The sequence below is a fragment of the Equus caballus genome, chromosome X (assembly GCF_041296265.1).
Source record: "Equus caballus isolate H_3958 breed thoroughbred chromosome X, TB-T2T, whole genome shotgun sequence".
Classification (NCBI taxonomy): domain Eukaryota; kingdom Metazoa; phylum Chordata; class Mammalia; order Perissodactyla; family Equidae; genus Equus; species Equus caballus.
In genome coordinates, this window is record NC_091715.1 from 132,780,516 (window position 1) to 132,852,604 (window position 72,089).

Sequence of the window (72,089 nt, forward strand, 5' to 3'; positions counted from 1 at the left end):
TGAATTTTCTGCTACCTTAGACCACTGTAGGCTTTCCTACTGTATTGGTTGTTTTTCTTGCGTAATTTAAAAACCCAAACCAACTCTGCTAATTAAGCTCTCCCTGGCCAGGAGCTCACTTGGATCCCTGACAGTCCCTAGTTAAAATCTAGTTTGTAATTTTTGACAGCAAACCAAGACCCTCTTGTTTGCTTCAGGAAAACTGGCTGGTTTTAGCCCCTAGCGTTATTTTGGGGGTACCCTCATCCCAACAAGTCACCAATCCTCTCGACCATGACTTACAGTTGTGCCAGATTTTTCTTGGTCACTTTTTGTTTGAGACAGGTAGTAGTCGTGGTGATGAAATTATTGTTAGTTTGGTTTTAATTTATGACAAATTATCTTGGAAACAGGAATAAGGTGGTTTGTTGAGATGATAAACTAAGGGCAAAAACAACTAAATCAAATTACTTGGACTAATATATGTGTTTTGAGCATACATTTTGAATTCTTCCATTTATTGCTTCTTAATTAGTCCGTAAGTCAGAAGATTAAAAACACCATAGACAAGTGACATTTTATGAAATGAAATGTTTAAAGTGTACTTTTTCTGATAACGGCACTCAATGTGAATGGTATTTAACATGTTTTACAATTTTACTTACTTTGGTTGACATGTTTGGGAATAGGTAAAGAAGCTGAGTCAGAAACCTTCAGTACTTTTATGGTAAATCCACCTCATCTCCCTTTATGTGACTCCTTACCAGAAAAGAAATAGCCTGAGAATTTCCACCTGCCTGATATGACATTTGTAGAAAGTCTTATAGTACTTTGATTTCATGAATATATTACCCAAAGTAACTAGTTTTTATAACCCTTGCCCCTTTAAAGAGCCCAAAACTAAACTAGAAGGGAAATCACAACCTTGCAAAAAAATTAGAAATATTCCTTCTTTTCCCTATATAGTCTACCAGTATCACTTAACTAAAACTCCTTAGTCTGTGACCTTGAGAAACCTAGAGGCTAAAGAGGAGTAGAATATTGAAGGTCATCCCCTCCAACATTACCTAAAAAGGGGAGCAAATATTCATCATAACAGGTAACTCTTTTTATAATTATGGCAGATGGTGATTGAAGCAAAGGCAATTCAAAAGGGGAGACATGCGAAAGCAATAATTTTGAATGTTTGACATTTGTTTTGAAACTACCTTACTACCCTATACCCTTTACCATCTGTCTGTTATCCCTCCCAACACCCACCTCTGTCTTCCCACAGGGCTCCATTGTCTGCAGTTCCTGTTTCTCAGGGGCGGAGCTGTGGGAGGCAGCCATGGGTGCCATAATAGGCACCTGCGGCCAGCACAATGGGCTGTGGGTGCTTGTGGGAGAGACAGATTGATGTATTGTGCATGGGGGAGGAGGGCTGTCACTTGAATCCATGTGAACCCAGGCTTTAGGGGCAAGGGAGATTGACAGCTTTTGTAGGTTGCATTTCTTTTTCAAAGCTTGGCTTTAATAGACAGTAAGTTTGGGGCCCCAGGCTTTCACTCCCATAATTCTAACAGGGCAATCACGAGCATTCAGCATTTCTTTTTACCCCCCTTGTTACGCATTAAATGATTTCAGTAAAGGAATGTGCAGCATTAATTAGAATTTGTTAGCAGATACCAAGGGGAAAAGTTTCTTCACAATAACTATAGGAGGTGTCATTTGTACAAAGACTTTTTTGTTTTCTTTCCCCATTACATTATCACTGCAATATGTAAGGTAGTGATTCTTTTCATTTAAATTAAGTGGAAAGCTACTAAATCTTGTTTTATTCTCCAAAAAGAATAAGGTCCTTAACACTTATCTTTTAACTTCTTTCATTTCCTAAGGTTGGTGTTTACTTTTGCTTTCAGTCCGATCCATTTACTGATCTGTGTGGTTGTGTATCCAGTTTTGCGTACCATTTAGCTCTTACAATTACAGGCAACCCACGACCCATATGTAAGGATTGTTTCAGGTGAAAATAGCTACCAATAATATTGAAAATCATTGACACGCTGGGGCTCTTTGTGCTAATGGTACATTGAGAAATGCCAAAAATTAGACTCCTCTAAGTTTGTGTCCTAACTTATTTTCTCAAACTATTTTCCCCTGGTTGATATTTAACCTTAGCCATGACATCAAATTTATGGAAGAATGGGGCAGCGGCCAAGGAGTAGTTTTTCCCATAGAAAATTCATTCCTAAACCATGTCAATATTTTTAAACATCAAAAGTCCCCCCACTCCAAACACACACAGATAGCATCAGCATCATTTTCTTACAGCTAGTCAAAAGGATCTTGATTTTTGTGGTTTTGTTTTGTTTCTATTCTTTTTCTTTTCTTTTTGACATTTTAGACTTATGTAGGAACAAAACTAATCTCAGATAGGATATCTTGTAAACATGTTCTTTGCCATCTGAGGAACTGATAATACATTAAAAATTTTTGGTGTGATTTTTCCAACATCTCTCGTATAAAATCATTTTCTCTATGGAAGGAGTTAGAGGCTAATTGAATTAGAATTTTTCCCATTCAGTTGTTTTATTTAAATGTATTAAGGGCAACAGTGAAAAATATTGATTAAGTCTACCATTATTTCTCAGAAAGAACATATTCCCACACAGTTGTCTGGCTCTGTGTATAATAATAATTTGGTGCAATGGTTTTAAAAGTAGTGGGGTGATAATAATTAGGGTGTGCAGCACAGAAATTTCAATGCTGGATTCAACATTTCACCGTGCAGGGCATGAAAATTGCCGCCAGGGCTAGTAAGCTCTAAGTACTAATTAACTAATTAATCAGGTGCTGAAACCAACTGAATGGAGGATACCAGCCAGAGAACTCCAGCCCAAGCAGAGGGTTGTGCTCTTTCAAAGACAGCGCAGTCTTTCTTCTTGGTTTTTAACCCAATCAAAAATGAAGGGAGAAAATAGGATACGGTGTCCTATTGTCAGCCATTTCAGTCCAAGCTTTTTACTTAGAGAAAATAAAATAAAAACATGTGCTTCTGATAATAACTCTGAGGCACCGTGCGCAGGGCAATCCTGAAAGCTCCCACAAACCCGCTAACTCCTTGGCCATGTACTGTTTCAGGGCTGGCATATGGGGTGGCGCTCTGCCTTCTTGGAGTTTTCTTCTACAATATTTTTTAACATAGGAGGACGAGAAACGTATTTCTCCTTTTGGGCTGATTTTAGGTCTTTTGCCTCATCCCTCCTTTATGTAAATGAGAAGAGTCCAATTACACATATGGAAAAAGGGTTTAATGAATCGTGAAAAAGCCTGGTTTGCAGAGAAAGGGCACAATTCCCTCTTCTTCTTCTTCTCTTATATTTAACTTAGAAACATGTATTTCTTTTAAGGAAGATGATAAAGCTTAATGATTAGATAATTTTATTTTATATACTAATTTTCATATTTGGGAATTATTAAACAAATTTTGCTAGAAGATTTAGCTTCCTTTATCTTTGTAAGGCTTTCTGGAGACTTAGCAAATATTCTATGATAAGAAACTGTGAAATTCTAACTTTTTTCCTAAATTTAAAAAATTAATACATGTTAGTTTCTCCCATTTTTGATGTTATTCTTAGCTCAGGGATAATTTTTCTTCTCTTAACACAATTTGCTCTGGAATTGTCTGCACTGAAAAAAGACTGCATCATTACAGGTGGGTTGCTATTGAACCCAAGGAAAAGATTTTAGTATCACAAACCATTTTAGTTTAATTTTGGTATTATTATGATGTTTTAATTAGAATTTTTAAGGTGTTGGAAATTAGGTAAGCTTTTTTAAAAAAAAATCTTTTCTAAAAGGTACTGAATTTTACACTAGCACAGAAAATCCCGTGTCTGGGATTTCATTATCCTATTTTCTTTCCCCTTCTTCATTTCGGAATTTTTAGTAGTTGAAAGTAGACCACACAGAAAACCCCCCAACCCATTTTTTTTAATGACAAAAAACCTTGCAAGAATACTGAGGGGAGAAAAAATCAATACCATTTCTGACCGTGACTCTTAGAATTTAAGTATGTAGCTAGCCTGAAAGAGGTGCTTTGTAGGGACAGCAGGAAAGTTGCAAATCACAACTCCAAGTGCTTTCCAGAGACCCAACCCAAACACCTCATTGGGCACTTGGGGAAACTGAGGCCCAAGAAGCGGTGGGGGGGGGCTTGCCCGACTAGATTTTTTTTCCTGTACAAAATACCGCTCCGATCCACGGAAGACACTTTTCTGGGGCACCTACTGTGTGAAGGGCATCGCTGGCACTCAGATTGCCCGTCTATTCACGAGGGCTGTGCTCTTTCCACTCTACCCCCAACCCCCGGCCTTCCCGGATCGGCGCCCTGGATGTGATCGACACCATGAAGTTGCCCCATAATCCTCTCTGGCAACATAGGATGTAAAATTTGATCAGCTCATTGGATGAAGCCGACAAGTCTCGAAAATGTGTGAAAAGGGGGCCAAGCGGTAGGCAGGCGCCGCGTTGAGGCAGCGCTCCAGCCGGCCCCCGTTCGAATTCTCGGGCGGCCGCCACGGCGGCGCGGGAGCTGCAGCCGAGCTGCGGGGCCGCGGCTGCGGCGGCGGCGGCCGGGGAGCGGCGGGTGGGGTGGCGGCGGCGCCGTGGGGGGGCCGCAGGAGCGGCGCGCGGGCCGGAAGGGGGCAGCGAGGCGGCGCCGGCGGCTGCGGAGTTATCTCCTCGGCGTAGCCGGGGGCGGGCCGGGCCGGCGGGCCGGCGGGCCGGCGGGCGGGGCGGGGCGGGGCGTGCACCGGCTGCGGGCGGCGCGCGCCGGAGCAGTTGGCCTCAGGGCCCCGCCGCCCGCGCGCCCGCCCGCCCGGCCGCCGGCGCACGCGGAGGAGGCGGCGGCCGCGGAAGGAGGAGGGCGGCTCGGAGCCTGAGGTGAGCCGGTGGTGGCGAAGCCAGAGGAGGCGGCGGCGGCTGTGGAGGAGGCGAGCGGCCCGGAGGTGGAGGATGGAGGAGCAGCCGAAGGAGGGCGAGGCCGAGGTCGCGGAGCACTGGTTCTCCAAGTGGGAGCGCCAGTGCCTGGCCGAGGCCGAGCAGGACGAGCAGCTGCCCCCCGAGCTGCAGGAGGCGGCGGCCGCTGAGGCGGCGGGGCTGAAGAGCGAGCAGCAGAGGCTGTGGCACCTCTTCCAGAACTCAGCCACCGCCGTGGCCCAGCTCTACAAGGATTCCGGGTGCCAACAGCCAGGACTGTCCATGTGGGACCCCTTCCAGAGTGCGGCCATGGCCGTGACCAGCCTCTACAAAGAGAGCGGGGATGCCCACCAGCGAAGTTTTGACCTGGGCGTCCAGGTGGGCTACCAGCGTCGCATCAGAGACGTGCTGGAGTGGGTGAAGAAGGGCCGGAGCACCATTCTCCGTGAAGACCTGATTAGCTTCCTGTGTGGCAAAGTGCCGCCCGTGCCGCCACCACGCTCCCCCAGGACGCCCTCGAAGCCCCCCGCTGGGGCCACCAGCCAGGCCGCAGCCATCGAATCCAGCTCGTCGGTGGAGGTCGACTTGCAGCCCTTCCATGAGGCCATCGCGCTGCATGGCCTCAGTGGCGCCATGGCCAGCATCAGCGTGCGGTCGGGCACACCTGGCTCCCCACCTCAGGCCAGTGGCGGCGCCAGCGGTGGGCGTCAAAAAAGTAATGGCCTTGAAGACGACTTGAAGCCCTTCGACCTGGAAGAACTGGCCCCCCATGCAGACAGTGGGGGGAACCGCAAGCGCACCTCGGCCCAGTGTGGGGATGGCATCTCAGACTCCCCAACCCACAAGCGCAACCGAATGGTCTAAACTGCCTCATGGCCTAGTTGGTCGCCAGCCTCCATATTGCTTGAGCGCTAACTTGACCTTCAACATGCTTGTCAAAAGGATACTCGAGACCATCTCTTCCTTCTCTAAGTTAAACAAAGATTTCTATGAAGTTTGCCATAAAGAAACTAAAAGTATTCCAGAAGAGGCCTCGTATGACTGACTTTCCCAAAAATATAATCCTAGCAGAGAACAAGTATAATGTAGTAGCTAGCAAGATCATTTAAAGCAGAAGTATCCGGTCAAGGCGAGAGCCTGGTTTATCTTGTTCACAGTTATATTCCTTAGCACCTAGTACAGTTGCTGGTGCTCAATAAATGTTTGTTGAATGAATAAATGTGACCTTATTTAAAATTCTTGAAAGGGAAGGACTAACAGGTGTTTATTTGGTTATAGGATACTTTTATCCTTTATCCTTCGGTTGGTGGTTTGCTTTAACCGTTTTTGCCAGTTCAGTTACATTATGTCAAAATGTAAACTCACATCTTTGTGAAATCTGGAGTCTTAACGTTTTTGCTCCAGTGTACCATGCACCTGATTTCTAGAAAGAAACTGTGCAAGTAATACATATTAGACTGTGAGGTTTTAAAAAAAATATTTTGGTGATTTGGTGATGGTGTGAAGAGGTGCTATGATGGTTGGGCAGGTGATGTTTGGTACTGAGTCAATTCAGTGTTCTTTTGAGGAAAATTAAGCCAACAATTGAGATCCTGAGATCAAAGATGGTGTTCCTGGTCGCCCAGTGGTGTGCCTTTTTCTTAGGATTGTAGAAAGTTCCTTTTTCTGAGGTTACATCTTTTCGGTGATCTATGTTTTGAAGTGGAAGACGGAGTAATCAGAATGAACTTCTGGGTTGTATTTAAGGGTACAGCATGACATAACTAAAAGAGCATGAATTTTGTGTTAAAAGGACCAACAGTAGAATCCTAGCCCCACAAATTCACTGCATGATTTTGGGCAAATCACTTAATGTCTATTGACTTCAGTTGTTCATCTGTAAAGTGGAACTCTGTGTCTCCTGAGGTGGTTGTGAGGATGAGATGAAGTCCATATTTCAAGTATTTAGCACAATTCTTGGCACCTAAAGGTGCTTGATAAATGTTCTCCCTTCTCTATAAAGAAAAATCAGTAAAAATTAAAATTCATTATATTTTAGAAAAAACAATAGATCAATTTAGAAATCAGAAAGTAGAATCTTTGTGTTTGAGTTGGAAATTACTGTTATATAGTTGGAACTTGCCTAAATATCCCAGATTTTGTATTAATTATAAGTGTGTTTGGCTCATGAGTACTTAGGATCATTACTCTGGATATTAGAGCAATCTTGGAGTTCCTGAAATTGCCTGAAGGATGCACTTTGCAACCAGAGTAATGAAGGATCTACCTCCTCTGGCTTAAAAGAATATGGGGAAGGGGGTAAGAGTGAAAAGGATTTGGAAGTGCAAGTCCTAGGGACACCTAAAAGGCCAAAGTGGTTCTGAATAGGGGTGGGCTGATGAAAGAGGTAGAAGAGGTGGGGTGGGGGTAGAGGAGGTGGGAGTGAGGTTATGGAAGGGGTAGGGGCACAGTTAAAATGCCCAGATCTCCTCAGGCTCTCCCCAAACCAGCATATCAAATATTATAGATAGATGAATAATACGTTGCCTTTAGGTTCATATCAGAGAGTTTCTGTTTCATTAACGTGGCCTTTGGAGTAGATTTGTAATCGACCCCTGTGTTAAAATAATACAACAAAGTAAGGTGAATTCCCTGGTAGGATAAAAACTTGTTACTGAAGCACTCCGCAGTACTTACTGAGCACTGTACTAGACCCTGAGAAGGGATATAAAAAAAACATGAAAACAATCCTTATCTTCAAAGAGCATATCCTGGCTTGGAAGATAAATTAATGTAGTCAAGAAAGCACTTCTAATTGTCTAAAAAGCACCCAAGGGCAGTGCAGAAGAATTCAGAGGATAGAGGCCCTCCTTGCCAAGAGGGTCACAGCTTCTGGAGAAGGTAGCATTTGAACTGGGCCCAGAAAAATGGGGAGGAAGGTAGGGGACAGGGGATACCAACAGGGGAAGGATGTCTAACAAAGTTTGAGAAGGAGGAAAAGAGTGAAGGGGGTTCAGGGCATCACAAGAGCTGAGTAGAGGAGGCAGGGGACAAAGTATAGAAGGTCTCAAATGCCTGACTCAGTACTTTCGATTCTACCCTGGGGCACGGGGTGACACCACCCAATCTGTGCTTTAGGAAGATTGGTCTGGAAGGATGCCTGGTTGTCGGGCAGCAAGACATGAGCAGGGATAGCATGAGGTGTCCCTGTAGGATGCTCTTTACAGGGGACGTTGCCATTTGCTTAACCAGGGTTGTGGAGATGTTTACCTTCACAGGGCTGTGGGAAGCCTTTGGTCGCTCACACCCTCCCACACCTCAAACCATACCAGGTAGGAAGCACTTCCAGTGTGTGTTCTGTGCTGCTGCTTTTTCCTCCCCAAAGCCACAGGACATAAGTGTATATCCTAGTTGTAAGTCGTTCTATTTCTTCTAAGTGAGCTGCTGCCACAGCATGGCAACTGGCAGACGGGTGGTGTGGTTCCATGACCAGGAAGCGAACCTGGGCCACCAAAGCAGTGAGTGCCAAACTTTAACCACTAAGCCATCAGGGCTGGCTCATCTGCACTGCTTTTTGAGGGCTGAGAAAGCCTTCAATTCCAGCTGCAGAATCTCTTGGAGAGCTAGTCTTGAAAAAACCAAAGAGCCATACCTTCTATCATTCTTCCTGTTTCTTGTGTTCTAGAGTACTCTTCCAGTGCAATCGTTGGGGCATTCGGGGCTGCAGGACTGGCTGGGCAACCACAGCAATTTTGACAGGTAGGTGTGGAGAGTTGTAAGAGGGCATATCAGTATGAGGGCAGGGACCTCATTTGTTTTTGTTTCCTTCTGTAACCCCAGTGCCTAGCACAGTGTCTGATCCATATGGGCGCACAATAGATATTTATTAAAGGAGTGGAGGAGTAAGCCCCAATCCAGACCCAGGTATAGCTATTACCCTTCTCCTTTTCTCTGCTTACTTACTGCCCAGGAAAGGCACCTGAAGCCCGTGCTCTAGTTTCTAGATGATTCTCCCCTGCATGCCTTTATTCTTGTTCCTATTAGATTCAGCTTTTTGCAGTGTGGTCGGTCCCATGATCACCTCCCTTGAGACTCGCCTGGGTTGCCTATGAATCTGGCAGTTTGGAACCACCCTCTAGGTAAATTAAAATCTCAATGGAAGGGTCTCAGAAGCAACCTGCTTTCAAGAGGAGGCCTCTTGTGATTGTAAGGTGATTGTGATGCACAATGAAGTCTGAAACCCGAGTGACCTCATTGTGAGATTTGTGATTGATTCAGGGAGCTAATTTTACTTAGTTATTTATCCAATATCGAAGAGCCTGAATAAGAAGGGTTGTTGAGACAATTACCAATTCTGGGACCTTAACATGTGGTGCCGCTGGAATCTCCCCTCCCATGATGGCGTGGTTACAGAACCACGTGAAGTCTGAAACCCAAGTGACCCCATTGTGAGATTTGTGGTTCATTCAAGGAGCTAATTTTAAATTGACCATTGTTGGTGAACTTTCTGTGCAGGCTTAAAGTGAATCTCCCCATTTGTACATATTATCTTTATCATCACTTTACATATTTTATACATTTTCTTTCTAGGAGCGCAGATGAGAAGACTAAGGCACAAATTTGTAATTAAGTGAAATTTCCTCATTTTTGTCCTTCTATAGGAGCTTGAGAGAAGGCTTTGAGTATTTTATCCATTAGGCCACTGCTTCCTAATCAAAATTATGAACTGAGAGTTCGGAAGCACTGCAATTAGATCACGTTGCCTTTTATGAAATGATATAAAAGGGGAGGATTGGTTGTTGATCAGCCTGGGTGTTTGTGGAGGTTTACAGACCTCTTCTAGTAGCATATGCATGGTGGGATCCTTCCCAAATTTAGAGCCAAGAGGGACCTTAAAGATTGTCTAGGGCAGGGTCAACTATTCAGTTTACAAATGGGGCAACTGACCTCACCAGAAAGGGCGACAGTGACTTATTGGTGAAACTACTTCCTCATACCAGGTTCCAGTTCAATGCTCACTTCACTGTACCTCCCTTAGTGATATCGTGTATGACCTTTTAATTAATATGTTGATGATCAAGTGGGGTAGGGTACTCGTATTGTGAAGTCACTCTGTCATGGCAAGCATACTATCTTTACTATGTCATGTTGATTTGGGGGAAGCTATTGGAGTTGTGCATTCAGGGAACACAAGTCGCCCCTTGCCACCACCACTGCACTCTAGCCACCAGCCAAAGTGGACCACTTGAAGTTTTCTATCATCTCTGGCCTCTGGGCCCTTTTACATTGTTGCTTCCTTGGTCTCGAATGCCCTGCCCTAAACTCTTTTCTGCCTAGTTCACTCCTACTCAGACTTCAAAGGTCACCTCAGGGTTTGCCCTGTTTTTTTTTTCGCTGATACCTTCCTTGCCCTTCCAAGTTGGGGTTAAATGCCCCCCCCCAAAGTTCCCACTTTGGGTTCATCACTGTGGGTGTCACAAAGGGCACTTTGTGTCTTTGTCTGCTCCACTAGACTGTAAACCATTAAGTCCCATCGCAATGGGTTCTTCCCTAGGGAGGCGTGTAAGAATCTTCATTACTGCATGTGTAGATTGAAAAGACATATTCAGCATTACACTATACTTTTATATTTTTTAATGAAAAATTATTTCGTCATTAAATTATGGGAAAGAAAGCTCAAAACAAAACGTTGGAAGAGCAGTTTTATTCTATGCGGCATTAAATGTGCTTCCCCAAAGAAGTGTAGCAATAAGTTATCAATGTTCTTTCTCATTTGTAGATATGATTGTAGTGTCTCAGGCATCAGTGGCAAGCACGTGGGATCCAGGTTTAAACTTTGGCTTTCCCAGTAACTGACCTTGAGCAAATCAGCCCTTTTTTGCTTGGTGTATGAAATGAAGGCGTTAGTTGTATTAGATGATCTATAAGGTCTCCACAAGCTCTGCCACTGCCTGACCTGTGACTTAATTCAATAGGCAGTGGTAGTAATAACCTTTTTATGATAGTCTCATTTTGATAACCTAGTGTCTGACCAGCTGAGCTCTGTGAGCCCCTTGAAACCAAGACTGCCATGTTGAAAGAGTTCCAAGCCAGGAGACTCACTGGGTGGGAATGGCATGGCCACTTGTAAGATGGGAATGTGTACGCACACAGCAGTCTTACCTCTCACTATTTTGGTTCCGTCTTACTCAGCAGTTCAAGAATTAAACAATTCCTAATGCTTTAGGGGCATATTACAGTCAAATGCCCCCTTATTTGGGCACTTTTCTCTCTCGAAAACAATAAATTGAGCAGGAGGATGTTTCACAGAGAGGATTTCATAGACTTGTTGGACTAAAGGAGGATCTGAAAGGCTACTCAGTCCAGGTGCCCCAACTCTGGTGAGAACAGGAATGGAAACCATCCTGGATCCGTGGGCTACTCTCCTCATCTTAAAGATCTTTTAGGAGAGTCCAAAGCCTTCCTCAGGAGCTGCCAGGCAGGTCTTTCTGAAAACAACCCCAGATTCCTGGGACTATGGCCCGATGTGCTGCTGTCCTTCTGTTGTAGCCTAATTACAGACAAGCTGGCCATCCGTTTCAGTAGAATAATCCTCCTGCATTTTTCCAAGCTCTCATCTCCAAACATTAGCTTTTGACATTTAAAAGAAACCTACTTCCTTTAACTTATTCTCACTTTTTTCTTCCTTCCTTTCTTTTTTGCTTTTCCAGCGTCTTGGTTGGATATAATACTTTGTATTTCTATGATTCCTAGTACACTGCCAAAAAATCCCACATATGGCACGTATTATCTAGTATGTCTTAGATTTACTCTCCTACCCCTAATAGAGACCCTGGCTGCAAGTTTCTCATTCTTTACTTCTTGAAATCCCAGGCTTTCTTGACACCAGTACCCAATTTTGTGTTTAAGTGTGAATATCTTAAATTGGAAGCTTATGGGAAAGTTGGGGAAAATGTTAGGTCATTAAGAAAATCATGTGCCAAACCACGTGGGATCCTCTTAAATACAACTTTGGTGGTCATGACCCTGGCCAGAGGGGGAAGCCTGTGATGTCACCCCTTCTCCGAGTCCCAGTTTCACGGATAGTATCTCTGAATGGAATTGTCTGAGGGAGATTGTTCCTTGTGAAAAGTTCACATGATGGAGTTTGAAGAGCTTGTTTCACTTGGAGCCCAGCGGGACAGAGTGGTTTGGAATACAGCATGCAGTGTGTTCTGTTTGGTTGAAAGCTGTCACAGGGAACAAGTACTTAGCAAACAGCATGAACAAGGATTTGAACTAGAAAACGAGAAGGGCCTTGACAACATTGTAATAGTGGCTTGTCTCCTCAAAAACTGCTCAGTGTTACACAAGGAGGTGATAAAGACTGGGAAAATACGTAAATAGATTTGGGTCTCATTCAAAACTGTAAGAGTGTCCTAATATGGGTAAAGTTTGAACGGAGGTTGCTGGCTCACTGTGACCATCTCCACTTTATAATATCTGATCGGATTTTTTCCTCTTTTCAGGCAGTAGCCACGGACTAAGTCTGTGCCTACGGGATGTCCACACAACCTGTTGAAAATACATTGATCAATCAACTGCTTAGTCTGTTTTCACAATGCCGAATGCCTGGGTTGAATGTTTTTCTTTTTATATTTCACTGAATTAACTGAATAGACCTGTTGATACTGCTTCTAGCTTTTCATATTTTAAGTGGAATTATGTGCAATTTAACAGGGCTCTTCTTTCAGTATTTACATTTCCTTTGCTTAAAAATCAGTTCTTCCTATTTCTCTCTTTTTTATTGAGGTGTAATTGACAAATACAATTGTAAGATATTTAAAGTGTACAATGTGATGATTTGATGTACGTATGCATTGTGAAAGGATTCCCTCCATCTACTTAATTAATTAGTTCTAATTTCTTAAAGTCTCTTTTTAATACTCCAATTTCAGGTTCCATCTGTGCCTTATACACGGAGCCCACATCTTTGTGGATGATAGAGTTTAACTACTATAGGTGTGTGCAGTAGTCAGAGGCTCTGTTATGATGCTCTCCCCAGAGGCCATGCCATAGGAGCCTTTTTGCTTTAGATGAAATATGGATATAAGAAGGCATTTATTACAGTGAAGGTCAAGTTTATACCTAATTGTGTCCTATAGCAGCTAGTCCTCTAGCAAGGATCTAATAGTTGCTATATAAAGGGCTAAGAGAGCACAGTATCCGTCCTCAATACATGTTAATAGACTCAGTAGAGAGCTTTAGCGTTGTGTATGGACATACCCTGGTTCATTGACTTCAGTTTAAAAAGAGATCAAATCCAGTTAGACACCCTCTTCCAAATTCAATTCAATTCAACAAACAATTGTCAGGATGCAAGGCACTGTGTTACCTCATGAAAAGCATTTGGATTTTATTTTACCTTTTCGGTTTGTTGTGGCATCATGTCAGCGAAAGTTAAGTTGATATATATTGAAGTTTCTTTGTTCAGGAACTTCAAGAATGCCTTTTATTATTTACTTGTAACACTTGAAAATTTTGTACTTCTCTCCTCTGCTTGGAAGGTCTTTATCTAGAACTCCTATTCCTGGCTTGGATACACTCATATTGTGGAGGTGAAGACATAGTCTTGTATTACTGCTTTGTGTCATAGTCCTTTGGTTCTTGGGGTCCTGTTGGCCTCAAGAGGAAACGGTGGATGTCCTAATTATTAGCATTTAGGTTGTTTTGAGGATAGATTCTTTGTTTGCGATGGTTCCAATTTTAGTGCTGTCCAACAGAAATATAATACAAGCTACATATGTAATTCTAAATTTTCTAGTAGCCACATTAAAAAAAATAAAAAAATTAATTTTAACAATATTTTTTAACCCAATATACCCGAAGTGTTTTCATTTCAACATACAATCAATATAAAAATTACTAATGAGATATTTTATATTATTTTTTAAATCTTGTACTAAGTCTTTGAAATCCGGTGTGTATTTTATATTTACAGTACATCTCAATTCAGTTTCGGCACATTTCATATGCTCAATAGGCACATGTGGCTAGTGGCTTCTGTATTGGACAACACCGTCCTAGATGGACCTAGCCTCCAGTTGGGATGGAAGCTTATGATAACTCAAGTACACTCACCTCCCTTGAGGGATTTAACAACACTGCTATACTCAGCTTCATCCAGAATGGGAATCTCTGCTATCAGATCTGAGATCATCGACCACTTTGCTTCAAGAACAGTGATTATGATTCTCATGCTATGTACTGATTATTCCATTTCTCCAAAAACATGCCTGAAGTCAGCTGTTACTCCATGGACTTGTTCCTTAAATTACAGGATTCAATAAAGAGAGGAGCTTGAAGTGGATAGTTTGAGGGCACAGGAAAAAGGGAATACTTTCCTTAAAGATGTATGTAATTGTAATCGTAAATGTATAATTCTCATTCCCTTTAACAGTCAGCAGTGCTTACTGAGCAACTACTGTATGTAAGGCAATATGCTAGATGCTGTGGAAGATATATGAATGATGACCAAGACATGGTTCCTGACCTCAGGAGCTTAGACTATACTCTTGTGAGGCAGTACACAAGCATATACACACACATGCATGTGCATGCATTTACATACCACACACACACACAACCTCTAAGGTAAACTAAATTTGTTTTTTTTTCTATTTCTCTCCAGATTTTATTTATTTTTAATTGCAGTACCATTGGATTATAACATTATATAGCTTTCGGATGTATATCATAAAATATGTCAAATTCTGTGTAGATTACACCATGTTCACCACCCAAAAACTAATTATAGTCCCTCCCCTCACATGTGAGCCTAATCACCCCTTTTGCTCTTCCCCCCTTCCCCCATGGTAACCACCAATCCATTCTCCATTGCTATGTGTTTGTTTGTCGTTTTTATCTTCTACTTATGAGTGAGATCATACGGTATTTGACTTTCTCCCTCTGACTTATTTCACTCAGCATAATACCCTCAAGGTGCATCCATGTTGTCACAAATGGCCGGATTTCATCATTTCTTATGGCTGAGTAGTATTCCATTGTGTGTAAATACCACATTTCCTTTATCCATTCGTCCCTCGATGGGCGCCTATGTTGTTTCCAAGTCTTGGCTATTGTGTATAATGCTGCAATGAACATAGGGATGCAGGTATCTTTATTCCTTTGCCTTTTGAAGTTCTTTGGATAAATACCCAGCAGTGGGATAGCTGGATCATATGGTAGATCTATTCTTAATTTTCTGAGGATACTCCATACTGCTTTCCATAGTGGCTGCACCGGTTTGCACTCCCACCAGCAGTGTACGAGGGTTCCCTTCTCTCCACATCCTCTCCAACATTTGTTGTTTCCTGTCTTGTTACTTATAGCCATTCTGACCAGAGTGAGGTGATACCTCACTGTAGTTTTGATTTGCATTTCCCTGATAGCTAACGATGTTGAGCATCTTTTCATATGCCTGTTGGCCATCTGTATATCTTCTTTGGAGAAATCTCTTCAGATCTTTTGCCAATTTTTTAATTGGGTTGTTGGTTTTGTTGTTGTTGAGCTGTATGAGTTCTTTGTATATTTTGGATATTAACCGCTTATCTGATATATGGTTTGCAAATATCTTCGCCCAATTGTTAGGTTGTCTTTTCATTTTGTTGACAGTTTCCTTTGTCTTGCAGAAGCTTTTCAGTTAGATGTAGTCCCATTTGTTCATTTTTTCTTTTGTTTCCCTTGCCCGGTCAGACATGGTACTTGAAAATATGCTGCTCAGACCGATGTCAAAGAGCGTAGGGCCTATGTTTTCTTCTAGAAGTTTCATGGTTTCAGGTCTTACATCCAAGTCTTTAATCCATTTTGAGTTGATTTTTGTGCATGGTGTAAGGGAATCCTCTACTTTCATTCTTTCGCATGTGACTGTCCAGTTTTCCCAACACCGTTTGTTGAAGTGACTCTCCTTTCTCCATTGTATGCTCTTGGCTCACTTGTCGAATATCAGCTGTCCATAAATGTGTGGGTTTATTTCTGGGCTCTCGATTCTATTCCATTGATCTATGTGTCTGGTTTTGTGCCCGTATCATGCTATTTTGGTTACTATGGCTTTGTAGTATATTTTGAAAAAAGGGAGTGTGATATCTCCAGCTGATGATTTTATTTATTTGAGCCTTCTCTTTTTCTTGTGAGTCTAGCTAAGGGTTTGTCAATTTTGTTTCTCTTTTCAAAGAACCGGCTCTTGGTTTCATTAATTTTTCCTGTTGTTTTTTTTAGTCTCTATTTCGTTTATTTCTTCCCTGATTTTTATTATTTCCTTCCTTCTGCTGATTTGGGGCTTTGTTTGTTGTTCTTTTTCCAGTACCTTTAGATGCGCTTTTAGATTGTCTATTTGGGATTTTTCTTCTTTGTTGTGGTAGGCCTGAATTGCTATGAACTTCCCTCTTAGAACCGCTTTTGCTGTATCCCACAGATTTTGGCATGTTATGTTTTCATTTTCATTTATCTCCAGGAATTTTTTGATTTCTCCTTTGATTTCTTCATTGGCCCAATCGTTGTTCAGTAGCATTTTGTTTAATCTCCACATTTTTGTGGCTTTTCTGGTTTTCTTCCTTCAGTTGACTTCTAGTTTCATACCTTTGTGATCAGAAAAGATGCATGGTATTATTTTGATCTTCTTAAATTTATTGAGACTTGTTTTGTGTCCTAATATGTGATCAATCCTGGAGAATGTTCCATGTGCATTTGAAAAGAATGTGTATTTTGTGGTTTAGGGATGGAATGTTCTGTATATATCTACTAAGTCCATCTGGTCTAACGTGTCCCTTAAGGCCAGTGTTTCCTTATTGATCTTCTGTTTGGATGGTCTATCCATTTGTGTAAGTAGACTGTTAAAGTCCCCTACTATTATTGTGTTACTGTCTATTTCTTCTCTTATGTCTGTTAATAATTGCTTTATATATTTAGGTGCTCCTATGTTGGGTGCATAGATATTTATAAGTGTTATATTTTCTTCTTGGATCATTCCCTTCTTCATTATGTAGTGCCCATCTTTGTCTCTTGTTACAGTTTTTGTTTTAAAGTCTATTTTGTCTGATATAAATATTGCTACCCCTGCTTTCTTTTTTTTGCAGTTTGCATGGAATATATTTTTCCATCCTTTCGCTTTCAGTTTGTGAGTGTCTTTAGGTCTGAAGTATGTCTCTGGTATGCAGCATAAACGTGGGTCTTGTTTTTTTATCCAGTTGGCCACCCTATGGCATTTGATTGGAGCATTTAGTCCATTGACGTTTAAAGTAGCTATTGATAAATACGTATTTATTGCCATTTTGTTACTTTCTTTTTTCTGGGTGTTTTAGTAGTTTTTCTCTGTTGCTGTCTTTTTCTCTTGCTCTCTTCCCTTGTGGTTTGATGGCTATCTTTAGTAATATGTTTGATTTCTTTTGTCTTACTTTTTTGCTTGTTATAGGTTTCTGGTTTGTGATTACCATGAGGATCCTATTTAATATTCCATGCATATGACAGTCTATATCGAGTTGATAGACTCTTTAGCTTGACCTCTTTCTAAAAGCTCTACTTTTTCACTCCCCTCCTCCCACATTTTATGTTTTTCAAATCATCTATAGTCTCTTGTTTAGTGTGTGTCTATCCATTACCCTCTTATCATTGAAATAGGTGACTTTAGTACATTTGTCTTTTAACCTTCATATTATCTTCACAGGTAGTTAATCTGCTACCTTTACTATATTTTTACCTTTACAAGTGATCTTATTGCCTGGGTTTTTGTTGTTGTTGTTTTGTTTTTTTGATAATTTTTTTTTAATCTCTATTTGTGGTCATTGCTTTCCTACTTAAATAGGTCCCTTCAGCATTTCTTGCAGAACTGGTTTCTTGGTGATAAACTTCTTTATTTTTTGCTTGTCTGGGAAGCTCTTTATCTCTCCTTCCAATCTGAATGACAACCATGATGGATAGAGTATTCTTGGCTGTATGTTTTTTCCTTTTAGCACTTTAAATATGTCATGCCATTCTCTTCTCGCCTGTAGGGTCTCAACTGAGAAGTCTGCTGATAGCCTGATGGGCTTCCCTTTGATGGGCTTGCTGCTTTTAGGATTCTCTCTTTATCTTTAATTTTGGACACTTTAATTACATTATGTCTTGGTGTGGGCCTCTTTGGGCTTATCTTGTTTGGAGCTCTCTGTGCTTCCTGAACTTGGGTATCTGTTTCCTTCCTCAGATTAGGAAAATTTTCATCTATTATTTCTTGAAATAAATTTTCTTCCCCTTTGTCTCTCTCTTCTCCTTCTGGGACACCTATAATCCAAATTAAGATAAACTGAATTTGAATGAGTGCTATAGTGGAGGCATACCACTTATACTTTGGTCACAGACTAAGGAGAGATTAATTCCAATTGAAGAGATTCAAAGGATGGTTATGGAGAGGTAACTGAACTGGGCCTTAAAGTATTAGTATTTTCAAGTCAGTTAATCTAATGAGTTACTCCCAACATATTGTACAGGAATAAATTTGAAATAGATCCTACAGAGTTGAAGTTCATTGACCATCTGGGGATTTTCTGCACACGTTTTCCACACAGAATCAGTTTAGAAGTAAACTATTTTCTGTTCCCACAATGTGCCCTTGGTGCCAGTGTCAGAGACTCCACACAGGCTAAGTTAGCTCTAACCAAATGTAGCTTTTCTGATGTTACCTGACTGCATTCTTTTCCTTTTCAATCCAGGGCTCCAACCATAGGCTATTTGATTAAAATTATATTCTTTGATTTGAGACTTTCCTGTTAAGGATTATCATTTCCATTTCTGGCTTTGGAAGGAGGAGTAGGGGGCATTTAATTAATTGTTATAATTAATTATCTACTTTGTCTAGCATTTTACAGTTTACCAAGTATTTTCACAGAGATGATTACATTTGATTCTCATAGTTTCTTGATCTGACATTATTACAGGTAAGGAAACAGGCCCAGAAAGATGTACTGACTTGGCCATGGTCATTTGGCTAGTAAGTGGTACAGCTGGGTTCAGCCAAGGTCTTCTGACTTCCTGGTCAGCATCATTACCTTGCCCCTACCATGCTTCTCTGCGTCCCCCAAGTCCTCCTTCAAGGGCTGAGAGATAAGGACACACAGGCTAACACTCTGTTAAGAAATCTAATGAACAAAAATCCAACCACTAACAATAGATAAGTCGGAGAAGGATTATGCGCATTGTAAAACAATTATTCCATTGGTTCAAAGAGTGAGCTTTACTGGAGAGATTAGCATATAATTTCATTTATTAAAAGAAAGAAATCTTGGGGCCGGCCCCGTGGCCGAGTGGTAAGTTTGCGTGCTCTGCTTGGGTGGCCCAGGGTTTTGCCAGTTCAGATCCTGGGCACGGACATGGCACCACTCATCAGGTCATGTTGAGGCGGCATCCCATATGGCACAACCAGAGGCACTCACAACTAGAATATACAACTATGTACTGGGGGGCTTTGGGGAGAAGAAGGAGGAAAAAAAAAAAACATTGGCAACAGATGTTATTGCAGGTGCCAATATTAAAAAAATATATCCTGGGGCCAGCCCCATGGCTGGGTGGTTAAGTTTGCAGGCTCTGCTTCAGTGGCCCAGGGCTTCCCCAATCTGGATCCTGGGCACGGACATGGCACCACTCATCAGGCCATGCTGAGGTGGCTTCCCACGTAGCAGAGCCAGAAGGACCTACAACTAGAATATACAACTACTTACTGGGGGGCTTTGGGGAGAAGAAGAAGAAGAAGAAACAATAATCCTACACCCAACAGCTGAGGAGGACATTTATTGGTGAAGTAAAGTATACATAGCTCCATGGGGCAGGTTATTACTTGATGTTGGCAAGAGTAATTTCTTCATATTAGTCAGTTTTCTATTTCCAGAAATGTGTTTTAACCTGAAACCTCTGAAATCAGTGCAGAATTTCAAATTGAGTAGTTTTTTACTCTTTTCCTGGTAAAACACTCTTTTTCATATTCAACGAATTTCACAGGGTGGAATGCATTTTATTTTTCAAACTATAAATGTAAAAGCTATTGCTCTGCCCTTAGGAAATTTTGCTTTTAGTTCCTTGTTTTGGTGAAACTCCTTCTAGTTCTCTTTTCCGTGGTGTTCTGCGGAATCATCAGCCTTAACAATGGCATGGAAGAATCAGATCCAACATACAATGCAACCAATTAAGAAGAAAACCCTAGAAATGGCAAAAACTACTGGCATGGTTCACAACCTTATATATTCTGTATCTTATTAACATTTTATATACCTTGAGATGAGGCAAATACGCAATTTTAATGGTAGAGAAATGAAATTTTGGTTGCATTAAATATTGACCTATAACATAGCAAGAAATATTATTTATTTTCTTCCAAACAATGTTAATGTATGGTTTTCATTGGCAAATAAAGTTCAGCAGATAACTAAGAAAATTAGGGGAGGAATTGTACTGTTAAAATGCTATATGATTGGATTTCTCTAAGTGTAGTATGGTTATCCAAACAGAGCCCTCCTCTTAATTGAATACCATCAAGCATTTTCAAATGATAAAAAGGTAGCGTGGTGAGTAAATATTTCTAGGGAGTTTCTGTTCTGGCACATAGAGGGTTTGAGTGCTATTTTGACCTATTATTAGCATTCCCTAGCAACATCCATCTCTCATACTCAGAATTCCTGGAAAGGTTTTAACTGAAATTATAGTACTTTTCTGCTCACGAGAAGAAAGCAACATGTTTAACACAGAGGGGACTGTGAATTTAAGTTAGACTAAGTCCCAATAATGTACCCTGTGGTAACATGATTCACTGCCGCTTCAAGTCATATATTTACTGCGGAAGGAATTTCACATAAACTGAAACTTGTGCACAGAATTGTGCAGGGGAAGAAACTCTGGACCAGGAGTCGGGAGACTGAGTTCTCAACCTTATTCTGACCCTAACTAGGTCTGTGACTTGATTTCTCTGGGCTTTAGTTTCCTTATATATAAAATGAGGGGAGGGTTGGACTCAGCAATATCTTCTTCCCCCCGACCCCCAGCTTTATTGAGGTATAATTGACAAATAAAATTGTAAGATATATAAAGTGTGCAACCTGATGATTTGATATATATATATACATTGTGAAAGTATCCCCCCATCGAGTTAGTTCACACATCCATCACCTCACATATTTACCTTTTTTGTGTGTGTGAGAACATTTAAGTTCTATTCTGTTAGCAAATTTCAATTATACTATACAGTGTTAACTATAGTCACCATGTAGAATCTCTTTAAAAATCTTTAAATTCTACCTCTTCTTTGCTTCCATGCTGCTACACGTGATCCATGCCACTTATTCGTTGGTCGTGTGATTAACAAACCTTCAGAATTGCAATTGGAGTAAAAATGCTACTTTGGAGAAACTTGCCACAGTAACTAAATTTCCATTGAGGAAACAGAACTGTAAAAGGGCAACATTTCCTATGTAGTTTTATCCCCTAGATGCCCTTGGACTATACGCACTTGCATATATTAGTGATGCAAATCTGGGAGAAGAACAAGACCAAGATGTTATGACCAAGACACTCAATTTGCATTGGAATGCCCCATGCAAACAGCACATCACAACTCATGAAGTGGCATTTGGCTTGAACTCTTGGAAGGCATGCCAGTCTACAAAGAATCCAAACGGCAAAAGTTGGGATGAGAGCGGTCCATTGTTCTTCTCTAAATGCAACTTGATACAGAATCTGAAGGGATTGGAAAAAAATATGAATTTGATCATTTCACTAAAGTCACTGCCCCTCTATGGGCACCAGTGACCTCATCTATAATATGAGGGCATAAAACTTGGACATAGACCTTCCCACTCTAATATTCTGTGTTTCCATTTGGACTTTTTTTAAAGGAGTGGGTTTAACATTTGTGTGTTGCAGGGGAAGGAGAAAGCAACTTCTGAGATGAGGGAGAGCTTTGAGAGAATTAAGGTTCAAAGATAGACTTCACTGCCTTTCCAATTTTGTCTAGTGCTAGACCTGTTCCCTGCCATTTTCTTCGCAGATTAAAGGACTAATAAAGGTGATGGATACTATATGTCCTCATGTGTTGGTGGGGTATTAAACTAGTAAATGAGAAAAGTGAATACTGGCGTTTGGACTCCTGGCTCCATTACCAAGGTCCTCCCTTTCTGGCCTCTGGTCGTCTCCTTGCTATCTTGCAAAGCTGGTACAAGGATCAAATACATCATGTCTCCTACACACTTGCCATTTGGAGGATAGGATGCCAGTGATATGAGGGCAAAGTGAATGCTTCAAGTACGTTACACGTTTTATTTATTTAATTGAACAAAACTTATATAAAACTCATTTTTTCCAGGCACTCTTCTAAGAGTTTTACAAATATTAACTCATTTAATTTTTGTTACATGGGTTATAAATTAGGACCTAAAACTATCCCCTATTTTACAGAGGAGGAAACTGAGGCACAGAGAGAGGTTAACTAAATTGCCTAAGGTCAAACAGCTAGTAATAGCAGAGATTAAAACCTAAGCAGTATGGCTTCACAGTCCATACTTTTAACCTCTATGCCCTTGGGATACTGAGTTGCCTGCTGGGGTTCTCCATGTGCCTCACTCCAAAGGTGCAGCAGGTTCTGTGAATAACTGGCAGGTCTCAGCAGTTGGACAGGCCCCATGTCAACTTGACTTAGACCTAGATCCCAGGAATGTTACATTTCCTCAACCTGGGTTTACACTGGTCAAACTCATTCCACCCTTCACACACTGGGAGTTTGTGTTCTCTGATCTCTGTTCTATAGGTTTTCCCAAGTTTTTAGACTGTATCTACAGCATAACAAACATTCATTTAAGCCTGTTGGTTTACTCAAGCAGCCAGTAAATAGAATGAGGAAAGACAGTCATGCCGATAATAGCTGTTGTTTGTTGAATGCTTAGTGTGTGCCATGTACTGAAATAAACTCCTTGCATGCATTATCTCCTAATCCTCCAATTAAACCTATGAGATGGCTTCTGTTATTTACAGATGAAAAAACCAAGGCTCACACAGGCTGAGTTCCTAACTCAAGATCACACTTTTAAGTACCTGGTAGAGCCACACTTTTGACTTGGGCTGTACCTATTCCAAAGCTCTTGAGTTTGACTTACTTTATACTGCCTCCAGCATTTTTCTGGGACTACTGTCCCAATACCATATGTACATTCTGCAGCTGCTTGTCCATGTTATTGATACGCCCAATTCTGCCTCACTAGGTTATAATTTTAATACAAGTGTACCATTTTCTTATGATAACACAAACTGTTTTTGGATAATAAGGGAGCATTTGCCTTGCCCATAACTGAGCATCTTGTGTGATGGATCTTTATAAGTGCCACCTTGTCTTAGAGAAGTTATGGAAAGAGACTGTGAGAGGATTTAACTAGGCCAAGGGGATTAGGCCCTGTCATATATCATACTCCTGTGGGCTTTTTGAATGAGGAATTTGGGTCTTCTATTAGAATGGACCTGGATAGAAGGAAAATAAGAGTGTTGTGAATAAAATGTAAGAATTGTTATTATAGCAGATGGAACGCCTCTAGGGCTTGTGATTATACAATATTCCCAGATGTCCTTTTTTCCCCTGTTTGGAGACTAAATGATTGCTGCTCTCGAATGAATGCAGTTTGGTTTGAAAGCAACTGAGATGATTTTAAAGCTATGGATGATGCTAAAATGTTCCTACAAGAAGGCTAAATTAACCAAACTAGACTTTAAAACCCATTTGACTTTATTAATCTTTGTAACTCAAGTGACACTCCCAATCAGAAAGCATCCTATATGCCTGGGGTCTGACTCTAATTGCCAGTTAATAAAAATTCCAGGGTATCCTTAATCAGCCAATTAACTGACCTAACAATTATAAAAGGGAAAGAAGCTGGGGGGGTCGCCACTGGAATAACAAATCCCTCAAGGTGAAGTAGAATTCTTCAGAGGTTAATGGTGGACACCCTTTAAAGTAAAAGGATTTTCTTCTACCTTGACTAGGTTCCCGTTTTTCTTTCCTTTCTCCCTTCCCTGACATTTGTAATTGTTGGGACCCCTAATTGGCTGATTAGCTAATTATGAGAGAGAGAGAGAGGCTTAAAGATGTATAGAATGTATGTTTAAAAAAAAACATGGTTCTTTATTCTCTGAAACAATATTTATGTGAAAATAGCGCACTGTAGTTAAGGGTTGTTTATTATTTGAAATTTCAAGCATTTTTTTTTTTTACTGGAACAGTTATTTACCTCCTAATTTATGAATCTCACAACCTTAACGTGTAAATTGAGATTGAAATATAACATGAAAAATATGACATTAAAGAAGCCAGTTGTTTTCTACCTGAACGTATTTCCATAAAAATTTTAGGTAACAGTAAAACAAAAGCTGTCTTTATTGAACAAGCACATTATTGGGGCATAATTATATTTTTATTTGTATGCTGAAAATTGTAATACATTAAGAGGACTGAAAAAAGGGCATGCAGATAAGATTCTCTTCTCGATTATCATTTACCATTTTATTAATATGCTAAGAAGTTGATGATAAGAATAACAGTTTAGACTAAAAAGAACTGTTTTTGCTCTAAGAAACTCCCAGTTGCTGGGGTTCTCCTTTGCATATGCAAGCACATTATTTTTTATATATTTGGCAACAGTAAATTATGGAAAGTTGCCAGAGAAAGCTCAGGGTGGATCTGCTAACCCTGCTCAAGCCCAACTCCCAGAGTTGTAGGTGTTCTTTAAGATTTATGAGTTATATGTAATACTTCAGTACTTTTATCACTACTCATCTAGAGTTTTGTCACCAGCCTATGGAAATAGAGCATTTTAGATCTGGAAGAAATCTTGGAGATCACCTAGTTCTACATTCTCATTGAACAGAACAAGAGTCAGAGGCACAGAGAGGGAAGAGACTTGTCTAAGGTCACAGGAAATTTTCTGGCTGAGCTGTGAGTGGGTCTCCAGATTCCCAGTCCAGTGTTCTTTCCTTTCTTCCCATTTTCTCCATATATAAATGATAGCAAAGGCCAAAGGGCAAATGCCAATCGCCATATTCGGTTAGAGACTGTTTTAATACAAAATCTGTTGCACTCCGAGTCTGGTTGCCTTCATTTTTTAATCATTCCTCAAAGGCATATGTCATAGTTTCATTCTTATGAATCCGATCTCTCTTTCACTAATGCATTATTAACATGTCTTCTTTCTGTTCTGAAATGTTCTCGGGAGAATAACTGTGTCCTGAATTTGGAAATGGAAATGACTGTAGGATCTATTCCTTTTAATCTGATGACTAGGAAGTGCTGCCCTTTCAGTTCTTCAAGATTCTGCTTAAAAGGATTGTCCAAAATAGTTCTTCTCTAATGCTGTTATAAACTCCACTCGGCCCTACACGGTATATGTACCTTGACTTTTATTTGTTTTTTTTTTTTTTCCGGGGAGATGGTGTTTGTTTTCTCAGCATTTTGTTGCATTTTGTTTTCAATCTTCAGGCTTTAAAATTTATTTGTGTAGAGACTTCTCTTATTTTTCTTCCTGAGGGCTAGTTTCCCTTGAGCTTAGAGGGTTCATCACAAATTGCTTGTAAATCAAGATCTGATTAGGAAGTAATATATTCATCTGTAACTCCTGCATAAAAGTTATTCAACTATTGTGACAAAATAAGTGTTGTTTACTTTATACATTTTCTGGAAATTCTAAAGATTTCGTCTAACTTAAAAGCTCTCATGGAATCTCGGGGATTGTGGCTTGCCCACTGAGAGTATAAAGGCTTGCTAAATTAAGTTGATTTGCCTGTGAAAGAAATGCTTCCATTATTCATGTCAGAAGCCTGTCACATCAAATTGAGGGAGTGGAGAAAACCCTTTTTTATCAACATTTAGAACCAAGAAAAACCAACCATTGAGGGCCTGAATTTCAATTGGGGAAAAAGTCAGGCTGAAAGCAGGGTTCAAAAAAAAAAAAAAAGGGCTGGGTATTTGTCTAATGTTGAAAATCAGCAGAGGAGATTGATTTAACTTTGGCCGAAACTTTTTATATAGACAGACAGAATGAAACTTCTTAAAGCAGCTAGTAGTACTTACAATCTTGGTGTCTTTCATGTGTAAACTTGTCAAAAGTAGTTAAGCTAATTCAAATTTAAATCTCCTTGAATTCCTATTCTTGGACTCTTAATTTGTTTATTTTAAGGGATTTAGGAATGCATTTCTTGGGTGCTACTTTTCAAACATTGATGAATGTATTTTGTTTTTCAAAGTTCAAGATTATAGGCTCTGGTGTGTGATTAGAAGTTGTATTAATAAGAGAAGGAAGACAGGCCGGTCAAGGACCAGCCTCCTTGTTTGTATCAGGTATGTGGGCATTTGTCTCTCTGTGGATGGATTATGTACGTGTATGCACACACACACACACACACACACACACACAAACTTCAAATGAAAAACAGGTCATTAAGAGAATAAGACAACTTGGAACAGTAAAGAGAGAACCATTTCTTCAGACAAAATATCCTCATGCAGTATTAGTTTAGCAGGATTCTCTTGTATTTGCCAGGATAGTGGATTTTGTTAAATTTAAGTATTTAAAAAGAAAACAATTACAGGAGAAAGTGTTTGATTACTTATGTAATGAAATCTGGTGTTCACCTTTTTAGTAATATTTGATTTCTGTCAGTGTATGTATTTTCAAATGATTGCATGCCCCAGTAAAATCAATCATAAGAACAAAGTTTCTTATTTTTTCAGATTTAATCCTCACCGACCCTCATTTACCTTGAATACGTTTCTGCCGTTATTATCCAAGTAGTCTTCAAATGGTAATTTTAATCTGATTTTTAAAAAACATCTTTTGGGCTACTGAAAAATGTGGAACATCATTTGCTATATTTCTTAGATACGTTTTTGCAGGTTTTTACCTAAGTTTTGAATCGAAAAAACTGCTCCAAAAATGAAAAATAGGTCAATTTAAACTGTTTGAAGGGATTCCTCTTTTTCACTCGTTTTTAAAAAGTGAAATCCTGTTAAGGGCTAAGACTGAATCTTTCTCCCGCTTTTTGGTGGGAGGTTCTGCAGCACTTCAATCCTAAACTGAATTTTATGCTTAATGGATATTTGTGTCCAGTGGAAATAAGAGTTGGTTTGTGGTGCTCCCAGTACAAAAGGAATTACTTCTCCAATTGACTGCAAATATGTGCAGGTTGTAGATGGGCGAGAAATGAATGAAATAGAGAGGCAATTGTACTGTGGAGGGCTTGCAGAAGACAAGGATTAATGGTGAGCAGAATTGTATTTTGGTGTTCTTTCAGTAATGTTACAATCTCTCTGAAAGTGAATGCTGCTAACAAGGAACCTATGAGGCAGGGGGTTGGAATAGGGGTGGAGGTAGGGCATATAGGGGATTGTGAACTGGTAAAAACAGAGAACCATGTCAAAGTAGGAATTGAATATCTAACTGATGTGTATTTACAAAAGTACAAAGCAAACAAAATAACAAAAAACAACTTTCTAATTTGAAGTGTGCTATATTTAGATCAGGAAACCACCAGAGGTCATTCCTATTGTGAAAAACTCCAGTCTATTTGTTAGCTGTTTCCAGCTATCAGAATATAGATTATTATAGTCTGGTGAAGCAGTCTAAAGGGGTGTGCAACAAGAAACGAGGATGGCAATAGTGAACTCTTCAAATTTTTAATTTTTCCCCATGAGGTGTTATCATTTTTAGGCATTTTTCAAATGCTGGTAATGGTGTTTTCTAATGAATGAAATTTGAATCATGTAGAATCATAAAATGATAGCTTGTTATAACTGGGAGAGCTTTAGAAATTAGATAGAGTTAACCAAACTTACAGATAAGAAAACTGGAAGCTCAGCGAGGAAGAGGGACAGAGTTGGCATCAGAACCTAGTGTTTCTCATTTCAGGCCATTGAGCTCCTCACTGATTTACACATGACTCACAGGTGCAGTTTCCCTCCACTTAGTGTCAAATGTACTGAAACGGACCATACTAAATATAAAGCAAAGGCCTCTGCAACCCCAAACCCCGGAGATGACCATTGATGGCTAAGGCTATTTCTCCTGCCCTCATCTCCTCCCAATACAAATATAAACATTATTATTTTTCCTTGTATTTCTCACATTTTCTTGCTTGTTTCATATGTATATTTGATATATATAATGCTTAATATATATAATATATAATTTGTTCCATGTGATTCTATAGATTTTCTAATGCACACTTTTAATCAATATTATTATAAAAATTAATACATGTGAATTATCAAAGTATGTGCACATTGCAAAACAAACAAAAAATCCTACAAAATCACATGCAACAGAAAATGAAATGCTCTGCACCTTCCCCTACCTTATGATCCTACTCTCCGAAATTCCCCCTATGAACAGTTTTGTGTATACACTTTCAAACTCTGAACACAACATGCACACATTTTAAATTTATTATAAATTGGAATCTTACTTTGCATAGTACCCTGTAACTTTATTTTTTTCACTCAGTAACATCTCGTGAACATTTTATATGTGATTACAAATCTACCTTATCTTTTTAAAGGGTTCCATAAAATTGAATTGTATTGATTTTGATAAATTCGAGTATCTTTTTGTTTCTTGATATTTTGTAGGTTTCTTGTGAGAACTCCCTGGGTTTTTTTTTTTTTTTGGTTATTTTAAAATTGATGTGTAGAAGCTTTCTGCATTTATGGCTAGTAACTATTTGTCATAAACGTTGCAACTATTTCCTCCTGTCATTTTTTTTCACCTTTGTTTCTGGTGTCTTTTTAATTCCTATACCAAAGTTTTAAATTTTTATGTAAGCAGAGCTGTTAGGATTTCCTTGTTATTTCCTGGCCCTGATGTCAAGCAAAGAAAGGTCTTCCACCTCATGATTAAACAAAATACAAAAGGGGCTGGCCCCGTGACACATGTTCGGATCCTAGGTGCGGACCTACACACCCTTCATCAAGCCACGCTGTAGGGGTGTCCCACATACAAAATAGAGGAAGATTGGCACGGGTGTTAGCTCAGGATCAATCTTCCTGAAGCAAAAAGAGGAAGATTGGCAAGAGATGTTAGCCCAGCGCCAATCTTCCTCACCAAAAAACGAAAAAGAAAATCACACAACAAAATACAAAAAACCTCTCCTATGTATTTTTCCTGATACATTTATGGTTTTAATTTTTTACATGCTTAAATAGACAAGGCACATAGTGACTAATGGTACGTCTCAAGTGGTCTTACCACACACACTCACGCACACATACACAAAGGTAGCTATAGAAGGTGATAGGTGTTAATTAGTTTGATTGTGGTAATCATTTCACACTATATACGTATATCAAAACATCATATCGTACACTTTAAATATATACAATTTTTTAAAATTTTATTTATTTTTAATTTTTTTTAAAGATTAGCACCTGAGCTAACATCTGTTGCCAATCTTTTCTTTTTTCTTCTTCTTTTCCCCAAAGCCCCCAGTACATAGTTGTATATTCTAGTTGTAGATCCTTCTGATTGTGCTATATGGGACGCCGCCTCAGCATAGCCTGATGAGTGGTGCCATGTCCGAGCTCAGGATCCAAACCAACAAAACCCCGGGCCACCAAAGCCGAGCGCACGAACTTAACCACTTGGCCACTGGGCTGGCCCAAACAAACAATTTTTATTTGTCAAAAATAAATTTTAAAAAACAGCATGGGCATTGAAGGAGGAAGGGCTATGCTTGAGTCATTATTCTACTAATTTCTAGCTGTGTGACCTTGGGCAAGTAACTTTTCCTCTCTGTACCTTGATTTCCCCATCTGTGAAATAGGCATAAAAATAGTAGAATCATTCCAACAATTAAACAACTTAAAATCAACAATTGTAAAGAACCCAGCCCAATGCTTGGCACATAGTAAGGCCACAATAAATTATAGCTATTATTTTCATTTAAATCTGTAATTTATTCTGTCTGTAATTTAGAAAAAATAGACTTCTGAGTAGAATTACGATAAGTTTATAAATGATCTCTGGAGACAAACATCTTTACCAACTTGAGCCTCCCATACAGGATTTAGGTCTTTCTTTATGTATTTCATTGGAATTTCATCATTTTCTTAGTATGAGTCTTGCACTTTCTTATCTCTTGTTTATTCTTGGATACTTCATTATTGTTATTGAAAATGAGAGTAATTTTTATTGTGATCGTGAATGAGATTTTTTTCATTACATTTACCCATAAGTTATTGGTGATATAAAGGAAAGTGACTGATCATTTTTATGCATAGCTTATAATGGGTCACCTCATTGAGCCCTTTGCTAATTCTACTAGTTTATTTTCTTGAAGACTGTTGTATCATCTGATCTCCTTTTTTAACATTTATTATTCATTTCTTTTTATTGTCTCATTGCATCAGACAAAAGGTTGAGAAATACAGAGGCAGTGACATCCTTGTCTTGGTTTCGATTTTAATGTTTATGGGGCACTGACCTTTATGACGAAATTGCATTGGTTTCTGATATTTACTTTTGTAGTGATAAAGATGTTTCTATTCCTAGGTTTCCCAGGTTTTACAGTCCGGAATGGCTGTTGAAATTTATCAGATGCTTTTTTGGCATGTAAGGGGATGACCTTTTTCTTTTTATGTTTTTAATCTTGTCTAACCATTTAATGTAAGGAACTTACTTATGTTGAACCGTTCTTACCTTCCTACATTAAAACCTATTTGGTTATGGTGTATTGTTCTCTGCACCACAGGCTTTAATTTGCTAATAGTTAAGATATATGCATCTGCATTCATAAGTGAGATTGAATTTGTATTATCCTCATCAGGTTTTGGTGTTACAAAAGTCCTCCAAATTTATCTAATAAACTGCCTTTTTCTATAATCTGGAATAATTTAAATAACACAATAATTGCCTATTTCCTGAACATTTGAGAGAATGAAAGCTTTAAAACAATTTTTATGGTGATGGTTCTTTGATAAATTTATTGAATTCCTCTATGACTATAATGTGTTTGTTGCTTTTTGAATCAGTTTTGCAAATGTATAGTTCCCCAGAAAAGTGGTTCATTTAATCTGATTTCCAATGGTATAGAGTTGTGCATACTATTATAATTTGAAAAGTCTCTTTTGCATCCACTTTATCATTACTTATATTGTATGGTTTTGTTTTGCTTTTTTTCTTGGTCAGTCTTGCCAAGTTTTTATATAGTTTTGTTTGTTTCTTTCTTTTTTAAGATTTTACTTTATTTTATTTTTCCTTTTTCTCCCCAAAGCCCCCCAGTACATAGTTGTATATTCTTCATTGTGGGTCCTTCTAGTTGTGGCATGTGGGACGCTGCTTCAGCGTGGTTTGATGAGCAGTGCCGTGTCCACGCCCAGGATTCGAACCAACGAAACACTGGGCCGCCTGCAGCGGAGCGCATGAACTTAACCACTCGGCCACGGAGCCAGCCCCAGTTTTGTTTCTTTTTTTAAAGGAAGCCATTGGTTTTAATAATCCTATCTACTTTTATGTTTTTAACATTAATATATTAATTTCTGTTTCATTTAAAAAATGATTTCTTCATCGTACTTTCTTTTGGCTTTCCACTTTGTTTTTCTAGTTCATTTTTAGTTGAATGTGTTGCTTATGTATTTTAGTCTTTCTTCTTTAGTAATAAAATAGTTTAAGGCGATGGTTTTCCTCTGAGTGTGATTTTCATTGCGTCTTATAGATTTCGATCATTTTCAGTAGTCTTCAAACTGTCTATAATTCAGTTTTGATTTCCTCTGGAACGCTAAAAATTCACACCTACTTTTTTATTATTAATTTCTTGAGTTATTTTAACATTGTGGTCAGGCAATGCAGCATGTAAGATTTTAGAAGTTTTTAGCTTTTCTTTGAGGCTGATCAATTATCAGAACTACCGTAAGAACATTTAAGAAAAGATATTATATTCAGGATATAAAATTCTTTCTATATTGATTAAAAACAAGCTTATCAAATGCATTATTTAAACCTTTATTATTACATGTCTACTTCATTTTGCAAGATTCTGAGAGAAGTGTGTTAAAATTTCCCATATGATTATAGGTTTATGAATTATCTATGTATTTCTAATAGTTTTAAAAAAAACAAAACAAATTGTGCTGCTATGTAGTTCCATAGATAAAGGTTAATGATAGTGTTTTCTCCTTTGAAATTTTACCCTTAATTATTATGAAATATCCCTTTGTGTCTCATTTAATGCTTTTGGCTTTTAGTCAACTTTGAGATTAATATGGCCTTCCTATTTTCATTTTACTTGAATTTTTCTGGTGTATCTTTGCCCATATTTTTATGACTAAGCTTTTTATACCAAATTATTTTAGGTATTCCTCTGGTGAGCAGTTAATAGTTAGATTTAAAAAATTATTTTCCTTAGCCTGAGAGTTTTTGTTTTTTAATAAGGAAAAGCAGCCCACCTGCATTTATTGTGCTAGATTATTTGTTCCCTATTCTTCTATCTTTTAAAAAATATTTTGTTTAGTATGATTTCCTATTGTTACTTTAATTTTATTCCCTCAATTTTTCCGGGGTAAACAAGTTTCATATTGTCTAGTTTTTTTAATTCTTTAAGGTGATTAAAAGTTCCACTTCAAATTCTATTCTATTATTTTCCTTTAGATGATTAACAAACATATTTGAACCTGTATTTCTCAATGAGTTTCAAAAATTCAACAGTGATTTGTCTCTCCTTCCCACTTCCGTCTGACGAGATGAGAAATGCATTTGCTTTTACTCGAGCCCTTGTTCTGTCTCACTGGCATTGAATTAATCTGGAACATTAGCTCTGAATTAGGATGGCGCTTTCCCCTTATAAATCTTCTATTTCAAGAAATATTTATTAGCAGAGGCATTACACTTCCTGACCACATGATGAAGGGTGATTTGTGTTTAAAATTTGCTGATTTCTTTGCTTATCATTATTTTTATTTTATCTTCCCCTACTTTGAAGCGTTTACTCAGATTTAACATCAGTTTAGCTAGAATACATCAGTGAGTAAATTTTTGACCTGTTGCTGGACATTTGGGTAATAATTTTGCTATATTTGCTTCATCTGTTTTTGAAATATTTAAAAATAAATTACAGACATAATGATATTGTACATGTACATAATTTCTATATGCATTTCTAACAAGAAGACTTTTTTTCTGCATAACCTCAGTAGCTTTAGATTTTTTCCTGTTATGAATAATACTGCTATGAACATTTGTGTACAAGTTTTTGTGTGAACATATGTTTCAATTCTCTTGGGTATATATCTAGGAATAGAATTGCTGGATCATGTGGTACCTTTATGTTTAACCCTTTAAAGAACTACCAGACTGTTTTCCAAAGTGGCTGCACCATTTTACATTCCCACCAGCAGAGTATGAGTGTTTCCATTTCTCCACATCCTCTACAACCCTTGTAATTGTTGTCTTTTTTATTATAGCCATCCTAGTGGGTGTAAAGTGGTATCTCATTGTGGTTTTGGTTTCCATTTCCCTGATGGCTGATGGTGTTGAGTGTCTTTTCAAGTGCCTATTGTTCATTTGTATATCCTTTCTGGAGAAATGTTTATTCAGATTCTTTGTCCATTTAAAAAATTGGGTTCTTTCTCTTATTATTGAGTTTTACAAGTTCTTTAATAGTCCCTTGTCAGGTATATGATTTGCAAATATTTTTTTCCATTCCATGAATTTTCTTTTTCACTTTATTGATTATGTCCTTTGAAGCACAAACTATTTTAACTTTGATAAGGTACAATTTATCTATTTTTTCTTTTCTCCCATATAATATTGATGTCCAATCTAAGAAGTCATTGACTAATTCAAGATCATGAAGATTTATATCTATGTTCTCTTCTAAGAATTTTACAGTTTTAGCTCTCACATTTAGATCTTTGATCCATTTTGCATTAATTTTTATATATGGTATTAGGTAGGGATTCAACTTCATTCTTTTGCATGTGGCTATCTAGTTGTAATAGCAACATTCATTGAAAAGCTATTCTTTTTCTATTGATCTGTCTTGCCAGCCTTGTCAAAAATCAGTTGATGGTAGATGTAAGGGTTTATTTCAGGACTCTCAATTCTATTCCATTGATCCACATGCCTATCCTATGCCAGTACCACACAATGTTAACTACTCTAGCTTTCTGAAATTGGGAAGTGTAAATCCTCCAACTTTGTTCTTTTTCAAGATTATTGTGGCTACTCTGAGTTCCTTGTATTTCCGTATGAATTTTAGGATCAGCTTTAGAGTTTCTGCAAAAAAGCCAGCTGGGAATTTGACAGGGATTGTGTTGAATCTGTAGATCAATATGGGGTGTGTATTTACATCTTAACAATACTAAATCTTCCAATCTATGAACATGGGATGTCTTTTTATTTATTTAGGTCTCCTTTAATTATATTCAATGATGTTTTGTAGTTTTCAGTCTGCAGGTCTTGCATTTCTTTTATTAAATGTATTCCTAACTATTTTATTCTTTTTGATGCTATTGTAAATGGAATTGTTTTCCTAATTTTATTTTTGGATTGTTTATTGCAAGTGTGTAGAAATTTAATTGGTATTTGTATTTTGATCTGTATCTTGCAGATTTCTTGGTTTATTTATTTATTTATTTTTTGCTGAGGAAGATTTGCCCTGAGCTAACATCTGTGTCAGTCTTCCTCTATTTTGTATGTGGGTCTCTGCCACAGCATGGTTGCTGACAAGTGGTATAGGTCTACACCTGTGAACTTAACCCGGGCCACCAAAGCAGAGTACACAAAACCTAACTGCTAGGCCATGGGGCAGGCCCCGCAAGATTTATAAAGTCATTTATTAGCTCTAGTAGTTTTTTGTGGATTCTTCATGGCTTTTTTTATATAAGATCATTTCATCTGCTAATAGATATAGTTTTACCTCTTGCTTTCCAATTTGAATGCCTTTTATGTCCTTTTCTTGCCTAATTGCCTTGTCTAGAATTCCAGTACAGGGTTGAAGAGAACTGGTGAGAGCAGACCACCTTGTCTTGTTTCTGATCTTAGGGGGAAAGAATCTAATCCTTCACCATTAAGTATGATGTTTGCTGTGGATATTTTCCCTTCATTTTAAAATTTATCTTGGTTAAGTGTGGAAATTTCTCTTTTTCTCCACTTTACTTATGCAAATACAGACCACTGGATTTGGGAAACATTTTTAACTGTGTGATTCTATGCTTGATCATGATAAGACTGCAAGCAGTGTATGAGGGACAAAGCACAGGACTCTGGAGATGCTAAGCGTCTCTGTGATGCTTTCCCCACATCACTCACATGTGGAGAAAATGGGGCCAGAAACCAGGTTTTCTGAGCAGTCACTCTCTAAGGCAATAAAAATGTCTTTCTTTTCCCTAACCTTGGCATTAAAGAGTTCCACAATTTTTATGGCCATCTTACAGAGGAGCAAATTTCCAAATTTGAGAAAGAGCAGGAAAATATAATTATCTCACATCCTTTCTTCACCTCTGTAAAGTGTTCTAAAATGGCTTTTTAAAAATGACCCACCCTCTTTTGAAAGTGCTGACACCCACCTTTACAAAAACAGTAAACCTTTAGCTAGTAAATCTGTACCACCTATCCCAATCCACAAGACATTTATTAAAAGAAAAAAATTAAAGTGCTATCGCTTGCAAACCCCAATAAGTAATACTAAACATTCAGTGTAGACAAACAACTCCCAGGAAAATGCAAGAAACTTTCATTTTCTCTGAATGGCTTGCACCCTCAGAAGCCGTTGTTGCTTCTCAAGCCCGGTGTCCTAGCAGATTAGCCATGAACTTGTAGGTGGAACAATTTCTGATGCCGCCCTCTGGTCTTTCTTTTCTTGTACCTCTAAAGCCTATCTTCCTTCATCTGATTTTTCCTTAACTATAAAATTGTCATTCTCATTTTCCAAGAAGGCAAATACCAGTCTCATTATTCTGTAGCTTTTCCCTTTATAAAAGGAGTTCAAGGCCAGCCATCCCTCAACACAAGACAGTTGCCGCTGTGAGGAAATGTAAGGACTAGACTTGCCAGAGCCTCCGAATTTCTAAGAGAAATGAGAATACATATTTTTATTGGTATTCACCCATTTATAATTGTTGACAAATTTTAATTTTTCAATCTGCCAGAAGCCCTGTTTAATCTTTAGTTCAGGTCCAAGTGGAAAAAGAATCCATTATCTTTTAATGTGAGTTTAAAAATAAGTTAAAAATTCTATATTTACTCATATATTTTCCATCTCAGGTATCCTTTATTTCTTTGTGTATATCCAGATTCCATCTGGTAACATTTTCTTTCTGCCTAAAAGACTTACTTTAACATTTCCTGTATTACAGTTCTGCTGGTAATGAATTCTTTCAGCTTTTGTATGTATGAAAAATGTCTTTATTTTAAAACATTTTTAAAAAAATTTCAAACATGTAGAAAAGTAGAATAAATAGTTCAATGAACCCTCATATACCATCATCTAAATTTAACAATTGTAATAATTTTGCTGTAACTACTTGATCTATTTTTGAAATATTTTTAAATAAATTACAGACATCATGATTTTTCACCCCTACATAATTTTTACATGCATTCCTAACAAAAAGGACATTTTTCCTACATAACCATAGTACCATTACCACATCTAACAAAATTAACAATAATTCCCTGATATTCTTTAGCATGCAGTCTGCATTTAGAATTTCCCTGATTGTACCAAAAATGTCTTTTTGTAGCTGGTTTTTTCAAACCAGATTCCAATCCAGGGTCATTTGGTAGTTATAGCTCTTAAGTCTCTTCTAATCTAGAACAGTCTTGCAGTCTCTCCACCTTTTTCCCCCATATGTGATTTTGTGATTTATCTTAAGAAATACATATATTTCTTCTTCATCTCTGTTTCTGGCACAGAGCCACTAAAACCCTTAGAATTTCCTAAGTGATGAGAGCATAAAGGTGTCTTTTGTTATGTTAATGACATGACTTTTGGAAAGCACCTAAGGTTGGGGGCTGGTTGTCAGGGGAACCAACTATGTGATTAGGAGGTTGCGACTTTCAGTCCCAAGCCCCTGACTCCGAGGAGGAGAGGCTGAAGGTTAGATCAGTCGCCAGTGGCTAATGATTTAATGAATCATGCCTATGTAACAAAGCCTCCATAAAAACCCAAAAGGATAGGGTTCAGAGAACTTCTAAGTTGGTGAACACGTGGAGGTGTTGGGAGAGTGGCACACCTGGAGAGGGCGTGGAAGCTCTGCACCCTTTCCCCATACCTTGCCCTGTACATCTCTTATGTCTGGCTGTTCCTGAGTTATATCATTTTATAATTAACCAGTAATCTAGTAAGTAAAATGTTTCTCTAATTCTGATAGCCACTCCACAAATTAATTAAACCCAATAAGGGCATCATGGGAACCTCGGATTTATAGCCTGTTGGTCAGAAGCACAGGTAACAACTGTTGTGAGGGTGGGGAGGGGTCTGATCTTGCAGGTTTGAGCCCTTAACCTGTGGAATATGGTGCTATCTCCAGGTAGATAGTGTCAGAATTGAGTTGAATTGTAGGTCACCCAGCTGGTGTCTGGAGAGTTGTTTGTAGGAGGTGTAGGGGGAAACTCCCCACCTCACATCTGGAATTTTGTGGGCAGAACACAAAAGACCATGGCATTGACTTGTTTCCAATACCAGGCCAGCTGTCCTGTGGAATGCCCCACTTTCTGAGTTTTTCTCATGGTTTCCTCATGGTGTTGTTTAACTTGTTCTTTTATCCCCTGTATTTCATAAAAACTGCATATTAGATCTAAAGACTTGACCTGGTTCTGGTTAAATATATTTTGCACAAATAATTCAGAGGTGATGCTGTACACATCAGGAGGCACATAGTATCTGGTACATAAGTCCAACTATTAGTGATGACAAGATTGAACAGTTGGGTTTCGGTTGTGACAGGCTAATTCCTCCATTGTAATGTTTTCTCCCTAGTGTTTAACACATAATCAGTGGAGTGATACTTTGGCATCATGGGAATATCTAATTTCCCATCAGCTTTTCACCCAATGGTTTATAAATCCATTGATGATTTTGGCTTGAATCAGTTATTTCACTATGGTCAGGAAAATGGTGATTTTCTATTTCTATCATTCTTTCTTCAGTTATTGGCTGGCTTTCTTCTGTAAACTTTTCCTCATCAACTGTGTCTGTTAGTTTTTTGTTTTATGCTCATTTTTATCAATATACTAGATTGCTCAGTATTGTTGGCCTCCGGAGTCCCAGGTGGAGGTAAACTATCAGGTGATTGGTGGGCAAAAGTGAGTCTTTCTCTCTGGTAGTCCAATTGCAACTAGATTACTTTCAGTATGCAAGGGTATGTTGAGAGCCTAGTGGACAGCAGCCTTGATATGCCTGCTTCCCATTGGAGGCCTCCTGTCAGGACAATAGATGCCAATTATGAAGCTGCCCACGTTGCTTAAAGGTGACCAGCTGGTGATTTATTTCTTCCCATACACATGGAAGGACAGCCACTTCTTTTCACTTGCACACTGTGGCTCGCTTTGTGGCAGGCACTATGTAAAGTGCTTACTGTGCACAAACTCAATGAATTTTCACAGTAACACTTTGTGGTAAATATTATTTCCATTTTAGAGATGAGGTAACTGGAGCTCTGATTGTTTAATTAACTTGCCTAAGATCATATAGCCAATAAACAGAAGAACTGGGATTCAGACACAAGTCTGTCAGACTCCAAAGTCTATGCTCTTAATTTACTCTATAAGATTTGGGGGAAGGAAAACGCCATGACAGAAGAACCAAATCCACACTTTTTCCTTTTTTTTTCAATTGTTTTATTGAGATCATAATGGTTTATAACATTGTGTAATTTCAGGTGTACATTATTATTTATCAATTTCTGTATAAACTACATCATCACCACCAGTAGTCTAATTTTTATTTGTCACCATACATCTGTGCCCCTTTACCCCTTTCACCCACCCTCAGTCCCCTTCCCCTCTGGTACACTGCTAATCTGTTCTCTTTATCCATGTGTTTGTTTATCTTTCACATATGAGTGAAATAATGCAGGATTTGTCTTTTTCTATCTGGCTTATTTCGCTTAACCTCATACCCTCAAGTTCCACCCATGTTGTTGCAAATGGGATGATTTTGTCTTTTTTTCTGCCTGAGTAGTATTCCATTGCATATATATACCACGTTTTCTTTATCCATTGATCCATAGAAGGGCATTTGGGTTGCTTCCACATCTTAGCTATTGTGAATAATGCTTCGATGAACATAGGGGTGCATAAATCTCTCTTGATTTCAAGTTCTTTGGATAAATATCTAGCAGTAGGATATCTGGATCGTATGCTATTTCTATTTTTAATTTTTTGGGAAATCTCCCATAGTGGCTGCACCAGTTTTCATTGCCACCAGCAGTGTATGAGGGTTCCCTTTTATCCACATCCTCTCCAACATTTGTTATTTTTTGTCTTGTTAATTATAGCCATTCTGACAGGTGTAAGGTGCTATTTCATTGTACTTTAGATTTGCATTTTTCCTAATAAGTAGTGATGTTGAACATCGTTTCATGTGTCTGTTGGCCATCTATATACCAACTTTGGAAAAATGTGTGTTCGTATCCTCTGCCCATTTTTTGATCAAGTTGTTCTCTTTTTTGTTGTTGACTTGTATGAGTTCTTTATATATTTTGGAAATTAACCCCTTGTCAGATATATGATTTGCAAATATTTTCTCCAAGTTGGTAGGTTGTCTTTGCATTTTGTTCATGGTTTCCTTTGCCTTGCAGAAGCATTTTAGTCTGATGTAGTCCCGTTTATTTTTTCTTGTATTTCCCTTGCCTGAATAGACATAGTATTTGAAAAGATACTGCTCAGACTGATTTCAAAGAGCGTACTGCCTATATTTTCTTCTAGGAGTTTTATGGTTTCAGGTCTTACATTCAAGATTTTAATCCATTTTGAGTTAATTCTTGTGTATGATGCAAGATGATGGTCTACATTCATTATTTTGCAAGTGGCTGTCCAGTTTTCCCAACACCATTTATACACGATGGACTACTACTCAGCTGTAATAAATTATGAAATCCGGCCATTTGTGACAACTTGGATGGACCTTGAGGGTATTATGCTGAGTGAAATAAGTCAGAGGGAGAAAGTCAAATACCATATGATCTCACTCATAAGTAGAAGATAAAAATGACAAAAAAAAAATCACATAGCGTTGGAGATTGGACTGGTGGTTACCATTGGGAAAGGGGGGAGGGAGGAGGGCAAAAGGGGTGACTTTGGTCACATGTGAGGGGATGCACTATAATTAGTGTTCGGGTGGTAAACATGATGTAATGTATACAGAATTTGAAATATGATGTACATCCGAAAAAAATTAAAAAAAAGAGAGACTTTCCTTTCTCCATTGTATGTTCTTGGCTCCCTTGTTGAAAATTAGCTGTCCCTAGGTGTGTGGGTTTATTTCTGGGCTCTCGATTCTGTTCCATTGATCTGTGTATCTGTTTTTGTGGCAATATCATGCTGTTTTGATTACTATAGCTTTGTATTATATTTTGAAGTCAGGGATTGTGATCCCTCCAGCCTTGTTCTCTTTTGTCAGGATTGCTTTGGCTATTTGGAATCTTTTGTTGTTCTATATAGATTTTAGGATTCTTTGTTCTATTTCCATGAGGAGTGTCATTGGGATTCTGATTGGGATTGCATTGAATCTGTAGATTCCCTTAGGTGATATGGACATTTTAACTATGTTTATTTTTCCAATCCATGAGCATGGAATATTTTTCCATTTCATTATATCTTCTTCAATTTCTTTCAATAATGTCTTATAGTTTTCAGTGTATAGGTCTTGCACCTCTTTGGTTAAATTTATTCCCAAGTATTTTATTCTTTTTGTTGCGATTGTAAATGGGGTTGTATTCTTGACTTCTCTTTCGGCTGGTTTGTTCTTAGTGTATAGAAATGCAACTGATTTTTTAAAGTTGATTTTGTATCCTACAGCTTTGCTGTAGATGTTGATTATTTCTAATAGTTTTCTGATGGATTCTTTAGCATTTTCTATATATAGAATCGTCATCTGCAAACAGCAAGAGTTTCATTTCTTCCATTCCAATCACATTCCTTTTATTTCTTTTTCTTGCCTAATTGCTCTAGCCAAAACCTCCAGTACTATGTTGAATAGGAGTGGTGAGAGTAGGCACTCTTGTCTTGTTCCTGTTCTCAGAGGGATGGCTTTCAGTTTTTCACTAGGTGTGATGTTGGCTGTGGGTTTGTCATACATGGCCTTTATGATGTTGAGGTACTTTCCTTCTGAACACATTTTATTGAGGGTTTTTATCATAAATCGATGTTGGATCTTGTCAAATGCTTTCTCTGCATCTATTAAGATGATCGTGTGATTTTTATTCCTCAGTTGGTTGGTGTGGTGTACCACATTGATTGATTTGCAGATGTTGAACCATACCTGCATCCCTGGTACAAATCCCACATGATCATGGTGTATGATCCTTTTTTAATGTATTGCTGTATTCAGTTTGACAATATTTCAATGAGCATTTTTGTATCTAAGTTCATCAGCAATATTGGCCTGTAATTTTCCTTCTTTGTACTGTCCTTGCCTGGTTTTGGTATCAGGGTCTTTTGGGCCTCGTAGAATGAGTTAGGAAGCAGTCCATCGTTTTCAATCTTTTGGAATAGTTTGAGAAGGATAGGTATTAAATCTTTGAATATTTCGTGGAATTATCCAGAGAAGCCATCTGGTCCTGGACTTTTGTTTTTTGGGAGGTTTTTGATTACTATTTCAATCTCTTTACTTGTGATTGGTCTATTCAAATTCTCTATCTCTTCTTCTTTTTTTCTAAAGATTTTATTTTTCCTTTTTTCTCCCCAAAGCCCCCTGGTATATACCTGTATATTTTTAGTTGTGGGTCCTTCTAGTTGTGGAATGTGGGACGCCTCCTCAGCATGGCCTGATGAGTGGTGCCATGTCCGTGCCCAGGATCCAAACCGGTGAAACCCTGGGCTCCCAAAGTGGAGCACGCAAACTCAACCACTCGGCCATGGGGCTGGCCCCTATCTATTTCTTTTTGATTCAGCTTTAGGAGGTTGTATGAGTCGAAGAATTTATCCATTTCTTTTAGGTTATCCAATTTGTTGGCATATAGTTTTTCATAGTATTCTCTTATAATCCTTTGTGTTTCTGTGGTATCTTTTAATTTCTCCTCTTTCATTTCTAATTCTATTTATATGAGTCTTCTCTCTTTTTTTCTTAGTGAATCTTTCTAAAGGTTTTTCAATTTTGTTTATATTCTCAAAGAACCAGCTTAGTTTCATTGATGCTTTCTACAGTTTTTTTTTACTCTCTATTTCATTTATTTCTGCTCTAATTTTTATTATTTCTGTCCTTTTGCTGACTTTGGGCTTTGTGTGTTCTTCTTTTTCTAATTCTGTTAGATGTAGATTAAGATTGCTTATTTGAGATTTTTCTTGTTTGTTGAGGTGGGCCTGTATTGCTAGGAATTTCTCTCTTTGAACCACTTTTGCTGCATCCCATAAGAGTTGCTGTGTTCTGTATGTTCACTTTCATTTGTCTCCAGATATTTTTTAATTTTTCCTTTGATTTCCTCATTGATCCAATGCTTGTTCAGTAGTGTGTTTTTTAGTCTCCATATATTTGTGACTTTCCCAGCTTTTTTCTTGTAGTTAATTTCTAGTTTCATAGCACTGTTGTCAGAAAATATGCTTGATATGATTTCGATCGACTTCAGTTTATTGAGGCTTGCCATATTTCCCAACATATGGTCTATCTTTGAGAATGTTCTATGTACACTTGAGATCAATGTGTATTCTGCTGTTTTTCAATGGAATGCTCTTTCTATATATGTTAAGTCTGTCTGATCAAGTGTTTCATTTAATCCACTATTTCCTTGTTGACTTTCTGTCTGGATCATCTATCCACTCATGTAAGTGGGGTGTTGAGGTCCCCTACTCTTATTGTGTTGCTGTTAATTTCTCCCTTTAGGGCTGTTAATAGTTTCTTTATATATGTTGGTGCCCCTGTGTTAGGTGCGTATATATTCATAAGTGTTATGTCCTCTTGGTGGAAAGTCTCTTTCATCATTATATACTGCCCCTCTTTGTCTCTCATTGTCTTTTTTATGTTGAAGTCTGCTTTGTCTGATATAAGTGTGTCAATGCCTGCTTTCTTTTGTTTGCCATTTGCTTGGAATATCATCTTCTATCCCTTCAATCTGAGCCTGTGTTTGTCTTTAGAGCTGAGATGTGTTTCCTGGAGGCAGCTTATTCTTGAGTCTTGTTTTCTAATCCATCCAGCTATTCTGTGTCTTTTGATTGGAAAATTCAATCCATTTACATTTAGAGTGACTATTGATACACAAGGGCTTAATACTGCCATTTTATCTTGTTTTTCTGTTGTTCTATATTTCCATTGTTTTGCTTCCTTTGTATTTCTAACTGCCATTTCATTGTGGCAGTTTTCTGTCATGCTTTTCTCATTTTTTTTATGAATTCATGTTTCCTCTGAGTTTTTGCTTAGTAGTTACCTTGAGGTTTCTATAAAAGATCTTGTAGATGAGATAGTCCATTTTCTGATAGCCTCTTTTCTCCATTAGCCTAACCAGGTTGCATCCCTTTCCCTTTCCTCTTCCCCTTCTGAGTTATTGTTGTCACAAAGTATTCTGTTTTGTGTTTTGAGTGTGTGACTAAGTTGAAGTGTTTATAGTTACTTTTGATGCTTGCCTTCCCTTTATCTTTTATGTTATAATTAAGTATTTGTTACCCTTTTCTTAAAGAGAGCTGCAGTTTTCTGATTTTGCCTGTCTGTTTATCACCTTGCTCAAAGCTTTGTGTAGACCTTTACCTTTTTGTTTCAGGTATGAGAGCATCCTTGATCATTTCTTGTGGGAGAGGTCTAATGGTGATGAAATCTGTCAAATTTGTTTATCTGGGAAAGCTTTTATTTTTCCATTGTGTCTGAAGGATTATTTCACTGGATAGAGTAATCTTGACTGAAAGCTTTTATCTTTCAGTATTTTGAATATATCATTCCACTCTCTCCTAGCCTGTAAGGTTTCTGCTGAGAAATCCAGTGAAAGCCTGATAAGAGTTCCTTTGCAGTTTATTTTCTTCTGCCTTGCTACCATTAATATTTTTTCTTTGTTGTTGTCTTTTGCCAGTTTTACTATTATATGCCTTGGAGAAGGTCTTTTAGCATTGATATAATTAGGAATTCTATTGACTTCATGTATTTGTAAGTCTGGTATCTTCCTCAGGTTTAGGAAGTTCTTGGCAATTATTTCTCTGAACAAGTTCTCTGCTCCTTTCTCCCTCCATTCTTCCGCTGGAATACCTGTAATCCTTATGTTGCTTTTCCTAATTGGATTGGATGTTTCTCAAAGAATTCCTTCAATTTTTTAAAATCTTAGTTCTCTCTCCTCCACCTGAAGCATTTCTATATTTCTATTCTCCAAATTACTAATTCTTTCCTGCATAACATCAGCTCTATTTTTTAAGGATTCTAGATTATCTTTTTATCTTGTTAATTGTGTTCATCATATCCAGAATTTCTGCTTTTTTTTTTTTAAATAGTTTCGATATCTTTGGTGCAATATTCCTTCTTATTAATTTTATTCCTGAGCTCATTGAATTATCTTTCTGAGTTTTCTTGTAACTTGTTGAGTTTCTTTATGACAGCTATTTTGAATTCTCAGTTATTTAGATTGTAAATTTCTGTGACTTCAGGGTTGGTTTCTTGAGACTTGTCATTTTCTTTTTGCTCTGAATTGTTGCTGTAGTTTCTTATGGTGTTTGGTGAACTGATCCTATGCCGTCACATTTGTGGTAGTATCAGGTTGCAGATTCCACCTGTTATCACTGAGTGGAAGCAGGAGCTGTGTTTCTGACCCCTCCCTGCTTGCTGGAAGTTGTAAGGGTATGGTGGACACTCCCACTGACAGGAAAGCATTTGTGCATGGGCTCAGGGCTGCTACTGCCTCTCCTTGCAGTTGTGCCAAGGCGAATTCCCACTTGTAGGGCTGCAGCAGTACTATGAGAGCTCCCGCCAGCCAGGAAAGCATTTGCATGTGCACCTAGATCTACGGCCACATCTTCTTACAGTTGCACTGGCTGCTGTGCTTGGTTAGTGGGGCTTCTTCATCAGGTCTAAGCCTGGACCACTCATTGGGACCACAGTGGCAAAGTGGGCTCTCCTGCAAGCCAGAAAATATTCACGTGCAACATCAGGGCTCCTGCTGCCTCTTCTTACAGTTGTGCTGAGGTGTGTTCGCACTTGTGGGACTGCAGCAGCATTATGGGCACTCCTGCTGGCAAGAAAATTGTTCACATGTGTGCACAGGGCTGCCAGGGAAGGGTAGGGAAGTGCTCACCTATCTCCACTATTTCTCAGGGGCCCAGTCCATCCACTTTCAGATGTATAGCTGCGTGGGTCTCTCAGGCATCCTGTTGTGCTATGTGGGTATCCTCCATTGGTCAATGAATGCCCATGTAGTTTTAGTTCAAAGAGGGAGAGATAAAGGGAACAGCTCACTCTGCCATGTTGCTGATGTCACTCCACACTTCTTTCTTTTTGTTGTTGTTGTTGAGGGATTAACCCTGTCCTAACATCCATTGCCAATCTTCCTCTTTTTTTTTTCACTTGAGGATGATTATCCCTAAGCTAACATCTGTGCCAATCTTCCGCTACTTTGTATGTGTGATGCCTCCACAGCATGGCTGATGACTGGAGTAGGTCCATGCCCACGATCCGAACCCATGAACCTGGGCTGTCAAAGCGGAGTACATGAAACTTTAACCACTCAGCCACAGGGCTAGCCCCTCACACTTGTTTCTTTTGAGGGAAATTCACTGGCTCTGTAAGGAAGACTACTTGGAGAGAGAGTTTCTTACTTGGGAAAGAACATGTACAGCCAAGAGAGCCAGCGATGGAAACTTTGTTATCTTTGTTAGGTCCCTTAGTTGTGAAAGCAAACCAGTTCAAAGTCCTTTAAATAAACAGGGATATCAGAATCCATGGAACAGGTTGAACAGCCTGGCCACAGGAACAATGGATCCAGAGAATTGAGTATGAATGAGACCCTCTGTTATTAATCTATACAGCAGTGTATGTGTCCGACTCACCCTCTGTCACTGCACACTGCCTTCCTCTTCCTGACAGAAAACATGGCTGTTGAGAGTGTGCTGGATTGTTTCTGTCTTTGACTAATTTGTTCCTCAGTTCTGGTTTTAAAAGTTTTCACTGATTAGCTTCTAAGTTATGGTTTTGAAAGATTTCAGAGAGGACTCATTGATCCAGCTTGGCTCAGGTCTACGACCATGTGGGCGTAGATTAAGATTGTAGTGATTTCCATGGGAACCACATGTTTAGATTCAGGGGAGGAGTGGTTCTCAGAATAAGGAGTGGGATTTGCTGGTTCTAGAAAGCAGGGTAGATTAAAAATGAATAGTAGGTGTCTATTACCCTAAGGTGGAGGGAAAAAAGCCAGCCTTCTTGGGCAAAGTGTTGATGAATGGAGACTCCCCTCATTAGACTTTGCATCAAGTGGTTGGGAGAAGAGAAGGAGTGAGTAAAACATTGTGCTAAGAAACCAGGGGCCAAGCCATATGCTTTCCATGGTACCTTGAAGGTTATCTCATTTAATCCTCCCAATAGCCCTGATTTGGCAAGCATGGTTATCATTATCTTCATTTAGTAGATGAAGAACTTGGGACTCAGTTTTTAAATGATTTGCTCAAATTCACATAACCACCAAGTCGAGGAGGTAGAATTTGAATCCAGCTCTGTATAAGCCAAAGGCCCTATGCTTAATTGTATCCCTAAAGTATGATCTAAATGAATCAGTGAGTTTCTGGCTTAGGGCAAGTCATCTCTGCCCTAAATGAAACTTTACTTCCTATTTGTGTGCTTTTAGTAAGGAGTGTGAAGTCTGGGATGCAAACCTGTATTTACTTGTAAGAGTACTCTATGATGGCCATGAAAGGCACCTCTCAGATCTTCTACTTCAAGGAGCCTGATTGAATGATGATCTTAATTGGTGAGCTCTGAAATCCTCCACTGTATTTGCACGAGACCAATTTTCTCATGGGGCTGCTCCCAGCCAGTGACTGAGTATGTCAAGGATACTAAGCAGACCCACTCCTGGGGGATACAGAACTCCTCTAAACGGTGACTCTGGCTCAAGGACTCCCTACTGCTGAAATTTTGTTAGAACTGCACTGTAGTGTAAGACTTCTTATACCCAACCTTCCTTCCTTCCTTCCCTCTTTCTTCCACTGGGTCAGACCTGTATTACTGCCTGACAGCTCTCGGTCACTTCTGGCTCTTCCCATACACATGGTCTATTTTCCCTCACAGGTGTTTGCTCCAATAAATCCACCCTGGGATCTTCCCCTTCTTGGAGGACTCAGACTAACAGGTACCTATTTCCTGGTGCATTAACACTTGCCCAGGTAAATAATTTATGGAAATAAGATGAAAAGGCTAACCAAATAAATGAATAATACAAAAAGAAAGATAGACTGCCAGAAACGAACTGTCGAAGAAAGACAAATGGCAAGTATATTGTATGCTTCAAATAGCAATTTTTTCAGGTGATGGTGCAATTATAATTTTGTTATGAGTACCAAATTAATATGAATATTAGCAACTCCCAACTAATAGTTTCATTAAAACACTTATTTGAAAATTAGAAGAAATGCAATGCCTATTGGTTGGCACAAATTGGAAGAAATATGAATGCCTCTTGGTTGGCACCAACTCTGGAAATATTAAAGATGAATGAAGGTCATAACTTTCTAAGTATGGATATAGAGAATCATTTTTCATGATTGAAAGAGTTCCACAATCAAAGAGATTATTTTCTCTATTCTGGGTTAAAGAAAGTAAAGTGTTTTAGACTTTAAGGCTGGATATAAATGTCTGAGGAGACGTTTGCATAGGACCTGAACACCAAGTACTCTACCTACGTGAATTGGTAACATTGAGATTTTCAAAGCTTATTATAATATCAGCTTAAATTTCTCAGTAGCCACACATAACAAAGGTACACTTACTCTCATATGTTTAAATTTTCAAAAATTCATAGAAAATGAAATAATAAAATATTCATTGAGTGCCCTACTGTGTGCATAGCAGTTTGCGAGGAAGCATAGATATTGCAGAGAACAAGACAGATGCAGAAAGATGTTTGTGTGACATTCTTTACTTGTCCGCAGCTCTGCTATGCTATTTCTGTGCTTAAGAAAAATAGAAGTTCACAGTAGAAATGTTCAATTAACTGTTAAACATCTTCATCAATTAAGAGATCATTTCGAAATCTGATGGATGAGTTCAAAATATCCAATTCATTCTAATCATCAGGCGGAAGAACAGTCCTACTCTCAAGGAGGAAAGAACAGATAAACATGTAAATGATCTCACAAATCTTTTAGAAATACTCTGCCTGAAATGACCGAGTATTAATGTACCAAGTTTCCCATGTGTTGAATGATGAGCTGAATTACAGTGAACAATTCAACGTTCAGTAATAATCTAATTATATTTTATTTTGTAACGTATTTAAGAAGTGCTAGTTTATAACTGTAAGACATTGCGGAGACAGCTAGGACAAGAAAAACTCTGTTGAAAGCTCTGAGGACTAAGTCCCGTAGCTAGTGTAAGGCTTTGCAAGTACCCCAATTGCTCATCCAGTCTACTTTTATACAGGCTGCTTGATTTCCTGCCTTATACTGTCTCTCTACACCAGGAGATTATAATCTTAGAACCCTGGTCAAAAATCACCAATGCCAGAAAGCCTTCCCTGACACTTAACCCTTGTGGTAAGCATAAGGACTGTACCTTGAAGACCTCCAACTACAGGGAGCATAACTGACCAATGGTCCTGGCTGCTGTGCTGTGAAATCCATCTCCAGATTTGCGTCAAGGCCATGTTTCTCATGGGCTGCTACCAATTAATGATTGAAGACCAAACGAAGGGTTGCTAAGACAGACTTGTTCCTGGGAGACATGGCTCTTCTTTGTGACTTTGGTTTGAGGAGTCCCCAACACAGCCTTGTCAAACTACCCTCGGGCTGCATGGCAGTCTAGGGTGCTACCACCCAACCTTTTCTCCCTCTTGCCTTCATTCATGTCAGACTTGGATCATGGTCTGATGACTCTTCCAGTATTTTTCTGGCTCCCTCCCTATTTTCTCTCACACAGACCTTTCCTCTAATAAAATCCTTGCTCCTTTAATCCTCTCTTGCCCTCAGCTTTTCAGAAGACCTGAACTAACACAACCCTCCCTTTTCTGAGGTACCTCTACAATAGCCCTTATTTCAGTCTTAAGTGGCCACTTATTTATTGTTTTCACGTCTGTCTTCCATATTTGACTGTAAGCTCCTGGTGGGTAGGGTTTGTTGTGTCTTATTTATGGTTTTATTCTAGGTGCTGAGCTTGTATTAGATATATAATCAATGTTTGTTTACTTACTGATGAATGTATGAAGACAATAGAGTTGTTAGGAGCCACTGAATCAGAAAGATGTGATTTCAAATCCTGACTTTGCTGCTTTAGTAGCCCTGTGACATTGAGCAAGTAAGTTATTTTACCTCACTCTGCCCTCTCTTTCCTAATCTACTTTCTGTCCTTATGGATTTGCTATTCTGGACATTTCAGGTAAGTAGAATTGCGCGTTATGTGCCTTATGTATTTGGCTTCTTTCACTTAGCATGATGTTTTAAAGGCTCACGCATGTGGAAACATGTATCAGTAATTCATTATTTTTAGGACTGAATAGAATTCCGTTTTATGGATAGATCACATTTTGTTTATCCATTCATAAGTTGATGGATATTTGATTTCTTTCTACTTTTGGGTATTATCAATTATGCTTCTAAGATCATTTGTGTGTAAGTTTTTCTGTGAACATATGTTTTCAGTTCTCTTGGGTATATATGTAGGAGTAGAATTGCTAGGTTATATGGTAAACTTATGTTTAACTTTTTCAGGAACTGTCAAATTTTTTTCCCAAAGCGGCTGTATCATATTATATTGCACTAGCAGTATATGAGGGTTCCAATTTCTCCACATCCTTGTCAACACTTGTTATTTTCTGTTTTCTGTTTCTTTAATTATAGCCATCATAGCAGATATGAAATGGTATCTCACTGTGGTCTTGGTTGACATTTCCCTAATGACTAATGATGTTGAGCATCTTTTCATATACTTATTGGCTATTTGTATATCTTCTTTGGAGAGAAGTCTATTCAAATACTTTGCCCATTTTTAATTGGGTTTTTAGTCTTTTTGTTGTTGAGTTGTAAGTGTTGTTTATATAGTCTATATACAAATTTTTAAAAAATAATATATATGACATGCAGATATTTTATTCCATTCTGTGGGTTGTGTTTTCACTCTATACTGTCCTTGACCTACAAAAGTTTTTAACTTTGACGTAGTCCACTTTACCTAATTTTTCTTTTGTTTCTTGTGCTTTGGATGGCAGATCAAAAAAGTTGTTTCCTGGGGCAGGCCCCGTGTCCGAGTGGTTAAGTTCGCAGACTCCCTTGGGTGGCCTGGGGTTTCGCTGGTTCAGATCCTGGGCGCAGACGTGGCACCGCTTATCAGGCCATGCTGAGGCGGCATCCCACACAGCACAACCAGAGGCACTCACAACTAGACTACACAAATGTGTACTGGGGGGCTTTGGGGAGAAGAATAAAAAAAAAACAAATAAGATTGGCAACAGTTGTTAGCTCAGGTGCCAATCTTTAAAAAAAAAGAAAAAAAAACTCTTTCCAAATCCAAAGTCATGAAGATTTACACCTATGTTTCCTTCTAAGAGTTTTATAGATTTAGTTCTTAAATTTAAATCTTTAATCTATTTTGGGTTAATTTTTGTGTATGGTATGAGTTAGGGGCCCAAATTCATTCTTTTTCATGTGGATATCTGGTTGTCCCAGTACCTTTTGTTGAAAAGGCTGTTCTTTCCCATTGAATGGACTTGGCACCCTTGTCAAAAATCAATTGACCATAGATATATGGCTTTATTTCTGGACTCTCTATTCTATTCCATCGATCTACATGTTTATCCTTATGCCTATGCACATAATCTCCATTACTGTAGCTTTGTAATAAATTTTGAGATTGGGAAGTGTGAGTCCTTCAGCTTTGTTCTTCTTTTTCAACATTGTTTTGGCTATTTGGGATCCCTAGCATTTCCATAAGAATATTATGAGCAGCTTGTCCATTTCTTCAAAAGAGGCACCTGGGATTTTGACAGGGATTTTGTTGACTCTGTAGATCATTTTGGGGAGTATTATCATCTTAGCAATAATAAGTCTTCCAATCCATGGACATGGGATGTGTCTCCATTCGCTTAGGTCTCCTTTAATTTCTTTTGACAAGGTTTTGTAGTTTTCAGTGTACAAGTCTTGCACTTCTTTTGTTAAATTTATTCCTGAATGTTTTATTCTTTTTGATGCTATCATAAATGGAATTGTTTTCTTAATTTCATTTTTGGGTTGTTCATTGCTATTGTATAGAAATACAACTAAGTTTTGTATATTGATCTTATATCTTGCAACTTTCCTGAAGTCATTTATTAGCTTTAATAGTTTTTTTTTAAAGATTGGCACCTGAGCTAACATCTGTTGCCAATCTTCTTCTTTTTTCTTCTTCTTCTCCCCAAAGCCTCCCAGTATATAGTTGTATATTCTAGCTGTGGGTCCTTCTTATTGTGCTATGTGGGATGCTGCCTCAGCATGGCCTGATGAGTGGTGCCATGTCCATACCCAGGATCCGAACTCACGAAACCCCTGGCTGCTGAAGTGGAGTGCATGAACCCAACCACTTGGCAACAGGGCCGGCCCCCAGTTTTCTTTTTTTTTGGATGTGGATTCTTGAGGGTTTTCTATATGTAAGATCATGTTGTCTATAAGTAGAGATAGTTTTACTTATTCCTTTTCAATCTGAATGCCTTTTCTTTCCTTTTCTTGTTTAACTCTTCTGGCAAGAGTTTCAGTACAATGTGGTAAGAGCAGATATCCTTGTCCTGTTCCTGATCTTAGAGGGAAGTCATTCAGTCTTTCATCCTTAAATATGATGTTATCTGTGGGTTTTTCATAGATGCTCTTTAACTGTTTGGGGAAGTTCTCTTCTATTCCTAGTTTGTGGAGAGTTTTTATCATGAAAGTGTTTTAGATTTTATCAAATTTTTTTTCTGTATCTATTGAGATTATCATGTTTTTTTTCTTTTATTAATGTGATGTATTATATTGATTGATTTTTGTATGTTGACCCAACCTTGAATTCCTGGGACAAACCCCACTTAGTGTATAATCCTTTTTATATGCTGCTGGATTCGGCTTTCTACTATTTTGTTGAGGACTTTGCATCGATTTGGAAGAGTTATTGATCTGTAGTTTTGTTTACTTGTGAGCTTTTTGTCTGGCACTGGTATTATGATAATATTGCTTTTATAATTAGTAAGTGTTCCCTCCTCTTCTATTTTTTTAAAGAGTTTAAGAGGGATTGGTGTTAATTATTTTTTAAATGTTTAATAGACTTTACCAGAGAATTAATCTGGTCTAGACTTTTCTTTATTAGAAGTTTTGGATTATTGACTCAATCTCTTTGCTTGTTTTGGAGTATATTTAGATCTCCTATTTCTTCTTGAGTCAGTTTTGATAGTGTGTGTGTTTCTAGGAATTTGTCAATTTCATCAAGGTTATCTAATTGTTGGCATATGATCGTTCATAGCATTTTCTTATAATCATTTTTATCTCTGTAAGATCAGTAGCAACATCCTCACTTTCATTCCTGATTTTCATAATTTGAGTCCCCCTCCCCCATTTTTAATAGTTTGGCTAAAGATTTGCTGATTTTATTAATCTTTCAGAGAAATAATTTTTGGTTTTGTTAATTTTCTCTATTTTTTTCTATTTAACATTTTGCTTATCTTCACATTTTGTTATTTTCTTCCTTCTTTTTATTTTGGTTTTGTGTGCTCTTATTTTTCTAGTTTCTTAAGGTGGTAGGTTAGACTAGTGATTTGAGATCTTTCTGGTTTATTGGTTTTTTTTTACTATAGACATTTACAGGTATAGTCTCCCTGCTATTGTTGCATCCTATAAGTTTTGATATGTTGTATTTTCATTTTCATTCATCTCATTGTATTTTCTAGTTTCTCTTAAATTTCTTTTTTGCCCATTGGTATTTTTTTTTTAGAGATGTGTTCATTTATACATGTGTAAATTTCCAAATTTTTGTCTGATATTGATTTCTAATTTCATTCTGTTGTGGTCAGAGAACATTCTTTGTAGAATTTATTTTTTTAAAAAAATATTGAGACTAGTTTTGTGAACTAATATATGGTATATCTTGGAAAATGTTCCATGTGCACTTCAGAAGAATGTGTATTTTACTGCTGTTGTGTGAAGTATTCTATATAGGTCTGTTAGGTCTGGTTGGTTTACGGTGTTCTTCAAGTTTTCTATTTCCTTGCCGATCTTCTCTCTGGCTATTCTATTCATTATTGAAAGTGGGATATTGAAGTCTCCAAATAAGGTTGAAATGTCCATTTTCCCCTTTAATTCTGTCAGTTTTTGCTTCAAGTATTTAGGTACTCTTGTTCAGTGCGTAATTGTTATATCTTCTTGACGGATTGAACCTTGTATCATCATATAATGTCCTGTTTCTCTTTTAAGAATTTGTGTTTTAAAGTCTATTTTGTTTTGTCTCATATTTGTATAGCCAAGCATTTGTGTGTGTGTGTGTGTGTATTTTTTTAATTTAATTATTTTATTGAGGTCATATTGGCCTAGCCTCCCTGGGCACCTGCAACTAGAGCACGCCTGCCATGACAGGACACATGTAGCCCACACAGGGGACACTCCTGGAACATTTGGAACTGGTGATGAGAGGGAAGCAGACTGCTGGGCCTCATAAGGCATCTCTTACATAAGGCCAGCTCTCCAAGATTGGGAGATGTAGCTGACCTACTTAATACATAGATATAAGCACAGAGAAAAAGGCATAATGAGGAGACAAAGGAATATGTTCCAAATAAGGGAACAGGACAAATCCTCAGAAAAAGAACTAAATGAAACAGATATAAACAATCTACCTGACAAAGAGTACAAACTAACAGTCATAAAAATGCTCGCCGATCTTGGGAGAAGAATGGATGAATACAGTGAGAACTTCAACGAAGAATTGGAAAACATAAAAAAAAAACAATCAGAACTTAAGAATATAATGATGGAAATGAAAAATTCACTACAGGGAATCAATAGCAGAGTAGATGATACAGGAGAACAGATCAGTGAACTGGATGAAAGACTACAGTTAATCACCCAAGCTGAAAATAAAAAAGAAAAAAGAATTTAAAAGAATGGGGACAGTCTAAGGGCCCTCTGGGACAACATCAAGCACACTAACATTCATTTTATATGTGTCCCAGAAGGAGAAGAGAGAGACAAAGGGGCAGAGAATCTATTCAAAGAAATAGTAACTGAAAACTTGCCTAACCTAAGGAAGGAGACAAACATCCAGGTACAGGAAGTACAGAGAACACCAAACAAGATGAACCCAAAGAGGTCCATGGCAAAACACATAATAATCAAAATGTCAAGAATTAAAGATAAACAGAGAATTCTAAAAGCCGCAGGAGAAAGGAAACAAATGACATAAAAAGGAAACCCTATAAGGCTATCAGCTGACTTCTCAGCAGAAACCTTACAGGCCAAAGGGGAGTGGCATGATATATTTAAAGTGCTGAAAGAAAAAAAACTCTACAGCCATGAATACTTTACATAGCAAGGTTATCGTTCAGAAAGGAAGGAGAGATAAAGAGCTTTCCAGACAAGCAGAAACTAAAGGAATTTATCACTAATAAACAAGCCTTACAACAAATGCTAAAGGGACTTATATAATTGGACAAGAAAAGACCACAAATAGTATTAAGAAAATTATCAACGGAAAAAAATCACTGGTAAAGGCAAATATACAGTAAAGATAGTGGATTAACAACCTATGAAGCTATATGAAGGTCAAGAGACAAAAGTACTAAAAATATGTATTTCCATTATAAGAGGTTAAGGGATATACATGGAAACAAAAGAGCTTAAATATGATACCAAAACATAAAATATGAGGAGGAAAAGGAGTAGAAGTGTAGGGCTTTTAGTAAGAGGTCGAACTTAAGAGACCATCAATTCAATATAGATTGCTATATACCTAGGTTATTATATATGAACCTCATGATAATCACAAACCAGAAACCTGTAATAAATACACAAAAAATTAAGGGAAATGAACTCAAACATAATACTAAAGAAAGCCATCAAACAACAAGTGAAGAGAGCAAGAGAGGAAGAAAGGAACAAATAAGAAGTACTAAAAGGGGCTGGCCCCGTGGCCAAGTGGTTAAGTTCGTGCACTCTGCTGCAGGCGGCCCAGTGTTTCGTTGGTTTGAATCCTGGGTGCAGACATGGCACTGCTCATCAAACCACGCTGAGGCAGCATCCCACATGCTACAACTAGAAGGATATACACGAAGAATATACAACTATGTACTGGGGGGCTTTTGGGAGAAAAAGGAAAAAAATAAAATCTTTAAAAAAAAATAATGTTTGAAAAAAAAGAAGTACTAAAACATCAAGAAAAAAATTAACAAAATGACAATAAGTGCATACTTATCAATAGCTACTTTGAATGTCAATGGACTAAATACTCCAATCAGAAGACATGGGGTGGCAGATTGGATAAAAAAATCAAGACCCATATATATGCTGCATACAAGAGACACACTTCAGACCTAAAGACACTCACAAAGTGAAAGTGAAGGGATGGAGAAAGATACTCCATGCAAATGGCAATGAAAAGAAAGCTGGGCTAACAACACTTATATCAGATAATATAGACTTTAAAACAAAAACTGTAACGAGACAAAGAAGGACATTACATAATGATAAAGGGAAAAATCCAACAAGAGGATACAACACTTGTAAATATCTATGCACTTAACATAGGAGCAGCTAAATATATAAAGCAATTATTAAGAGACATAAAAGGAGAAATAGACAGTAACACAATAATAGTAGGGGACTTTAACACTCTACTTACACCAATGGATGGATCATCCAAACAGAAGATCAATAAGTAAACATTGGGCTTAAACGACACATTGGACCAGATGGTCTTAGTAGATATATACAGAATATTCTACCCAAAAACCACAAAATGCACATTCTTTTTGAATGCACATGGAACATTCTCCAGAATAGATTACATATTGGGTCACAAAACAAGTCTCAATAAACTTAAGAAGATTGACATAATACCAGCATCTTTTCTGACCACAGTGGTATGAAAGTAGAAAGGAACTACAGGAAGAAAATTGGAAAGGCCACACATATGTGGAGATTAAACAAAATGACACTGAGCAATATTGGGTAAATGAAGAAATCAAAGGAGAAATCAAAAAATAGACAAATGAAAATGAAAATACAACATGCGAAACTTTATGGGATACAGCAAAAGCAGTTCTAATAGGGAAGTTTATACCAATACAGGCCTACCTCAACAAACAGGAAAAATCTCAAATAAACAATCTAGCAGTGCATATAATGGAACTGGAAAAGAACAACAAACAAAGCCCAAAATCAGTAGAAGGAAGAAATTAATAAAAATTAAAGCAGAAATAAATGAAATAGAGACCAAAAAAAGTAGAAAAAAACCAATGAAACTAAGAGCTGATTCTTTGAAAAGATAAACAAAATTGATATACCTTTAGCCAGACTGACCAAGAAAAAAATAGAGAAAGCACAAATAAATAACATGAGAAATGAGGGGCTGGCCTGGTGGTACAGCAGTTAAGTTCTCATGTTCCACTTCAGTGGCCCAGGGTTCACCAGTTCAGATCCCGGGTGCAGACATGGCACCGCTTGGCAAGCCATGCTGTGGCAGGCATCCCACATATAAAATAGAGGAAGATGGGCATGGATGTTAGCTCAGGGCCAGTCTTCCTCAGCAGAAAGAGGAGGATTGGCGGCAGATGTTAGCTCAGGGCTAATCTGCCTCAAAAAAAAAAATAATAACATCAGAAATGAAAGAGGAGAAATTACAGTGGACACCTCAGAAATACAAAAGATTGTAAGAGCATACTACGAAAATCTATATGCCAACAAATTGGATAATCTGGAAGAGATGGATAAATTCTTAGAATCATATATCCTTCCAAAATGGAAGCAAGAAGAAATAAAGAATTTGAATAGACCAATCACCAGTAAGGAGATGGAAACAGTAATCAAAAACCTCCCAAAAAATAAAAGTCCAAGAACAGATGGCTTTCCTGGTGAATTCTACCAAACATTCAATGAAGACTTAATACCTATCCTTCTCAAACTCTTCCAAAAAATTGAAGAGGAGAGGAAGCTTCAGAACTCATTCTACAAGGTCAACATTATCCTGATACCGAAACCAGACAAGGACAACAAAAAAAAGAAAATTACAGGCCAATATGACTGATGAACATCGATTCAAAAATCCTCAACAAAAGACTAGCAAATCAAATACAACAATACATTAAAAGGATCATACACCATGATGAAATTGGCTTTATTCCAGGGATGCAGGGATGGTTCAACATCTGCAAATCAATGAATGTGATAGACCACATTAACAAAATGAAGAATAAAAATCACATGCTCATCTCAATAAATGCAGAGAAAATATTTTATAAGATACAGCATCCATTTATGATTAAAAACTCTGATTAAAATGGATATAGAAAAAAATACCTACATAATAGAGGCTATATTTGACAAACCCACAGCTAATATCATATTCAACAGAGAAAAACTGAAAGCTATTCCTCTAAGAACAGGAAGCAGAGAAGGATGCCCACTTATGCTGCTCTTATTTAATGTAGTATTAGAAGTCCTTGCCAGAGCAATCAGGCAAGAAAAAGAAATAAAAGGGATCCAAACTGGAAAGGAAGAAGTGAAACTGCCACTATTTGCAGATGACATGATTTCATATATAGAAAACCCTAAAGAATCCACCAAAAAACTTTTCAAAATAATAAATGAATATAGTAAAGTTACAGGATACAAAATCAACATACAAAAATCAGTTGCGTTTCTATGCACTAACAACAAACTTGCAGAAAGAGAAATTAAGGATATGATCCCATTTACAATTTCAACCAAAAGAATAAAATACGTAGGAATATATTTAACCAAAGAGGTGAAAGATCTGTACACTGAAAACTATAAAACATTGTTGAAAAAAATTGAAGAAGACATAAAGAAATGGAAAGTTATTCCATGCTCTTGGATTAGAAGAATTAACATAGTTAAAATGTCCATACTTACTAAAGCAATCAACAGAATCAATGCAATCCCAATCAAAGTTCCAACAACATTTTTCACAGAAATAGAACAAAGAATCCTAAAATGTATGTGGCACAACAAAAGACCCCAATAGCCAAAGGAATCCTGAGAAAAAAGAACAAAGCTGGAGGCATCACACTCCCTGATTTTGAAATATACTACAAACCTATAGTAATCAAACAGCATGGTACTGGCACAAAAACAGACACAGATCAATGGAACAGAATCAAGAGCCAAGAAATAAACCCACACATCTAGACAGCTAATTTTTGACAAGGGAGCCAAGAACAGACAATGGAGAAAGGAAAGTCTCTTCAATAAATGGATTTGGGAAAACTGGACAGCTATATGCAAAAGAATGAAAGTAGACCATTATCTTACACCATACATAAGAATTAGCTCAAAATGGATTAAAATCTTGAATGTAAGACCTGAAATCATAAAACTCCTGGAAGAAAACAGACAGTATACTCTTCAACATTGATTTTAATAACATATTTTCAGATAACACGTCTGATCAGGCTAGGGAAACAAAAGAAAAAATTAACAAATGAGACTACATCAAACTATAAAGCTTCTGTACAGCAAAGGAAGCCATCAACAAAACAAAAAGACAACCTAACAAATGGGAGAAGATATTTGCAAACCATTTATCAGATAAAGGGTTAATATCCAAAATATATAAAGAACTTATACATCTCAGTGACAAAAAAACTAACAACCCAACACAAAGTGGGCAGAGGATATAAACAGACATTTTTCCAAAGAACATATACAGATGGCCAATAGACACATGAAAAGATGTTCAACGTCACTAATTATGAGGGAAATGCAAATCGAAACTACAATAAGATATCATCTCATGCCCATCAGGATGGCTATAATTAACAAGACAAGAAATAACAAATGTTGGAGAGGATGTGGAGCAAAGGGAGCTTTCATACACTGCTAGTGGGAATGCAAACTGATACAGCCACTATGGAAAACAGTATGGAGATTCCTCAAAACATTAAAAATAGAACTATCACATAATTCAACTGTTCCACTGCTTGGTATTTATCCAAAGACCATGAAAACATGAATGTGTAAAGATATATGCACCCCCATGTTCATTGAAGCATTATTCACAATACCCGAGACTTGGAAATAATGTAAGTGCCCACAAAGGTCAAATGGATAAAGAAGATGTGGTATATTTATACAATGGAATCAGCCATAAAAAAAAGATGAAATCTTACCATTTGCAACAACATGGATGGACCTTGAGGATATTATGCTAAGTGAAATAAGTCAGACGGAGAAAGTCAAATACTGTATGATCCCGTTCATAAATAGAAGATAACAACCACAACCACCACCACAATAACCAACAAACACATAGAGACAGAGATTAAAGTGGTGGTTACCAGAGGGGAATGGGGGATGGAGGAGGAGCGCGAAAGGGGTGACTGGGCACATGTGTATGGTGATGGATGGTAATTAGTCTTTGGGTGTTGAACATGATGTAATCTACACAGAAATTGAAATATAATGATAATGATGTACACCTGAAATTTATATAATGTTATAAACTAATGTTACATCAATTAAAAAAAAATCTGCAGTAATCAAGACAGTGGGGTATCGATAAAAGATTAGACAAATAGAGAGCTCCGAAATAAACCCAAACAAAAATAGTCAATTATTTTTTGACAAAGGAGCAAAGGCAATTCAATGGAGAAAGGATAGTCTTTCTAACAATGGTAGTGGAACAAGTGGACATCCATAAAAACATGAACCTAGACAGAGACCTTATATCTTTCACAAAAATTAACTCAAAATGGATCATAGACCTAAATGTAATGTGCTCAGCATGTGGCAGGTGCTCCATCAATGGTCCCCATGGTTATCTGGAACCGTTCTGAAGCTTTGTTGAGTTGGTTGGCCAAGAACTTGTGGTGCTTGAGGGAGGCTGAGTGGGCCTTGTAAGAGGCCTGGTTTTCGCCCACTGTGGCCAGGGGACCACCTGCATCAGAAGTCACATGGGATCTTTATTACAAAGGCAAGTTCCTGGGCCTGCGGTAGACTCAGACTCCCTGTGACTTTTGTGTTTTTTCTTTTTCTTAAACAACACCCTCAGGTGACTTTGATGGACATTCAGCTTTGAGAATTTTGGGTGTAGGAGTTAGCCAAGATAAAGAGTCTTTGACCACTTGGGTTCCAATTGCAACCCCACCAATTGCCATAGCCCATGGTGTAGTGGAAGGGAGAGTAGGCTCTGGATTTAGAGGAACCTGGGTTTGATTTTTGCCTCTGCTCCTTATTGATGGTATGACTTTAGGCAAGGCAGCCTCCTCGCTGATCCTTGATTGCTCTTTTGCTAAATGAGGAGAGTAAAATAGTGGTTCTTGCCTCCTGAGCTTGTTGGGAGGTTTAAATGAGACAAAGCCTGGTTTCATGGGTGTTATCAGTGTCAGTTGAATTACATCTGAACAGACAGCCATAGGAAGGCAGGAGAGTGGGGAAGAAGGAAAAGGAAATGGGGTATTGGTTGGTTCTGAGGGAGCTGCAGAGGGAGGCTTTGGATAGCCAGAAGGCAGCGAGTGGGCTGTGCGTAGTGTCACCTGGAAGTGATGCTGGGCAGCGTGATGGTTTAGCATTCTTTGGGAGCTGGGTGCCTGCTCTTAGACAGAAATGACCTTGATACTGGAGAGATTTGAGGTCTGAGTGGCTGCCTGATTCCTGTCTTCAGAGTGTGAAAAGACAGTCATAAACCATAGCTGTCCCCTTGAAGAACTGGCATTTTTCAAAGGAAACTGTGTTTTTAATGAATACTCTTGGCTTCTTGAAGATGAGGAAAAATTCCTGAGCCCCCTCTGCTGGCTTTACTGAGGAAAAGCAAGTGAAGAAATCATCAAAATGATCTAAAAACATGCACACTTTCCCAGGGACATACAGATACCTATAATTACAGAAACAGAGATCCACATATACTCACATGTCTTTGCACACAGATCACACACAAAGATGTACAAAAGCACATACTGACATAACACATACCCACATTAGTGCAAGGAGGTTGAGGGTACCAGCTCAAGCCTAATACAGACCAGGCCTGCATCTCCCATTTAGAGCTGTGCAAACCTGGGCAGGCTTCTTTCGTTTTCCCCCAAGGTTTATTGAGGTATAGTTGACAATTTAAAATTGTATATATTTAAGGCATATCAAGTTGATATGATATACATATACATTGTGAAATATTCAACACAATCAAGCTACTTAACATATCCATCACCTCACATGGTTACCATTTTCTTTTTGTCAAGTTTCTTAGCCTTTTCACTTTGTTATTTTAAAATATATGTATATACACACATATGTATAAATATATGTGTATGTATATTTTCATATGTATATGCATATCTATCTATATCATAATTTATGAAAAAGGCCTACTTAGTGCATAGTAAGCACTTGGTAAATGGAGGCTATTATGCTTCTATTGTTGTTGTTATTTAGTCAAATTCAGCGTTTCAGAGCTTCAGTTTACTAATCTGTAAATGGGGAGTATTAGTGAAATGTTTATATGGTGCTTACTATGTGCCAGGCACCATCCTAAATGCTTTCTATGTATTTTCTCAATTAATCCTCACAACACCCTTATGAAGTGGGTACTATTGTTATCCTCATTTTACAGGTGAGAAAAAAGAGTTTCAGAGAGGGTAAGTGACTTCTCCAAGGTCACACAGCTAGTAAGTGGAAGAGCTGAGATTCAAATGCAGGCAGCTTGTTTCCAGAGAGTGTTCTGACACAGTGAACTACATCTGCCTCATGGGTAGGATTAAATCAGATGCTGCATGCAACGTGCTTAGCATAGTGCTAGGCATGTCATAAACACTCAGTAAATATTGGCTATTATTATTATTTAAATTTCAACCTTGCCACACTTACTAACTGGGCCTGCATAGACATATACACACATGCAGGCACATACAAAGAGGTTAACACACAGATGTGCACACACATGCAAATATGCAGATGCAAACACAGATACACACAGATGTATTAATTCATTCAGTATATTCAATGACATTTATTGAGCACACATTACACTATGTGACTGAAGATCTTCTAAGTACTGGGGATGCAGAACTGAACAAAGACAAAACAGACAGTCCTTGGCCTTGTGGATGTGACATTCTAGTGGGTGATGAAGACAAACTAGATTTTTTTAAAAACCTATATAGTTGGTTAGATGGTGATAAGTGATCAAAAGAAAATATATGCCAGGAAGAGAGATATAAAATGCTGTTTAAGGGGTTGACATTTTAGGTAAGGGTGGCCAGGGACGGTCCAGCTGAGAAGGTACTTTTTTGAGCAAAGATCTAAAGGAGAGGAGAAAGTGAGTCATGCAGCTTCCTCAGATAATAGCTTCCGAGGGTGAGGAAACAGCATGGTCAGGCACTCTGGGGTGAGAGAGTACCTGGTATATTCAAGCAATATTGAGGCGGCTAGTGTGTCTGGAGTGGGCTGAATGAAAGGGAGAGCACATAAACACGGTTGTACACCTAAATACACATACATTTACAGGTGTGTGCAGGTACCCACAAACTCAAGCCACACTTGCACAGAGATGCACCCACATATGCATACATAGAAACACAAACATAGATGCGCAAAAGCATTTATGCAAAAGCACAGACACAGAATCATGTAGACACACAGTGACAAACACAGACATGAAAACACACTGCCTCACACAGAGAGATGCAGAGAACATGCTTACACACACTTGGTAGCACACTAAAGTCTAGATGCGTGTACTCATCCAAATGTTAGCATGGACATCGATACACGATACACATAACTATGCATATGTATAATCATAGAATATGCAAACATGTACCCAAACACGTAGACACACATACCATAGTTATAGCCACACATTTCACCAGAACAGAAATGCACACACACACACACACTGATACAGGCACCAAAACATTTGTGGCCAAACATAACACATTTGACCACACGTATGTGCACATGCATGTTCATGTATACATGAGAGTATACCATACACGTACTACAGGCACAAAGAGGCCCTGATAGCACCAAAGCGCTTGTGAATGCTTTTGTTATATTTTGAAACTATTTTAGATTCAGATTTCTGTTCTGCCTGTGTTTACCAAGTTGGTGCGATGGGGGGCTTTTCCAGCGTATAGCAGCCACTGGGCTCCTGCTTCACTGAGGTAGGGGGCAACCGGGGCTGCAATGAGAGCAGACCACTGAGCTTGTAGAAATGCAGTGGGAAATGGGGCTGGTAAAGTAGGGTCTTTATTGCTTGTAGTAGCATAGCTTAGTGGCTATGAACACAGACTTTAGAGTCCAATAAGATCTAGTTCAAATCCCAGCTCTGTTAGCTGTGTTACCTTGGGGAAATCGTTTTCTCTCTCTGAGTCTCAATTTCCTCATTTGGAAAATGGTGATAGTAATAGCAACTGCCTCAAAAGGTTACTGTGTGTATTAATTGAGTTAATGCTTATAAAACACTTAGAACAATGTGTGACTTATAGTTAGCTGTTGTTGGTGTTTGCACTCAAAAGTTCGTTATCAGCTAACCAAGAGTTCTGAATTCCCATTAACTCTACCTCTTACTTATGGCCTTGTCTTCAGAGATCCCTGGGAGCAGGAAGCAGAGGCCTGAGGGGATGGGCCAGGGAGCAGATAAATATTGGACTTAAGCAGTGGGAGAAGGAGTAAAGACAGGGCTCAGAAAACTCAGCATGAAGGAGACTTTCTGGGAGCAGCAGGCCTAGTTGAGATGCTTCAGCTAGAGGCCTTGGGTAACAGGTAGCCTAAGACAGAGCTGGGGTTCTCCAAAGGCCGGCCTATGGGCTCCCAGTGGAGTCTGTTCCTGGACTGCTGTAGGGGTACACACTAAGGGGATGGCTGTCCCTGTCTTAGGAATTGCCCCAAGGCTGTGGTAGATTGGAACACAAGCCTCTTCCAAAGCCCTCTACATTAAAAAAAAGATGGAAAAAAATGGAGAAAAGTACATGTTATAAGGGTACAGCTCAAAACATTTTTAAAAAGTAGTATATCTGGGTAACAAGCAATTAGATCAAAAAAATCATAAATGACCAGCACCCTAGAAATCCCACAATTCCTCCTTTCCAGTCACTATACCCCAAAGATAACCACTAGACTAGTTTCTAACAGCATAGAGTTGGTTTTCCTGTTTCCAAATGAAATCATACAGCTCATCCTGTTTTGCGTCTGGCTTCTTTTACTCAAAGGTATGTCTGTGAGGTTCATCCTTATTGTTTCATGTATCAGTAGCTTGTTCTTTTTATTGCTGTATAGTATTCCAGTTTGAGAATGTACTACACTTAATTTATCCATTTGAGTAGATACTAGCTTGGAGCTATCAGGAATATATACTATGAATGTTATAGTACATCTTTTGGCGAACATATGTCTTTTTTTATTTATAAATTTTCATCCCTTATAAGAGCGTCACCCTCAGTTGGATAAGCTGTAGGCTTCACAAAACATGGATCTGATCCTGCCCAGAAGCCAGGCTTTTTCAAGCTTACAAAAGGTGGTTACATGGCCCAGCTCCAGGGGGCGCCATTTCTGTATGATGTACATGACTGGCACCCCAGGGCACAATACAGTGGGTCTGATGCCCCCTGGAGTTGTGCAATGGGCAGATCTCCGCCACTCGACTTACCATCCATTCTCAGGAACTGGAAGTTGGATAATTTCACTGAATTTAGAAAGACCTTTTTTCAAAATCTCTTTTCCTTGATGTCCTTTTTGATTTTGAAACATGTCATAGAATCATAAGAGCCATGGGTAAGTCTAAATAGTACCAGCAACCCCTCAGCAAATTCTATGGGAATTTTAAAAAACCCAAATAATTACAGCAGGTATTTGATTTTATAGAAACCAAATCATGGAGCTGGTTTTTTGTTTTATTTTTTTTTTTAGCCCATTAAGAGGTTGTTCAGACACCAGGTAGACACACTGTAAAAGTGTCTTCCAGCTCCTTTATGAAGTCAGCAAAGGAGAAACAAGTTGGGTTTTGGAAAGGGAATTTTTGTTTAAAAGCTGGCCCCTAACTTCTGTTTATGCTCTAAGTTCCAGGGTGGGTGGGTGTAATGTAGCAGAGGGGAGCACGTTCTCTGCAGGCAAACTTATCTCTATTTGGCCAGTTCTGAGCTGGGAAAGTGGCATAACCTCTCTAGGCCTCAGTTTCCTCCCCTGTAATAACACTTTCCGACATCATGCGTAGGAAGTAAGGGGACAGGAGGTAGACTGAGCAGCCTTCTCTACCTATGGCAAAGAGAGGGTGGCAGGCCCAGAGGTGGAGTGTGGCTGCACTGGCCCCAGGACTGGATAGGCTAGCCCAGTCCCCAGCAGGTAGGCAGAGGTGGGAATCCATGAATCCTACCTGCTGAATGGTACAGAATATGTCTTGTGTGGGCACTTTAGTGTCTTGGGGATTTTGCAATTGGACAGAGCACAGGGACATGAATCCTTGAGCAAGGTTACAAAGAAGCTTTTCCTGAGGGCCTAGCAAGGGCTCTGGAGTTTGACAGAACTGAGTTCAAGTCTTGGCTTTGGGCTTTCTATCTTACCTTCTCTTACTTTGATATCCTATGCTCTGAGCCTCAGTTTCCTCATCTGGAAACTAGAGAATAATAATGTCTCGTAGGGTTACTGTGAAGATTGTATGAGGCTATACATAGAAAGAACTTTGCACTGGGCCTAGCACTAGTGATTTGTGGTCATTATTGTCATTGGAGTAAGAAATGATACCTTTCACTCTGTTTCCTCAAGTGTTTTCAGAGCGCTAAGTTTCTGCCTAATGCAGTGGTCCTGAACCACATCAGACCCCACAGCCCTTTTATGGAACACCTATTTTATAATGACATCTTTACTTCCCTGAAAATAAACACATCGATAAGATAACCCCTTACTACTCCAGGTTTGGCTTATGGACCAGCAGCATCATGGGCATCATCTGGGAGCTTGTTAGAAATGCAGAATCTTGGGCCCCACTCTCAGGATCACTGAGTCAGATTCTATATTTTAACAAGACCCTCAGGTGGTCTATATGCACAATAAAGTTTGAGTCATTTGGATAATGTGCTTACACCCATAATTAAACATAGAGAAACAAAATGCCCTAATTCATATAAAGGAAATATAGAAAAACAGTAATCATAATGAAATGTTTTTCCATACACAAAGGCTCACACTTGACTATAGTACAAGATGAAGTGAAGCAGTTGGATGCTTGCACCTACATGTAGACGCAGTGTGACGGTAGTAGCTCTGCCTGCAGACTGATACTACTGGTGTGTCACAGTGACCAAAATACCATAAGTGTTATCACAGCTGGTGACATTCTGAAATGATGAGCAGTTCTTGGTAAAGTGCTGAATTAAACAAAGTGCAGTGCAATCTTTCCTGGATATAGGCACCATTTGCATTTCTGGAAAATGTAGTGTCTGTTAAAACCAGTATATATGTATATGGAGTTAGGTTCAAGGTTCCAATAGTTATAAAAAGGATTTCCCACTATGTGAAAGCTTGACAGGACCTTCAAAAGTCTTGTGTGATAGCAATGGGGAAACAATAGTCTCTTCCACAAATGGTCCTGGGAAAACTGGATATTCACAGGCAAAAGAATGAAACCGGATCCCTGTCTTATACTACTGACAAAAAAATGACTCAAAATGGATGAAAGACTCAAGTGTAAGACCTGAAACCATAAAATTTATAGAAGAAAACACAGGGGAAAAGCTCCTTGACATTGGTCTTGGCAATGGTTTTTTGTCTATGACACTGAAGTCACAGACAAAAAAACCAAAAATAAACTAGTGGGATTACATCAAACTAAAAAGCTTCTGCACAGCAAAAGAAACAGTCAACAGAGTCAAAAGGCAACCTATGGAATGGGAGAAAATATTTGCAAGCCATATATCTGACAAGAGGTTAATATATAAAATATATAAGGAACTCATACAACTCAATAGCAAAATAAAAGTTCAATTGAAAAATGGGCAAAGAACATGATTAAACATTTTCTAAAGAAGATATAAAAATGGCCAACAGGTACATGAAAAGGTGCCCAACATCACTAATCATGGAAATGCAAATCAAAACTGCTGTGAGATATCAACTCACTCCTGTCAGAATGGCTATTATAAAAAAGACAAGAGATAACAAGTGCTGGCGAGGCTGTGGAGAAAACCTTGTGCCCTGTTGGTGAGAATGTAAATTGGTACAGCCACTGTGGAAAACGGTATGGAAGTTCCTCAAAAAATTAGAAAGGGAACTACCACATGATACATCAATCCCATTACTGGGTATATATCCAAAGGAAATGAAATCAGTACCTTTTTTTCTTTTTTGAGGAAGATTAGCCCTGAGCTAACTACTGCCAATCCTCCTCTTCTTGCTGAGGAAGACTGGCCCTGAGCTAACATCCATGCCCATCTTCCCCTACTTTATATGTGGGATGCCTACCACAGTGTGGCTTGACAAGTGGTGCCATGTCCACACCTGGCATCCGAACCGGCAAACCCTGGGCCGCTGAAGCGGAACATATGAACTTAACCACTGCGCCACCTGGCCAGCCCCTGAAATCAGTGTCTTGAAGAGATATCTGCACCCCCACGTCCATTGCAGCATATTCACAATGGCCAAGATATGGAAACAACCTAAGTGTTTGTCAGTCGATGAATGGATTAACAAGTGAGAAAACTGAGGCTCAGAGAAAGAATGAGGCAAGCTCGACGGATTAATTTGCTGAAGTCCCCATCTTGACACAAGGTCTTCCTCAGGTGTTTACAGTTTAAATAAAGTTGTTAATAATTCAGTTCTCCTGATTTCGTTCCTCTCTTTGCCAGGTATATGTTCTCTTTTTCTTTGGCCATATCCAGATGGATCCAAAATGATTATGCAAATATTGAAAGTTAACATTCCTGCAATTAAATATGCTAAATCTTAAGTAGATTCCCTTGCTATGGGATTTTGCAGGTTGTTTACATCTTATGTGGAAGTGAATTTATTACCAATTCATTCTGTACAAGGGTTTTATGATGCCCTGAAGTGACTTGACCCTGTTTCCAAGTCTTTAGGGAGGCAGTATGCTGACTGACAGCACCACAGGGGAGTCAGATGGATGTGGACTTGAGTCCTCACTTTATCACTTCCCAGCTGTGGGACCTTCAGACAGATGAGTTAACCTCTCTGAACCTCATTCACCTTGTCTGTTAAAATGAACAGAGTAACTACTTCTAGTAACTCTAAGTCTCTCACTTTCCTAAGTAGGCCAGGATGCTTCACACTGCTGAGCCCCTCTGCCTGTCATTCCCTCCCCCAATTATCCTGAAGAACTCTTGCTTGTCTTTCAAAGCCCTGCGTGATGCACACTTCTCTGTGATGGTTCTCCTGACTTGTCCCTCAGGTTAGTCTTACTTGCTTTAGGCTCCTCCTAAATTTTGTACAGACCTCTATTTAGCCCTTATCTGTCATGTTGAAGGAATCTGTTTACAGGTCTATCTCCTCCACTGAACTGTGAGCAACTTGAGGACGTGACTCTGTCCTACTCATCTTTGTATCCTCAGTGCCTAACTCAGGGCCAGCTCAGAGTAAGACCTCGATAAAGCTGTATTGAACATCAATATCAACCACTATTGTCATCACTTTCTCTCCTTCCTGGCATTCCTAGGTTTGTTTTCCAGAATCATACCATTCATTATGGCGCTAAGTCATCTTCCCCCTGATACTGATTGCTCTTGAATTGGTTCATAGCTATATCTCTGGGCTCCCCAACATGATTACATTCCCTAAGAGCAGGAGAAAGAATCTCCTGTATATTTCTGTCTATTGCATAGAAAGAAAGTATATTTCTTTCTGTGCAGTGTTTGGACACATGATAAGTTGTCAACTACTACAGTTTGATTTTGAAATAGCACTGTGCTATTAGGATGCCACTGTTTCAATAGCATTGTATTGACAGTAATTTGTCAGAAAACTAGGACTCCATGCTTTGGTGGAAATGATCTCTCCTAGGCTAGGGGATTCTCTCTTCCATTCAGCTGGTGACAATGGATTTTATCATTACATATGAACACCAGCAAAATTGAACTTGTTGGGTATTTGGACTCTTGCCCAGTGTTGACTCCATTTATTGGGCATGAAATCCTGATTATACAAGCAATTATTCCAGACATTTTGGAGATTGATATGGCCAAAAAGATATTAGAGTATATAGTAAACCATTGAGAGGCCACTCCATAGAGCTTTTGAAGGATTTGAACATCTAATGAATGAGTAATTTTACAGATTATTGAATCTGAGCATCAAAAGACATTCCAAATCTTTATGTACTTACGAATATTTACAGATCTTTTAAAGATCAAGCCTGTCATTATCAGTTTCTGTGCTGTATATTGTCAATATCCACAGTGACCCCAGAGGAGCCTGTGCCGGCAGGAGTAATGCTGTGGTATGTTCAGCTCTGCTGGATCTCCATAGAGGGGGGCTGGAATGCCTTGTGGAACAATGCCCTGGGCTCCCGAGAGCAAAGAATGAAGGGCAGCCTAGTTTGATAACCACATTAAAGCACTACCAACATGTGTTCAAGCCAAAGACAACACTATCTCCAGGAATTAACCTTCTGAACCACTGAATCATTACCCTCAACAGAGTGAAAGTTGGACAACAAGAGCCTATTTGTCAGTGGTTCCTCAGAGAGACGTGGTAAGCCATATTTTACTGCAAACAGCGTGAGAAGGCCTGGCTCGGCTTTACACATTTTAAACACAGAATATATTTGTGTGGGAAACAAGCAGACAATGAATGTAAATAAACTTTTGATGATACCTTGCAATTTTCAGCATTTATCTCACTCTGGAACAAATGAATCATGGAACATTGCCCCAGAGAATAGAATTTCCTGGATTTGTAGTTAAATGCTTCCTTCTTATTTTAATGAAACATTAAGTATCAATAATGAGAGTGTTAACAGTGTGCAAGATGCCCTTCACATTTACACTAATAGAAAAAAATCTAACCCTTTGTTGAAAGTAATATAATTCACTATAAGTGTAATAATAACTAGTTGGATGGGCTTTGTGAAGCTGCATCAGATGGAGAGGGAGGCAAGGAGGATGGAAGGGGAAAATGTAATGAAATAAAATAAAAATTTTACAATAGAATCAAGCGTAGAAGGCCTCTCCTCAAGACTTCAGAAGACGACTCTGGAATTCGGAGATGTATTTCTTATAATGAAGACTGGCCGCAGCTTCTACTATGATAGGTTTTAAGCCTTGTACCACACTCGTTGAAAAATCCATCTCCAGCTTTTTATTTTCCGATACATTCTTAATTGCGGCAACCCATCATGAATAGATACGAGGCTTTTATGCCAAATCTGCATCAGAAGAGTGAGATTAAACTGCTCATTGTCCTTAGATTAGTGCCTGAAACATACGTATTTTATTTTACAACACTTATATACTACCTACTATGCACTATTTTAAAAGAAAAATGTTGATACCATATGGTAACTGACATCTGTTGTTGCTATAAAAATATCCCCTTTTTTGATAATTCAAAGTATGTAGACTATCCATATATAGTTTATATAGCATATAAAAAGTATATACAAGCATATATATATAATACATAAGATATATACAAAGTATATGGACTTAATTTATCAAATAAAGGAAGGCAGAGTGGAATGTTAGGGTTGTGGTTTACTCCACTGACTTTCCTAGAAGTCATCAAGTCTGTAATATTGTGGATGGCTCTAGGGATGATTTTCCTTGTAGGGGGACTTGCTAATGCTTATACAGTGTACCTGGGTGAGTGACATGATATTTTTGAGTCAGTGAAAAATGGTGCAAGACTATCTTGGCTCTCGACAAAGAAGGCTACACTAGGAAATAAATACCACCCTTGCGATCACCTAAATGGACCTCTCCCTGCTTACAGGTTTGGAGGAGGAATTCTGTTTTAGTTCTAGCCCCTCAGGTTGATCTGGATAGCAGATTCTAATGGTAGAAAATATAACTAAGCTGTGGGGGGCCTGGAACACAGCAGGGATTTGAAGAATGTTTTTGAGTGAGTGAGTGAGTGAGTGAATGAAATAAAACTCTGGATGCAGGATGCTCTTGCCCAGCGGTTCTGCCAACATAGTCCATGGATGCTGGTGGTCCCCAAGACCCGTCAAGGAGGTTTGTGAGGCCAATACTATTTTTATAATAATACTAAGACATTATATGCTTTTTTCATTGTGTTGACATTTGCAATGGAGTTGCAGAATCAATGGTGGATAAAGCTTCTGGCATGTTAGCAGGATTCAAGGCAGTGGCACCAAGCTGTACTAGCAGTCATTGTACTCTTCACCACCAAGCACTCATGGGGAAAAAAACACACCACTTTCACTTAATGTGATAGTGAAGCAGTAAAAAAGATAAATATTAATTTTATTAAATCTCGACTCTAAGCACTTGTATGCATACATCACTTCTACTGCACACTGAAGTGCAATGGTTGTCTTGAGGAAAAGCACTTGTGCAGTTTGAATTCCATGCTGAACTAGCCACTCTTTTTTTCATGGAAGACCTTGTCTTTAAAGGACAACTGATGGAAAAACTATGGTTATTTAGACTTGGGTATTTGGCAGATATTTTCTTAAAAATGAACCAAGTAAGC

The 72,089-nt window shown here is 38.5% G+C and overlaps 1 protein-coding gene across 1 annotated transcript; it reads left to right on the plus strand.

The window, feature by feature from the left end:
* The first annotated feature begins 4,728 nt into the window (after positions 1 to 4,728).
* On the plus strand, positions 4,729 to 6,160 carry HAPSTR2 (HUWE1 associated protein modifying stress responses 2). Its single transcript, XM_001489571.6, has one exon. It carries the CDS (start codon positions 4,978 to 4,980, stop codon positions 5,803 to 5,805), a length of 828 nt encoding a protein of 275 aa, XP_001489621.3. The 5' UTR covers positions 4,729 to 4,977; the 3' UTR covers positions 5,806 to 6,160.
* Positions 6,161 to 72,089: the final 65,929 nt, after the last annotated feature.

Bases quoted from the DNA above. Each gene is read 5' to 3' on its own strand.
- HAPSTR2 (XM_001489571.6), top strand. From the start codon at position 4,978: ATGGAGGAGCAGCCGAAGGAGGGCGAGGCCGAGGTCGCGGAGCACTGG.